At 34.3% G+C, this 72,089-nt stretch overlaps 2 protein-coding genes across 2 annotated transcripts; one reads left to right on the forward strand and one right to left on the reverse strand.

Annotated features, from left to right (window-relative positions):
• Window positions 1-13,872: 13,872 nt before the first annotated feature.
• Window positions 13,873-22,794, reverse strand: LOC134789671 (uncharacterized). The gene is made up of 8 exons (XM_063760308.1): window positions 22,545-22,794; window positions 22,164-22,274; window positions 20,674-21,092; window positions 20,397-20,499; window positions 19,147-19,242; window positions 14,792-14,947; window positions 14,278-14,391; window positions 13,873-13,977 (listed from the first exon to the last, which is right to left on the reverse strand). The coding sequence occupies exons 1-8, from the start codon at window positions 22,749-22,751 to the stop codon at window positions 13,873-13,875; spliced, it is 1,311 nt and encodes a 436-aa protein (XP_063616378.1). The 5' UTR covers window positions 22,752-22,794.
• A 14,407-nt stretch (window positions 22,795-37,201) lies between these two features.
• On the forward strand, window positions 37,202-41,134 carry LOC134791962 (uncharacterized). Its single transcript, XM_063763059.1, has 5 exons — window positions 37,202-37,284; window positions 38,223-38,267; window positions 39,045-39,140; window positions 40,177-40,404; window positions 41,039-41,134. The coding sequence occupies exons 1-5, from the start codon at window positions 37,240-37,242 to the stop codon at window positions 41,117-41,119; spliced, it is 495 nt and encodes a 164-aa protein (XP_063619129.1). The 5' UTR covers window positions 37,202-37,239; the 3' UTR covers window positions 41,120-41,134.
• The last annotated feature ends 30,955 nt before the right edge of the window (window positions 41,135-72,089 follow it).

The following is a 72,089-nucleotide window of genomic DNA, read 5'->3' on the forward strand; positions in this document are numbered from 1 at the left end:
TATACGTGTTAATTAATGTGCAATATTATAAACTCTCCTTTTGTCATTTACTTTTATTTGGTAACACGTTTAATACCGAGTACCTACCTGTTTGATGATCATCTTGTTGCATAGTTTACCTAAGCTTGTAAAGTACTCACTCTACTTAAATTACCCAATTCTGAATCCCAGTTGTCATTAGAAGGTTTTACTTATATTTCCGATACGATTTACGCATGGGTTAACGATCCTCGACGCTATTGTACTAGCGCAGTATTATTGTTGGACGTAGTCCATAATATTACACTAATCAAGTACCTATACTCTGTCCATGATTTATTTCATTCTAAAATTACATTGAGTTGATAATGTGCAAGTGTCTAAAAAAAAATTATGTAAGCACATTCATGAGGTTTACACGTACAGAGTAGGTACTATTGTAGAGAGTAACTAATAACTGGCTATGTGATGTTTAGCTTATTATAGCATTGGTACTTAATACTGTCAATCAAGAATGTCTAGTTATCACAAAGCAGGAGATTAACTGATGAGCAAAGGGAGGCGACCACACCGACTGGACCCAAGACTCGACGATACCGCGATGTGCGATTAAAGTACCTAATCCGTTTTAATCCTTACGATCCATTCACTATGTCGGTATCGAAGCACGCATAGCGCGTGCTGGTTGTATACATCGGTTACTGGCATTAAACACTTTAAACAGTCGCTCAAACTATTCTTCAAGTATCTTGTTGATTGTGTATTTAATGAAATTTTTCATTTTACATATAAATGTAGGTACCTGTAGGTATCTTCATAAGATGGTAATTAAACTTGTTGGTTACAGAATATGTATATTTGCACAAAGACACATTTGCTACTGTTCATAAGCACTTATTACCAATCGGCAAGGATTAATATTGTTACCTATCTTTTTTATTACACGGTAGGGTAGATCGGACATGGTAAGGGCCGTTTTCTTGAAACGATTACGTAGTACGTATAAATACCTAGGTATATAAAGTTTGTTCAATTCAGATATGGTTTGTATACTAGTATACAGTATATAAAATCTGTAGGCGAAAGCATGTCAATATAATATAATAATATAGTGTTCGCATTCGTAAACAATTTACTGAGCGAACATTACATAGTATGAATGTACCATTTTTAATCAAAACATGAAATGTAAGTAATATCTACATATAACTATAACCTTTGGATTTTGAATTAGTCATATAACTGGGTTAAAGGTCATTTTGTGATTTATTTATAGCTCCGTACTTATTTTATTCTAAAAAGAAGGTAGTTGTAACAATTGATTTCGTACGAACGCAAAGATTACTTACTTAGTTGATTTCTTAGGTAATGAGTTTATCACGCTAAATGAAAATACGATTACAAATTAAAGTATACCAGCCATGTCAAGAATTGTAAACGAGACTAGACTTGCCGTGCCGAAAAAACATAAATTTTTCGCTCGGGGGTACGGCGGCGGCCGGCAGTACAAATAATGTTTTAATTCTATCATTATTATCATTCAGCGCTCAATAGACATATTAAAATTACTCACCCTAACTTCATCAATCGAAACACACACACAGATATTTAGAGGAACACTATTTTGGCGAAAATACGTGTGACTCGGACTAACACAAAAACATGTAATGACGGGTATCTGAGGAGCGGTGTCGGAGTGGGATGGCGGGGGATGATAGCGTAGCGAGTGAGAGGGACAGTGCGAACTTGTTTTTTAAATATTATATCTCTAAAATGTGTGACAAGGACGGCATGATTCCATGTACTGCTGCTCAGTAAATTATATTGTTGTCTTGGATTTGGATAGGAAGTATAACTACATATTTAAAATGGTATTCGGGTAGGTACCTTATATACGGACGACTCACGGTACAATGGTCCGAGGCGTCAGACACTTCGTTTTCGATGTCGGATGCCGCGCCCCGGACCGATCTAGCGTACCTATAGTAATTTGTGTTACAAGGGATCAAAATGATATATTTCCGTCAAGGGCGTACCTACATTGAATCCTGAGCGTAATGAGGGATTCAAGTGTTAACGCCCAAGACGAAATAATTTTGATACCGTGTGACACATACTGCTTTTCACATCAACTATGAGGAAAAAAAAAAGAGGAAATTATCATGTATCAAAACACTATTTAAGCTAAAAAAATTGTATGTAAAAATGAAAAAAAATGTGTCCTAGAACAGAAAAGTACAACTTCTTAGTCCTAGCAGGGAAGAAAAAGCCCTTTTTCGAATAGGTGATGTGAAAAATATTTTTTTACCACAAAACTGAAATAAATTAGTATATTTACAACTTTTGCGTATGAATGCGTAACTAATTGGATGTTTGCTTAAAATTAAACAAAGTTAACAGTACACATACCTTACCCACAAGGACAACATTTTGTGATACAATGCTTTTGTTATTAGACAATGAAGAACATTACTTCCACACGAGAGAACTCCTCTTAAAGAACATTAAACCAACAGTAAATTTGTTTCATTCACATAGCATTTTCGCAAGATAATATAGACCCACACCCCATACGAGGCTCGTAACAAAGTTTGAAGCATCTATCTCCAAATCGGTGACATCATTTCGAACAATGCGATTCGGGATGTTCGCTAGTCGACGAAATAAAATGAAACAGTTCACGTAAAGCGAGCCATCAATGTATTTCTATACAAAAAGTCGTCGATATATATATTTATTTGAATGCCTGATTTAACTTAGAGAACTAGAACTGCTGTTGTTGATGTGATTCTTGCTCAACGAAGACTACCTACATAAACTTAGGGACTTCTTAGCTGAATTGGGTATTTGGATTGAAATCTTAAATTTCTTAAATATATTTGACTTAGGTATAAGTATCTTAGCTTAACCCTTTACCAGGCTAAGGGATATATATTTCCCACATACGGCACTCCAAACATGTGTTCTATTTTCGATGAGTAAAACATTCGATTGTCATTTTTGAACTGTCAGCCTGGTAAAGGGTTAACCTATCTATATAAATTTCTCTAAACATAAGTTATTCAAAAATATATTTTCTTGAAAGTACTTATCCCAAATTAAATAGTGTCATTCCGAAATTGAATTTTTAATAACACATGCCTTTATTCTGAGAACACATTTAGTGCTATCGAAAATTTAAACGTATGATTTCCGGATTGAAATTTGCCTAAATATCACCTCTCGACCTGTATCCACTCAGTAAGGAAGTAATAAAGGATGGCTACTTATTATAGTTGAATTCAAAGTAAAGTAGTTTTATAGGGTTAACCCTTAAACAGGCCTGACGCATTTATTTACTTTTGATTACTGATTCGGGTAGGTAATAGCTTAAAAAGAAAAGTGATTTCTTGATTTTTTTTTATTACCCCTAATTCAATAAAAAAAACCCGGTGGTTTTTATATGCCCACTGCTCGATACCAATGGTGCTACGTGTTCCTTATATGGCCACTGCCTTGTTAGCCATACAGAGTAGTTTTAAGGGCAAGTCATTTGCACATCACATTTACACTTGCATCATAAAATGCACTAACTGCCAGCACTTTCTTGGCTTGCATGGATGTCGTGGCTCGTAAGATTGACCGTTGAATAAATATTTAATTTAAAAACCAAAGGAAAATACAGTAAAACCTGGATAATTGCAATTTCAAGGGACCGGCATTTTTTGTCAATTAACCAGGTTTTTCATTTAAGCAGGTCGTGCCAATTAACGAGGTTCAAAAATTCGTTGTGTCAATTATAGAGGTTTTCATTAATAGAGGTTGCGTTCTGACAAATTTCTTTTATGGAGGTGCAAATAACCATTGAAAGTAGATTTACAAGCTTACTTTCTGGGTTTCTGGTCTATGACTTGCACTTTTATACTACATTAATTACTACTTTATTTTCTTATTAATCATTTGGGTTTAAAAAAATCCCTTGAATTGTAGAAGAAAGTTTTATTGGAATGTAAAAAGCATACTTTGTTTTTGATTTAATCAAAACTATTTCACCTACCTACCTATTTGGCTGTGATAGATATTAGATACCCAATAAATAAATTGAATTCTGGATGAAGATTTAAAATAAAATGATCATTGCTATTAAAATATTGTTACTGCTGTCTACAACTACATTATTTCAATTACAGAGGTAATCAATAAGTCTCGTTTCAATAATAGAGGTAATAAGAAGAGCTAAAATAACGGATTTTTTTAGCACAGTGTCAATTATAGAGGTCTTATTTGCGATGTGGTCAATTACAGAGGCAAAATTACGAAAAGCACTAAAATCTAAATTGCAATTATAGAGGTTCCAAACTTTCAATTATAGAGGCATTTTGGTCTCAAGGGACCGGGACCGGACCTTTCGTTGCAATTATTGAGGTTTTCCATTTATCCAGGTGCCAATTAACCAGGTTTCACTGTATATTACTTTTGTACTATGAGGGTTCATTCATAGTAATGAATCTTACCCTTAAATGTCATGTAAACTCCCTGCAGGGCAGAGGCCACTTATAAACCACTCGAACGTCCCCCAGACGGGCAGAGGTTTCATACGAACCACAAACTTTTAGATCGAATATTTTATCAGAAAACAATGACTAAGGTAAGTTATGACTTACTACACATACATTATCTAATAATCTACCATAAAAATACAAAACAAAATACATACAGTACTTTTTTTGGGCGTAGCGAACTTATACAGCGGGAGAAACGTACAAAAACTGTTATTTGTTGTCGATTTGAACTTGACAACTAAATTTTCAAAGAAATTTGTTTTGACACCTGTCATTTTTTTACGTTCCGATATCACCCACTTAATAGACTTTACGGCAATGACATTTTGCCGTCGTTGTATTTACTCAGCTCGCCAAAAAAAAATCATTTGCTATGTGGTACTTATAGATACACAACCTGTTTAAGGGTTAATCGCGTAAACGTCATTAATCGCGTAGCGATTCACACTTCCACTCCCGTGCCACACGCTAAGGGAGTGGTTTCCGCAATAAAACCTTATTGTACATGATAATCCAACCAGAATAACCATCTCTTAGAACGCGATTATCAAACTGATACGGATCCGCACGCCACAGCCGTTATGTGAGCGAGACAGCGATATGCTCGTGTATGAAGTTATGTCCCGCTCGCACGCTGGACCAACGTGCGACCCTGGGACGAAGATCAGAATCCAATTTGGAGACCGCCTAACCCAATATAAAAAAAATACATGCCCACAAACATTCACATTTAATATAGAGTCTGTGCGGAAAGTGATGAAGAGTCGTGTAATGTATGGAGCCCAGTACAATCCACGACTATTCTCTTTCCGAACAGACTCTAGTAGGTATTTGTGAAATAAATAAATTACTAGAGTTGTATAATATAAACAACTTTCTCGGCTTTGAGCAGAAATATGACTTTGAACATGTGCCAAGAAAGTGATTAGCTTTGGCAAGACTAAATTGAAACAGGCACCCGTCTCATTGTACAGTAATCTCACGGGTTACATTGGAATTTATATAACATTTAGTAGACTATAATTATTTGCATAGGCAGACTACAACCAAAACAAAGGTTGGCTCGATAGAAGAAAAACATGAAAACATGTCTAATTTTCATTAATAATTCTAAAGTCATCATGAGTTTCATTTGGTTTCATTAATAGTCGAAGTCTAGTCATAATAGGTCGCACTTTGTCGCTTAATATAAGGATGAGATTTGCTCTTGTATCTTTATATGAATAACCTGTCAAAGCGTCCTTATGGCAGCGACAAAGTGGGACTTGGAAATAACACAATTTTCAGCTTCACCCAGCATATCATAGCAGTATAATTTTAGTACAAACTAGTGATATGGCCGAGGCATCTGACGAGCAAAATTTCAAACAGAAGTAAACTTTCAGAGTAAGTAACTGATTTTAAAGCTAAATACCCGCGCGATGTCCTGTTGTTTCGTCTAAAGACTCGCAAGTTTTGCGCGGATATTTTGATCCCTTCTAATTTCCTGACTTTACGTCCTCTCTTAATCAGGAATGTTCATGTTTAAGCTAGGTAACCTATGTACATATAATATTACCTAAGTATATTACTTATATTATATTTCTTGATAAGCATACTCAATCGATTTTACCAACCTAATGTTACTCGATCAATTACCTATTTACTTCAAAATTCGAAAATATTTTTGGAAAAAAGCTTACGGTTACTTACCAGTCAGTTGCTTAGACGGGTATAAGGGTAGGAACCTAGGTATCTTGCACTCTATAAAGTACATCTGTATATACCTACCTCTTGCTTCATTAAAGCACTTCTTGAATAAATTGAATCATACTTGACAACCAACACTAAAGGATTTATAATAAGGTGGACGTGGACGTCCGAGTACCTACCTGTCACTGCCCCAGTACCTGGTCTACATTTAATACTTAAACTTACTTATGTTTCAGGTATTTAGCAATAAAGGTGGCCGCTATTGGGTATTATCATGTAGAGTACCTACGTTTACCTCAATGTACAATCACTTGTCATATTTCAACATAAATAAAGTGTAGACCACGATCCACGAAATATAATTAAAAGCTTCTCAACGTGTTGGAAGTGCCAAGTTTAATGAACCTAAACTTTTTGTTTTCCTTTTTTGCGACGAGCTTTTACCTTGGGCCGGGCTTATGAGCCACAAGAAATTCAACAAAACAAGGCGTGAATATAAATAACACCTTTTCAGGGTGTTAACATATTTAGCATTTTGATGATTTAGTGTTCACTTTCATGTCCCCAGAATGTTTTGGTTTCAGGAAGTTTTAAGTATTATTGAGTACTTTTTTTGTTGTATTACATATTTACTTATCTTCTTTAATAAATTTACATTAATTTTAATAATAGTATTACATCAATGTTATGAACCAATCTCATACACACTCACTCATGATACACACATGAAACGATCTAACGGTGTACCTACTTATATAATATTTTACATTTCAAAATTAATTTTACGCCAATATATCAAGTGGGATGCAAGACTTGAAACGCTTGTGCTAACACGATCAAATCCCAAATGTCATCCGAATCGATCGGCCCGGGAACGAGTAAATACGACGTATTTACCCGCCCTTGCGAAATGGGATTATTCTTGAAGCTTTGATAAAGGTGTTCAGACTCGGGACTTGATACTCAATGGAAAAGGAATTTCTCTTATTGGAAAAGTATTATGTGTAAATTAACGAAAGGATATCTTTGACAAACCTGTTTGAAGGAATGTCTGTCTTTTACTATCCTACATTATAAAGTAGTACTGATGTTTTTAATTGTTTGGATTATATACATTAAAATATATTTACTATGGATATGTACAAAATACAACAAAGATCTCATATTATACTTTATAATCCTAAAGCTATAGGTAGGTAGGCATTTATCTACAATATACCTTTTGTTATATTATTGGTAAACTAAATGTAACCTATTAAGCCGATTAGCTGTGCTGCAATTTCTTGTTATTAAATAGGTAATAAAATTTCTAAGGAACCTCCTTATACTCGTAAGTCTATACATGTAACAAATCCTACTTAAGTAGTACCTATAGATGTACCTACTTGTTCGTATATCGACGAAACCCTAAAAATAGCAAGATTTTCTCAAAAATCATAACTTCTCATTAGTTTGATTTATTTTTAAGTTGTAAGTAAATCTTCTAGACGGAGGGCTACGATGTAATCCCAAAAACAATTTTGTGAGCATGCAAAGGCCATTTTTTTTTTATTACGGACTTATTTGATCCGGGCGTATGGCAGCTGTTCATAGGTGGAGGATGTCGGAAATCGGAAACTTCTCCATGTGCCTATTTTATCCGCGTTATATAGACACTAGATATAATTAAACGGGTTTTGTTGCTTTAACTAAAAATTGATTTTTTTCCCCGGCCTTTTTTCTTTAGAGAAAATGCCTTAGCCTGGAGGGTTCTGAGTTTTTAAAACCAATTATTGTTTTTGAAACGTGAGGCTTGTATCTAACGTCGAGATAGCGTAAATATTCGTTATAATTTTTTTCTATTAATTAATGAACTTCAAAAAAACAGTCAAGTGCGAATCGGGCTCGCGCACGAAGATTTCCGTACCATTACGCAAAAAACGGCAACGTTTGTTGTACGGGAGCCCTACTTAATTATTTATTTTATTCTGTTTTTAGTATTTGTTGTTATAGCGGCAACAGAAATACATCATCTGTGAAAATTTCAACTGCCTAGTTATCACGGTTCATGAGATACAGCCTGGTGACAGACAAACGGACAGACAGAGAGACGGACGGATAGTCTTAGTAATAGGGTCCCGTTTTTACCCTTTGGAACGGAACCCTAAAAAGTATATTTACCCTTAACATAAAGACGTTGAGCAATAGTGTTGTCGCATTTAACTCGGAACAATGTTCATTCCGAAAGCAATCTAGATAGCAGTTAAATGGGCAAATAAACAGCGATCATGAGGCTTTCATCGCTATACATTACAGTGATTGCGATTGCACTCGTATTTATGTCGCACTGGACAATATGGATGGTGTGAATTCACCAGTTCTGTTTTTCCTAGGAAAAACAATCCTTCTTTAATTTGTAATTGTTTTTCATAGTACCTACCGTATTCGTAAGCGCGTTTCTTACGTATTTAAATAAGTATCTAATATAATGTGTTTTACATATCATAAGTTTACGGGCAATATTAATAGAAAAAAATATGATATGTAAGTATATAGTAGTTATCACTCCCAGATTAACACCTTATCGATAGAAAGTAGATACTTGCACATATATTTGCGGGTTTTGGATAGTAGTTAATTTAGAACCATTGCTAACTTTCCAACATGTGCATCAACTAGGTTCATTAGTACAATCATGAGCATTGGAAGTTAATCAAGTTGTACAATTAAGCCGCTTTTGGTCGCTCGCACCTGGCGTACCCGCAGATAAATTGGCCTGACAGACCACATTGCCAGGCCACCGCACGAGGACGTACAGAAAATAGTTATGTTCTATATAACTAGATGATTGAAGAAATTGGACCTTAATGTTACGTATTTAATGAAGCGTGAATGAAGGCATATGTAATACAAATCAGGTGTACATAATTTATTAAGTTAAGTGTACTTCCCACCTTACGTTGTGTTGGAATTTCACATTGATAAAAAGCTCATTAATTATGTCCTTCCTTTTTGGTAAATACATTAGAATCACGACAAATTTGATGGCTCAGGATGAAATATCTACCACGACATTACGTTTTAGTACCTAACTTACGGTAGACAGCGTGTGGCCCTTGTGGGATTTGAACTAACTGGTTTCTTACCTGTTTCTATTCTGTAGGTATACAATCTATTTGATGATTATACTAACACAAATTGATTACCTACATTTTTTTTGCAGAATTAGACCCCATAATGCATTTTCACTTCGAAATGTTTACAGTTTTTTTAAGGTTCAATGACAAAATCCTTCTTACTTCCTCAGAAAACACGGATAACTCAAACAAAAGTAATGTGTTTCAGTCGGTTCACGTGTGCATAATTAAAAATGACACACATTCCTTTATGATCAAACTGCAGGAATTCATAAAAAAAAACAACATTCCAGGGAAATCTCTCACTCGTTTCTATAAACAAACGGGAGCGTCAACTTTTTCGTGATTCTGAACACCTATGATAACAATTTAGTGTTGTTTTGTTTCCTGCGTCATAAAAACAAGGAGAGTAGTATAAGCAACGATAGGTAGAGAATTTTCCCTGCATCCGCAAACAACCATTTTATCACACGGGTCTCTACCTACCTGCAGGCGTATTTAATTATGGATGGCTTTATCCACGTTTATCCACCTGATAAAATAACCGTCACTTTTTAACACCGCGGGATAGAAAGTGACGGATACCGTTTTATCACGCTGTCACGTAAACAAAAACGACCATCATCCGTGCTTTTGCGTAAGGTAGCCCTTACGCAAAAGGTGAAAAAATATATTTTAGTTTTTGCTATTGATCTACCGCTTAACTGAGACGGTCCGTGAGAGTAGTTGACAAGATATTGTTGTAATCTTGGCTGTGCCCAAATTTTTTAAATATTATGTGATGGCTATTAAAAATTGCCTTAAAAAAATTCCGCGTAAATCCGTTCGGTTGATAAGAACCTGAATTATTTATAATTCTTTACACAGTGTCGGGAAAATTTGGCGTAACCGTTACAAGGTTTATTATTACCCCTATCATTATCTTGATTTACATTATTCACATTTTGCTTTGCAATATGCTTAACATGGCGTTTTTCTTTCATCTCGTTATCGAATTTGACTAAGTAAAACGTAGACAAAAACTTGGAAATCATTTAAAAAATATTTTTATAATAAAAACTTTTAAACGGAAAAAGAAAATGACGGTTGAAGAAAAATACTTTTCTCGAACGTGCAACGTAAATAATATAAAAGCATGAGAACGAAAACAAGGAAAACGACCATAGTAAAATTTTTAGGTTAATATACAAGTACGTCAATTATAAATCTGTCATAAGTATTTGTTTACATTATTTGTATTTCCTATTGAACTCCACTTTTTAAACCCTCGAGGATTCAATAGTGGCATGCGTGTTGTAAAACTTTGTACGTAGGTACAAAATAATAACTAAATAAGTAAAATAAACATAAAAACTGTTTTTATTGAAATGCTCCATAATCCGTAAAGTACTTTATAAATTATTTATCCAAATTGTATTATCTAACCGTCCTAATACACATTTAATGTTTTTAATTTCTTATTACAAATCCAAGACAAAGCAACTAGGTATTTCACGTGCAAAACGCTAAGCGACGCACGTTCATGTACTAGAGTTGCAATATGCATTTGACCAGTCGCATGCGGTGTTCACAATCACTTGCAGCATATTTTCAAAAGACATCAAAAACAAAGTCACTAGACACCACTCGGAAAGTTGGTCCGATGTGACCAATATTTTTGCGACGTGCTCAGTCGCTCACTCGTTTTCTTTTATGGAGGAGCAGTTACGAAAAACTTTCATGTTATGGAAAGCTCACTCGCTATTGGCTGCGAAATCACTTTTCTGCTCGTAAAGTCATCCATGATGTATGAAGTTTTGTTCTTTTGTCATTACACGCGTAGATGATTTGTTCCACGAGTTTAATTTATTTCTCATGATTCGAAACGCATCGATCTACCATCTTCTTCCTACCGTTGTCACACTTTTTACTACGGCTCAGGGGATCATGGGATCTACCATATACGATTTCCTTACACACTCACTATTTATTAAGTATTGCATTTTATTTATTCAGAATCTCGGAAACTTTTGGAAGGATTTCAAAAAATAATAGGTACCAAACATTAGGTATGTGTGGCATGGCAAATTAAAGCTCGTGACTGTACCATTGTAATTGACTGGAAAAAATATCTCTGAACTTGGCAAATTATTCGGAAACTGCAATGTTCGTAACCGTGGAGCCAGTTTGTCGTAGGATAATAGATACTTATAAACAGCAACACGAACTGCATTTAACAACCTCAGTCAGACTGATTAACGTTCTGTACAATGTTGTCTGCTCTTATTAACCGACTTCCAAATCTCAAAAGGAGGAGGATATCAATTAGGTTGTACCGTAAAATGGAGTGAGTAGGGTCAAAACTGAAATTCAAACCTCGATAACATTTTATTTTTACATATGAAAACTGAATGGTGTATTTAGTTAATAAATGTTCCGGACGTTTGTATTTTAGTTTATTTATTTATTTTGGGTAGTTCCATTTCATAACTTTGACGATAAAGAGGAAAACCCACCTCACCCCGTAGTGCCTCGTATTTGGGGTGAGAGGGGTTTTCATACAAAGGTGATTTTGGAAGATTGTTGGATCGATTTTTTTTATTATGCGTATTATAGCTCCATTTTTAATTGGAATACATTATTTTTGTAGCAGTAGCTTTAAAATCCCTTCTCACCCCCCTCTCAAACCTTCTCTCCCCATTCATAACCCACCTCTCCCCGCGAAACCTACTCACCCCGTTTTACGGTATGTTTTTAATGTTTGTTACTCCATACTTAATTATCTCCGTCATTACTGGACCGACTTTGGAAATTCTTTTGAAGTGAATACTTCTTTAGCGGCGCTGTGCACTTTTGAGGTGGGGAAAAAATGTTAAACTCGAGACAGCGTAAGACGTAAGACGTAACACTCTCTTTTCTACCGCGCGGCGAAAATGTATGCCTGAGACACTCCTTTTATCAGGATTGACAGTGACAGTGACATGACATGGCCCATTTTAGTCGCTGCAATACCGCAGCAGAAACGCTACATCAGCAATGCTGCTGCAATCGCAAGCAGAAAGTAACATTTAAAACTATTTCTTATCAAATGTATTAAGTCTTCGAGCAACACGGAAGGGAGGCGGCATTCGCGCTATTTCCCCTCTGCCGAGGTACAAGATTAGCGCGTCAATCTAATCTAGCGCGGGTAATAAAACTAGTTGCACTTGGATTTTTCACTAGACCGAGTCCAGACGCGCGCGTGAACACTGCTGCACAAAAATGCCTGTTTGCTCGGTTTTTTGTTATAAAAAGAGGTCGGGGACATCAAATTTACAAAAAGAAAGTGTTACATTTCACATGTAATATTTTTTTTTACATATCATACGTTTAATTACATTCAAACACAATTATTATATTTTAGTGTCATGTAATTGTTGGATTTATCGATTTTGCTCGCTCAGTACAAATTGCGGATCGGTCGAGCGACAAATCCGACTTCTCATCTCTCAGAATACAATAACATACTTCAACGAAAATGTGTTAGTGTGCGTGTTGTGACACTTGTCACTCGTCCGCACACAAAAAGAGATCGAGGTTTGCAAGATTTGTCTTTGACGTGTGTCATTTTCTATGTATTTGTGTCGTCATTACAGATTGGATTTTGTATGTAAGTGTGTGAGAAGTGCGACTGTGTGCACCTTTCCCCCCGCGAAAAATGGCAGAAAGATTTGTACGGTGAGATATCGCTTGGGCCCCTCCCTTCCGATGTGTCGGAAGCCGGTGTTGCTCGAAGTATTAAGTATATAATTATGCTTCTATATGACTGCAGCATTCACAGCAACTACGGCCTGTTTTATGCGCACTAGGGTTGATTGAACATAGGCTATCAATATTCTAAAGGATGACTCACGTTAGACCGGGCCGTGTCAGGGCCGGAGCTTCCGGCGCTTACTTTTCTATGACATGACAGGCGATCACGTGATAGAAAACGATTTTATATAGCTTATACCGATAGCTTTCCATAGAAAACGATGCGCCGGAAGCTCCGGCGCGGACACTTCCCGGTCTAAAGTGAGTCATCCTTAAATTGGTCAATTCAGTTGTGATGTTCCCAGTATAACATTTTACGTTAAAAAATTCACCCATGTATGCTGTCTTACCTCTTGCTCCTCGTAAACGCTTCATAATGGTGTGTCTGTGAAATATCTACCACCTACATATTTATCTTATTGTATTAGGTAGGTACCTTGACTACTGCAACAGCAAACAACTAGGCCGTTAAGTGTAAAGTTTATGTGAATGAATTGTTTCCGAGTGCTCCCGTAAGGCTTGTCGCGTCCATTCCCTTGTTTGCCGCCCACTCACGAATGGATGGATATAAAACTCGTGTAAAGTAAATAAAGTAAAGAAATTACGTTACACCCACTTTTCCTTTCTATTTGCAATTCAATCAAAGCTAAAACAAGATGAAAAAAAAACAATACTTATACGTATTTTGAAAATAGTTTATTATTTATGCAATAATGTCATACGTCGTAGATTTAGTACTCCATATATAGTCAGCAGTGAAATAAATAAATAAACTACACTACGCTACATTTGCTTTCCTGCTCTTTAAAAATCATCCAGTTGCCTCTGCTGGCATATTTTATTCTATGGGTCAAACAGATCACTGTGTTATGTCTTTCCTGTAGACATACACAAGAGTTAAGGGCTATAAAGGTTAATTTTCTTATTTAACCCTTATCCACGTGAAAAGGTCCTCCTTTTATTTAGAGAACTATGATAAAATCATTGCTTACATGCCCACAAGCTGTTAACTATTGCCCACAGGAGAGAAAAATGTGCTGTTCGCGATAACACACTAGTTTTCTCTCCTGTGGGCAATAGTTAACAGCTTGTGGGCATGTAAGTAATGATTTTATCATAGTTCTTTAAATAAAAGGAGGACCTTTTCACGTGGATAAGGGTTAAATAAGAAAATTAACCTTTATAGCCCTTAACTCTTGTGTATGTCTACAGGAAAGACATAACACTGTGATCTGTTTGACCCCTATACTAGATTTCAACATAACATAGTACGAAAATGTCGATTTGAGGATCTGAAATAAAACACAATGTTTACAATGCATTTGCTCCGAAAGTGGTTAATAGTTTCGTGTTGTCCAAACCAAGGTAATGTAATGTTTTATCGGAGAAATTATCTTAATTAAGAATAATTAATAAAATAAATTACAAAACAAACTTAAAAGCCTAGACAGACCATGTGTCTATATAAAAACTGGTAGCATCCATATGATACTACTCTGCGCTCTTAAGGATGACTCTCGTTAGACCGGGCCGTATCTGGGCCGGAGCTTCCGGCGCATCGTTCTCTATGGAAAGCATCACGTGATCGCATGTCATGTCATAGAAAAGTAAGCGCCGGAAGCTCCGGCCCGGACACGGCCCGGTCTAAATTGAGTCATCCTTTATGCCGCGCTTCTCCCCATCTATACTTACCGATGCCAAAGGCCTTACTCCAGCTCTTAGCCCACCGGACGCCTTGAACACCAAAGGAGTCTGCATTCGGCGTAAGATTGGTAGTAGTAACTTTTGATTACGTACTGACATCTTCTCCCAAGGCACGTTGTACAGCAATAGCGGCAGGTCGTCCGTCTTTCAAAATAGGTACTTAGTTATTTATTGTTTTTTTTTTTAGCAATATAAGGCTTATAACGTATATTATATTAAATTTGTATAATTTTCAATTACGAGGTACTGAATGCGAATGAATGAGTTTTGCGTGGACTTGTGGTCCTTAATGTTCATACTGATTAATTATCATAAATTACTGAAGCACGTAATAGTACATTATTGTCGAGGCTCGGAAGTAGCTACTTGCAGGCTGAGGATTCGTATTAAACGGACGACCTTGGGAGTCCGTTTAATTGAATCCGAAGCCAGCAAGTAGCCTTCCAGCCGAGTCATATATAGTGCTTTTCTCAAAAATGGTGCAAGAAATATAAATATAATAGAAATATTTTACAGAATCAACGTTCTTACGTATATATTTTCACAGAAAAAAGTAGAAACAATTGAAAAAATTAGCTTTGCCGCCTTTTTATTTTTTTAATTAATAAATAGAAGTGTATTTTTCTGCCGAAAATACGCCAACCTATTTGAGACAGCTAAATAGTCGCGGTACTGTAACCCATTGGGCTACTTTCTATTATTTATTTTTAGAAACCTCGGTATCCAAAATGAACCTAAAAGGAACATTTTAGATCCCTTGGTCACGGAACCAAAAATGTAGCCTCCCCACTTATATATATATAAAAATACCCCCATAATAAATACATATAATAAACCCCCCATTAATAATTACCCCTATAATTTGGCCTTGTCGTGATCGTCTAGCTAGCAGTTAGGACCCCCTCGAAGTGAACCGCGGAAACCTAGATTCTTTAATGAGTAAAGCTAAATTTTGGACTCTGTTTTTAGATATTATTACCTACCTAGATTTTAATTAAAGAATATTTAATATAATTTATGACGTAGCTAAGAAATAGAATGAAACCTTTTTATTTAATTATAAGAATAGAAAATACTACTAGTTTTATGGCGTAATGTAAGTGTCATCAAAAGAACCAAAACAAGAATGATATTGAAGATATATGCAGCATATACGATAATTGATAATATAAATATAACAATATTTGTTGATAAAATCCTGCTACGCCTATTAAGTCCCCGGGATAACATAGAAGTAGCACTCCTGAGGTAAGCTCATTTACTCCCTAGGATTTTAAGGATAATTACAGTTAACTATCAACTTCTAAGCGATGTGTGACTTATTCACACGTGCTACTCCGTATGCCCGATGCAAGTCTGGGAACTCTTAGTCCGATTACAAAATCAATCGAAACACCTAGCCTACCATTTTAGCCGGAAGGGCTATGACCAACACTTCGTAAGATAAGCGCACCTAGATGATGATGAAAAGAAGTGTCAAAGTATCCATCAGTCATCATAATTACTAATCTTTTTTACATTCAAAAGCTAAGGATACGAATCCTTTAATCCCATTTCCCAGAACTAAGAGTAAATCTGATTTTTAGAGGTATAAACGAAGTACTAAGTTTATTTGTTAAAAATTAAGCTTATAAGACTAGAATATCAAGACGAGTAGATATATTTAGCTCGAAACATCCTCTGGATTACTTCTGCCTGCCAAAGGGTCCCTAAAACAATCCTTTCTTCGATTTTCTATCTCAGAAAAGTCTGTGTTCCTAAACCCAGCTTGATATTAAAGAATTTGTTTTGTAAATACCTTAGAAACCTGATTACAATACCCAGTACTTCATTTCTACTCCAGAAGACCAGAATTGTGATAGATAAAATTGAAATATTACCTTTTTACCCAGATAAATGATGAGATTTAGACGATTAACCACCTTACCGCATGACTTAAAATAATGATACCATATATGAAGTCCTTAAAAGGAGAAATATATACCAACCTAACAGAAGCCCCATATTTAGTGTGTGATTCTACCCTATTCCTAAACGTAAACGTAGGCCCTAATCTAGTATATTCAAAGCATAGTTCGTTCTTACCATCGACCTAATGCTTTGTAATATACACAAGTGTTGTCCCTACGAGAAGCTGTAATCGTTCGGCAGGCGAAACCGATAAGGCAACCTACAGGCCGGTGTTTTTGACCCCCCTTCCTACGCCCGCGGGCTAAGAGGTAGGAAGTAGGCCGCCCTATTCCGTGTATATAATCGCTCGATACCCTTAGCACACACCCGCACCAATCACAAGAGAAACTCTGCCACGACCTAAACTGTGAGATATGATATCAATCACGACAGAGTCCCGCCCTGCAACCAGCACAAGCACGTACCAATGCACCGAAATAGATAAATATATTTAAGCGGGGACCTAGCCTCAATTACTGCCGACTTCAGTGGGCCCAGATTACTCCGGATGACGCACACGTGACGTCCCCACATCCATCTAAACAGCTGGACTTTGAGACCAGTGAGATGCTCATCCCTTGTGCAAGTATAAAAGGGAATGCCAAGCTCTCTCACACTTGGAGCAAAAGACTCCTAACCATCCAATCCTTTGACACCGTTAGGCGGAGTGAATGCTTAGCTGGACAAACTGTCAGTCCAAACAATGATCTGGCTTTAAAAATAGCAAAAAGACTCTTTAGGAAGGTATGAGAATATCTAAGTTTACTTTTACAAAAAGAACCCCACGCAAAATAAAACAAAACCATGAAATTCCCCCAAACACTGCCATTCTGAATCCACGCTTTGTAACGGTATTGTACCCCCAAAGCTGAACCCAGAAACACAGTGTAGAAAACTTCACGACAAAAGAAACACAGGTACAGGCAAGCAAAGAATCTCCACAATAATCTAAGTTCAGCTTTACGACGATATTGTCCCCGTAAAACCAAACACAGACACAAATTCCAAATTTAAATTTACTAGGATAATTCCAGGTAAACCCAAACATAGAAAAAGTAGTAGAGAAACTCCACCCATCAGCACTATGTATGCCCTAAGCCAGAGACACTGTTAGTCGGAGATCAGAGAATGAATAAGCCCGTAAGCAAGGCCCGCTCAGCCTTATATAATATCCAAATGGCGACAAACGTTTCAACGCTTCAAGAAGAAGAGTCATATATCCCCGTTTGTTTACTATTCGAAAGTGCTTATTCCCTGCATATTAATACTCATAATCGTTTAATGTTAGCAAGGTGGAGGCTATCAATGCAGTCATAAAAATAGCGACATGATCCTCTTAGAAGTAAAGATCTTAAATCCTTGTTTGTTTACTAAGTCATATGTCCCACTCATTAAGGCTCATAATCTGCCGAACCCAACGGAACCATACCCGAACAATACGATCATAAAACTGGCGACAGTATTCGAAATTCAAATATTTAAATCCTATTCTGTTTACATAAGCCTTATGTCCTACACTTTAACGTTCATAATCTATTAATGCTGATGAAGCTATTTTTCAACGATACCTACGCACACTAAAGCAACCAAAAGTATGTTTGAGTTAACATCTTTCCCTTTATGATTCCAAATATTGCGTCCGTACTGACGTATTTCATGTTTATTTTTATAATAATGTATTAAACATATAATAGAAGTTAATTATTTAATCATTGTAACCTTTTATCTACCTCACGCTTTTTGAATTTTGCGGTTTAAAACGATATCAGAACGTCACCGCGCTAACACCTGTCAATGTCAACGACCTCCCCTACTGTCAAATGTTTTCGTAAACAAATCCTTGTTATTATTTTGTTTTTACTAAGTTAATTAGCAATTAATTTAATCGTGGATACATATGATAAAGACTAGACTATGAAATCAAGTGCTTCGAGTTACCATTATCAGAAATTCAATGAAAATCAAGAACGTAAACACATGCCTGGCAAGGAAGCTCCCGGAAGCTTTCCTTCACCGCTAAAATGTAAGTTTTATATTGATAAATTAGCTTAATATTACGTAATAGGCATATGGCCAGTTACAGTACCAAACATTATAATTATAAGTACTAATCATCTCTTTGGCTGTTTAATGGGCCTGTGTCTTTATTTGATATGGCCATTTCAACTTTTAAAAAGTTTGGAACACGACAAATAATGGAATTTGTATGCAACATTGCAGTCCCAAAATCGAGACTGCAATGTTTTTAACTTTTTAATTTTTGACTGACCATAAACTACGCGCTTCGCGACCAATTTTTTAAACGTCAAAGTCGACTTTGCCGTCCATTTTTGAGAAAAAAGTGTTGACGTTTAATTCATGTTAAAGGGCAACGAAACGAACACAACATTTACCTTAATACGTATTTGTTCTAAAGCGAGCGACATTAATATCAGGCCTCCCATGTGGAACTGCATCATAATTACATAGGACAGTCTGTTTGCTTTATCCTGAAATAAAATAAAGACATTTCTAGCGATGAAATCTAAGCTTGTCTAGACGAAAAGCACCAGCTGGAACCGCTCATGCCTAACCCGGGGCAATTGTTGAAGCGGATATTTTGTAGACTGGCTATAGTTTCGAACATTGGAAATCGTTTTCTTACGAATTCGAAATCGCGGCCAAATTTACTACGTTTATAAAATAAAACGCACAATATGACTCTCCTTTAGAGTATAATATTTCGTAATAATTAATTGCAATATAAATAGATAAATTACCCGGTATTAATATAGGTAAGTATGAATGAATTGCACGCATAATGTTAAACCGTATAAAGCTTAAATAAACCCAACAACGAAATTTTTATTGAAACCGCAAGACACATAGTAAACTGCCTGTACAACGCGGCATAATGACTGATTAGTTTCAGAAGTTGCCTCATTAAATGGTGTGTGTTAGCTCTGCAACAATGTCGTACTATGCGCCATGCGGTAAATAACTTGGTATCAAATTGTTTTGACGTAGGTAATTAGTTATATTAATCTTTTATAATTTTCTCATTCGGTTTTTTGACGAGCAGAGCGCTGAACTAGATAGGTACTAAAGTACTTTTTATTTTTATGTTCATTTTTAATGTCACTCGATAGTTGCGACCCTTGCGACTAGTGGGAAATCTGTAATGTTTTTGTATGTGTATAGAAAATATAAATTTTACATTTTGAAATATTTTTAATTACTTACCTACCAGAACATTTTGGATATGATCTGCCAGCTAGCATTAGTGACATATCTGGTTAAAGAAATGTCACCGTTGACAGCTGACAGATCATAATTATTTATAACCATTTGATAACAAAAACTGATTATCCGAATAGGCCTCCTGATTTTTATTATTATGATAATAGGTTTCAGTGACGAGAAAAAACCAAGTAAGGGTCTTTGAAACAGTCTATAAATGTTTTGATGGTATTTATTTGAGTTTTGTCAACGTCCAAAATATGTTTCCATTATCCGCCTTTACAAAAAAGTAAGGTAGGTATAAATAAATACGTCAATATAACTTTGACGTTGACTGTACCTACTTACTTGTGCTTACCTGACGCAATGACTGCAGGTGTTATTTTTAAATAAGATTAACACAATCAATGTACTTACTACTTACCCCAATCATAATTTGGTATAGTAGTAAACTGTCAACGATTAGGTTGTGAGCATAATTTACAGCTACATTCATTCCAAACGCAGCCTGCATATCTTTGAAAGTGCTGTAATAAATGAGTATACAACATATTTATATAAGTACTATATAAGTAAATAAATAATACCGTCAATAAACACATTCAAGCGTATTGAATAACCTCCTCTTTTCAATCCTCTTTTTAATATTTTAGTGAATAATTTTATGGATGGATAAAAATAAGCAAGGTTACATTACATACCTTAAAATAAAAGAATGATATTTTATAATGTCAACAATCCTTGTTTTAGTTGTAGATTCATCTAGCTTTGTAGCAAAATATGTTTTTATCTTGTATTTTAGTACGTCTATATGACTCAGAAAGTGAAAAATGAAAATAAAGTTAATGGAATCATAAAGAGCAAAGACACAGCAACCAGTACCAACGAGGTACACGTTCATTGCGTGAGTTATAGCCCATGTATTGTAGTCATAGCCGTAGTCAAACGGCATCCACAAGTACAAACACGTTTCCATCCGTACCAGCCGTTTTTCTATTACTTGTTTGTTTTTAATGTTGTTCATGAGAGGAACGAAAATCCATAGAAGCCAGTCGAAAAGAATGAAAGTTGCAAGACACAACGTGATCCAACGGGTGTGACGTTCGACTTGAATTAATTTCTGTAAAAACAAGCAGTGTTAAGGGCTGTAGTCTTGAAATGGCCTAACAAACATTGCTTGAAAATGATTTTTTCAACACGGAACACGCGTTTGCCAATTGGAAGGTTTAAATGTCGACTTTATTAGATACCGATTTGACCACACTTAGTGCATCTCGCTCATAGGTATATTTAGTACATGTGGGATGTACTGCACGTAATGTGAAATCAATGTCAAGTTGAGGTTTTTAAAATTCCTATAGGCCTCCTGAAAAGTGAAACGATTTCCCGATGGTGGCTTGATACTTCGGTACATTGGTTTCTTTCTTTGCAAGCAATACGTCTTGCTTATCCTATGACAGCTGTTATTGGATAGTATTCCACTAGGTTAGGTATGTAATTGATTCTGAAATTGGGTTTGCACTTCGAAAAGTACGTGTCGGACATGTAGAAACCTTCTTTTTTATTTTACGTAGCAATCAAGCGAAAAAATGAATGCTTAAAACAACATAAGTATATACTTATGAAAGTTTTTTTTTTTCATTTAGCAATGCATAATGTTTATTCGGGCCATGCCGAAAAGGGGTATTTTTTTGCAAATAACAAATAATGTGCATAGATTGAGAAAAAGAATCCAAAACATAATTTTTAGATTGCGTCTAACAAGTTATTTTTTCAAACACAAACATAGATTTTAAAAGCAAATTAAATACCATTATATCGGGTGGAACAGAACGAAGGACTTTTATGCAAACGGGGAATTGTTTAGGCTACGTACTTTATTTTTCACTTATTAATCACGTCAATATTTCTAACCGTTTTTGAGATACAGTTTTTTAAACATTAGTGCAAAAATCTGTATGTTTCAACCCTAGCAAGATAATCCTATTAATGACATGACATGTGTCAATTTAAAATGTAAATAACTTTGTAGGGTTGTCACTGATATAAAAATATTTTATTTTAATAATTCTGTTTTACTTTTTAATCCAGCTTTACCATTATAATAATTTGATTTTAGATCACATAGATAACACTATCCTTTCAGCTCAGTCCCTAGAAATGTTCCACCCTCTATAAATGATAACTTTACCTTCTTTATGAAAGAATCTTCGTCGTCAATAAAATTGTTTAAGTGTATTTTATCCATAAGCTCCTTCATTATTCGGGGGTAAGCTGGTATCATGCAAATGAATATCTTTGCCTAAAAATATGTTTATAATAAAGATAAATTGTTTTAATTCATTAGGTACCTAATGGAAAAGTACACTCTTGCTACCGAATAAAAGACTTTACATTAATAAGTAGGCAAATGTGGAACAAACGTGAAAACTTGAAAATTACTTTGCCGCAGTTTGCTCGGATTTCTAAAAAACCGGGACAGGACTTGCCATGGAGGAAGTTAATAATTAATTATATGTAATCCAAAATTGTAGTAATATAAAACGAGTATAATATTAATAAAATCACATACCACCACGACTGCAGTTGCTGGAATAATTGAAAACATGGTTCCCAAAGTTCTAAAATTAAGATCATCAAAATTTATATACATGTATACAAATTGCAAAATTAAACACATCGGACTAACAACAATCATCAACCAGACATTGCACACGAAAATCTTGTGCACAGGAGGGAAACCCCACCAAGTTCGATTTCCCATACCAAATACGTTCATTGCGAAAGCTAGTTTCTGATAAAATGTTTGTTGCCTTGGAGGTAACCTGAAAGAAGAAAAAACATACATTTTTTATATATTAATTCATTTATAAAATTTCTCTCTCGATTAACAAATTCAATAATTACAAATAGTATTCGAATTTCATGTTTTCTTCGAGGTCAACATTGTTATTAACATGTTTGATTATATCAGCTTCTTCAACCTCCATGCCCATGTCTATATTTTTCAATTGTTCAAGTCGTAATACTAGACTGAGAAGTAAGAAGGACAAAACGTATTTACAACGGTTGTTTGAACAGAATTTGTGTCCATTGTGTTACGAGTTATGACTGTCGATGGTCCCATCTGCTACCCATTTTATTAATATTTGTTAAGTAGGGCTTGTATGTGATCTGCTCTACGGCTTATGCACGTACGGGAATGGTACGGAAAAAAAGGTCTCCCGTAAGTTTTGGAGCCGAGACGAACACACAAAGTCCTTTTCGACCATTCAATGAAATGTAAGGGGTAGATACGCCGACCGTGCGGAAGCTGCCCATCGTATGCACGCAGAGTAAGCAACCACCAGAGCGCAAGGACTGTTGAGAATTACAGGAATCTAAAATGTACCTATTGTGTTGTTTATAAAGTAACGACTAGTCGCCGACTAATCACCGACTACCGGCTAGTCGGCTTGCCTGACTAGTCGGAACATCTTCTTTAGTATATATAGGTATATATTATGATACGAGTATGTACCTACTTATATTGTATTTTTAACTTAAAGATAACTCAAAATATAATTAACAATGGATATGAATTATTTCATAAAACGTCAATTAATTGGCAATTCCCGTTCGTGGTTAGGTATCTTTGATGATAGGAAAGTGAGCTGCATTGTTTCATTCTACTTACAAAATTAGAGGCTTTCTTACTTTCTATGACAACTTCGTTGCTTCAAACAATCGTTTGATGATATCATGTCTGAAATTACATAGGTAGGTAATTAGATACCCATTGAAACTGTTTATTTGTAGGTAGCTAAATAAGTACCGCACCTCTGAGGCAAATTCAACCGTTGGTACACTTGATATCAAAATGATATCAATATTATTTTTACTAGTTATCATTTGCGCGTACATTTCGCTCGGACTTGTCCGTACATGTATTGGCGCGAACGAGACGCACGGGTGAATGATAACTAACTGACATCATTCAGCCGAGCTAGCACAGGAGTGGCGACAGTCGGCCCGATTCGAACTTTAAGATACATCAATTAATAGATCTAGAAACGATATGGATTAGATATGTCAGTGTCAAATGTGACGTTTCTTCAAACAAAAATGTCACTTTTGACACTGACACATCTAATCCCTATCGTTTCTAGATCTATTACTTGACGTATTTTAAAGTTCGAACCGGGCAGTGTCTCGCCCGCGAGATGTTAAAACAAGGCGAGTCTATCTCGTGGGCGAAATAATGTCGCGCCGCTGTGCTAGGCCTACAGATTAACGGCGTTATTCATACACGCATTATAAGCCTGAATTAGCTATGAATCGTTTGTCTTTATCTGTCATTTTGACTTATGTATATGTAAGAAAGGGATAAAACATAATTTAACTAATTCAGGCTCGTAAAGTTTTATGAATAAGGGGAATAGTTTTCATGTCAAGAGTACGTTCGAATTGGCCTCTAAGTAAAGGTTACGTCTTAGTTTTTACTTTTGTTGTTAATTAAAATAATTAATAACATGCACTTATTCTGATATTTAAATAACCGCTTAAGTTAAATACATATTGATTGTAATGCATTGAAAGCAGTGGTTGAAATTCTAATAACAAAACAATAATAAACAAAAAAAATCGGAGTACAGATTCGAACTGGGTTCAATTAGACTCCATGTACTAAAGCCTCTATAGTATTGCCACTCTTTCTTTATTTCTGTCGTAAACTTTTAAACTCATCCCCACTGACTGAGCTCTGTCCCACTGACGTCAAGTTTTCTCTCACTTCGTTCGTTTCATAAACCCACTCTCGTGTTTTAACATAAGACTACTATTTTACTACCTACTAATCAATCCAGAATAATGTATCATTACTGTTTTTACCTCCTTTCTGTGAAAAACACAATATTGTGATACATTTGTTGTACAATAGGTACATGGCCGAGTGTAATATTTAACCCTTTGTTCTACAAGAGTCTGGTAGAAAAAAAATATTCATCAGAAAATTATTTTACATGACGCAATTTATGCTACTTCATTTCAACCGCATGTAAAGTTATAAATTCAATACCTAGATTTGGTATTTCATCCCCCTGAGTTATCGCTTTCGCTCTCCCGCTAATGTGCTTCATCCATCATCCGAAACTCGGTAATATTGGATTTTTTACCAAGGATTTTCACCTTGTTTTAAATTATTGCGAATGTATCATGATGTCTATGAAATTGCCAATACTTCTATCAGGTTATGACTTCAAATTAATTTACATGTGTCGGGTATCGGTTACCAGACACATGCGACGATGCCCAGTGTCTAATAAAACCCGCTGTTTTAAGGGGCCCACTGATTACTAGTCCACCGGACGATATCAGCCTGTCAGTTAAAGGAAAAATTTGACAGCTCCGAACAACTGACAGTTTGATATCGTCCGGCGAACTGTTGCCACTTTGCTGAGCCGAATAGATTGAGCTATTGATGAGTAGTTTTGTAAACTTTTATAGCTGCCGTTGTACCCATACCTACACTGACGAGAGCCTTTACAGGGTAATTTTGTTATGTCTGACCATACTCTGACGTGAGAATATGTATATGTAAAGGTCGACTTCAAAATAGATAATAGGCAGGTTCAAAATTTGTGTACCTACTTACTTACGTCGCTAAGACACACTCAGAAAGGCAGTGCTTTGGTCCTTCTGCGCTACGGATCGTCGTTAAATGGAGTACGGAGAGTCTATATTCTACGAGTATGATTCTGTATGACTGAAGTGTGATTGTGTACATACAAACGCAAGAGTTAAAATTACATTGGGATAAGGACTGCAGCAGTGTTACTGTTGCTGCGTCGTTGACGTGGGCTATGTCACTGTCAATTTCCTTGATAAAATGAGTGTCGGATTGAACGTTTTAATCATGATAGTAATGTGGCATCGAACGCCACCCATTTTACCAAGACTGTCAGTGCCCGTGACAACACCACAGTGACCCCGCAACATTAACATTGTTGCAGACTTGATTCGAATGTCACCAGTTGCTTGTAAAGTTATTACCTAAAATATATAATCTAACCTCATACTTACTTTTATTCTTGTTTCTATTTTTACTTTTTTAAATATTTATAATTTGACCTCACTACATAATGCAATAAGCAATAGGTAGGTATTTACTAAACCTCAGGAGTTCAGGACTGTTGAGTGTAAAGTTTATGTGAATGAATTGTATTCGAAGTGCTTCTGCAAGGCTCTCCGTATTCATTCCCTCACTTGCCTCCCACTCATTAAGTGAATGGATTTATATATCTGGGATACACAGCTCGCGCTTCGACTTATTAAATATACATCCACTTGCAAAATCTTTTCACTACATTTAAAATGTCTGTTACTCTTGTTAAATATCTAAAGTTATAGAATGTTCCTTGAAATAAAATACTTTTCATTCAGAGTTAGAAAAATCATAATGTAAGAAACTAAGCTTAAATGGTGCTATTTTAATTTCGTCCCATTTTTTCTTCGACTGTCCTGCGTTCCCTGAGATTGCCTGAGCAGGGACAGGAACCGGTTACCTTAACCGGGGTTTTTCATAGGGTTATTTTAGAGGTGTTTATAAAAACCCCTACCATAACGGTAACCGCTTAATAAGGTAACACTTTGATTCGGTAACCGTATCAGATCGAGTTAACCTCTGTTACCGGTAACCGAAATAAAAACCCAGTCTATTCAGTTACCTCATTATGAGGTTTTTGACCAGTTCAAACGATTGTAATCTTTACGCACACTTAAATTCAACTTATTATTGAATAACCGAGGTTGGCATGGGCGGTCTATGAAGCCTCCAGCACAAACAAGTTTTTTTGCCTTTCCTTTGTTTATCTTTATATGTGTGGTGTGTTCTTATTATAAATATTATTAATTATTATATTATAACTAAAATAATTAAAATAAATAAATTAAATAAGTTTAATAAATTAAACTCGTGGTCCCGTGGAAGATGGGACGGGTGCTAGTCTGGGACGCCACATGCGTCGATACACTGGCACCGTCCCATCTACCAAGAACTTCGACCAGGGCTGGGGCGGCTGCCGAGGCGGCTGAAAACAAAAAGTTTTCAAAGTATCAAGGTCTCGGCCCCCAATACCATTTTGTGGCATTCGGTGTCGAGACACTGGGGCCGTGGGGTCCAAGCGCTCATGTTCTTTTTAAAGAACTGTCGAAAAAGCTGGCCGATACCACCGGTGACCAGAGAGCTGGCAGCTTTCTCTCGCAACGCATTAGTATTGCCATTCAGCGAGGGAATGCTGCCAGCATCTTTGGCACAATGCCGCGGGGGCCGTTTTTAGATTTACTTTAGTTTAGATTAGTTTAGTTTTTAATTTTAGGTAGTTTTTAATTTTAGTTAGTTTTTAATTTTAGGTAGTTTTTAATTTTAGTTTTTAAATTTAGTTTTTAATCTTTTTATGTTACTCATTATACTGTATTATAATCAATAATAAACCACATAAATGATAAATTAAATAAATTAAATAAATTAAATAAATTAAATAAATTAAATAAATTAAATAAATTAAATAAATTAAATAAATTAAATAAATTAAATAAATTAAATAAATTAAATAAATTAAATAAATTAAATAAATTAAATAAATTAAATAAATTAAATAAATTAAATAAATTAAATAAATTAAATAAATTAAATAAATTAAATAAATTAAATAAATTAAATAAATTAAATAAATTAAATAAATTAAATAAATTAAATAAATTAAATAAATTAAATAAATTAAATAAATTAAATAAATTAAATAAATTAAATAAATTAAATAAATTAAATAAATTAAATAAATTAAATAAATTACATACATTAAATAAATTAAATAAGTACATTAAATACATTAAATAAATTAAATAAATTAAATAAATTAAATAAATTAAATAAATTAAATAAATTAAATAAATTAAATGAATTAAATGAATTAAATGAATTAAATGAATTAAATGAATTAAATGAATTAAATGAATTAAATGAATTAAATGAATTAAATGAATTAAATGAATTAAATGAATTAAATGAATTAAATGAATTAAATGAATTAAATGAATTAAATGAATTAAATGAATTAAATGAATTAAATGAATTAAATGAATTAAATGAATTAAATGAATTAAATGAATTAAATGAATTAAATGAATTAAATGAATTAAATGAATTAAATGAATTAAATGAATTAAATGAATTAAATGAATTAAATGAATTAAATGAATTAAATGAATTAAATGAATTAAATGAATTAAATGAATTAAATGAATTAAATGAATTAAATGAATTAAATGAATTAAATGAATTAAATGAATTAATAAATTAAATAAATTAAATAAATTAAATAAATTAAATGAATTAAATGAATTAAATGAATTAAATGAATTAAATGAATTAAATGAATTAAATGAATTAAATGAATTAAATGAATTAAATGAATTAAATGAATTAAATGAATTAAATGAATTAAATAAATTAAATAAATTTAATAAATTTAATAAATTTAATAAATAAAATCAACAAAATATAAATAAAGTAAATAAAATAAACAATTTTTTTAGTATTTTTTTTAGTTCTGACGGCACTTTCTAAAACTACTTTAATGTAGCAAACCAGTAAGCAACCGATAATAAAGGTTACCATAACTGAATGAAAACCTGTTAAAAACCCTTAACAAAAACCCTATCGCGATGGGGTTTTGAGATTAACTCGGTTAAAGGTTAGGGTTACCGTTTCAATAAGGTTACCATTACAATCAGGTAACAGTATGATAGGGTTACCGAATGATAAGGTAACCGAATCGATTGGGTTACCGAATTGATAGGATTAAGCGTAAAGAGGGGTTTTCCGGTCCTTGTGCCTGAGATTTCATTTCATATAATGAATAAGTATTAAGTATCTGAAAGAAAGAAGACGCAATTAAAACAAAGTTTTAGTATTTAGTGAACATTTTCACGAGTTATCAACTTGTTCATTAAGATTTCAGTTGTAAAACATTAAGGTTTCAGTTGATAATTTTGGTACCTATAACTTTAAAGTATAGTTTAGTGTAACTTAATTTAATTAATAGTATTTTATGCAACCGTTGTTTAAGAGAGGTCAAAAAAGGCGAGTGGCGTGAGTAACAATTTGAGGCGAAGCCGAAAATTGTTAATAAAGACGCCACGAGTATTTTTTGACTCAGTTAAACAACGTTGCATACAATACTTTTTCTACGACCAAGCACTTACATTGAAATAAAATTGTAAATTTATCAAATATTTTTAATTCAAGAAGTAGCAAAAATCCGGGCAAGTGCGAGTCGGACTCGCGCACGAAGGGTTCCGTACCATAATGCAAAAAACGGCAAAAAAAAACGGTCACCCATCCAAGTACTGACCCCGCCCGACGTTGCTTAACTTCGGTCAAAAATCACGTTTGTTGTATGGGAGCCCCTCTTGAAATCTTTATTTTATTCTGTTTTTAATATTTGTTGTTATAGCGGCAACAGAAATACATCATCTGTGAAAATTTCAACTGTCTAGCTATCACGGTTAGTGAGATACAGCCTGGTGCCAGACGGACGGACGGACGGACAGCGGAGTCTTAGTAATAGGGTCCCGTTTTACCCTTTGGGTACGGAACCCTAAAAATGGAGGGTACGGGCGGGAAAGGAATGAATGAACGAATGAAATTTAAAAAAAAAATGTCTATGGTTCACTTATTTGTCAGAGATGACATTTAAAATACGGTTGGCAACACTGTATTTCATTCCATATTTTTTAAGTGGTCATTACACGAAGTATCGTAAAATCGCCAAAAAGATACTGCGTGTATGCACAAATTCTTTTTTGGGGAATAGACTAAAGACTTGTCTTGACAACTATAAGGTAGGGTTTTAAAGGTGTGTGCACGACCCTTTAAATGACAAATAAAAGTACGGGAGTAGAAAAAATAATTAATGATATTATGTAGGTACCTAATTTTAATGTCAAATGTAATGGGTTGACATGGTTATTTATTATTTATTTATTTATACGACCCAAAAAGTATAAGTAGTCCCCTCTAATCCTTACAAATAGTAAAGACGTATTTTTTATTCCATTTATTTATAATTATTGTTAGCTAGGCTATTATTGTTATTCGAAAGCTGGATACACATTCACCGCTATGTACTACTTATTTAGAGATTTTAAGGATTAATGTGCACTCGTATTTGATACTTTAGATTAAATTAAATTATTGGCAAATAGAAGGGATATAAAATTATAGCATGTTTTTGATTTTCTACCGTGTTGAAATAATCACAAAGTAAATATTTATTACAAGCATCGTATCGTTGAGTAATGTGTTTTAATTAAAAACAATGTATTAATACTTAACTGTGGATTTTAGTAGCTCGTGCATTTTTTTGCAGAAACAGTCAACTTTAAGAGTTCGCAGCACGCTCGGCCGAATTTCACCTTCCCATACAAACGGAGTTACGTATTCTCTCATTTTAAAACTACGTGTTGGATTGTAATGAAACATATACTATACAATGACATGAGGTATATCTATGACTGTTACCCTAATTATTTTATATAGGTCCAGCTTATAAAACAAACGAAAAAGAACAAAAACAAAACAAGTATTGCATGAAAAACTTAAAATCGCTATATTTTAAACTATGGTAAGTATCTGAAGCTGAATAAACTAATTATTTACAAGCATAAATATACCTTATACTATTGTAAGTAAGTACAAAGTTTCAGATCAATATAGAGAGTCGTTTTAAAATGAGAGCGTAACTATATTTGTATTTGAGAACCAAGCTTGCTGCAGACTCTTAATTAAGACGAACAGATTATGAAGATGATGATGTATAGAATGATGGCAAACTAAAACTGATTACTTACAGCCAACTTTGTCATATTCTAAGACTAGCGAGCCGCCGCGGCTTCGCACGGGTTAACAAATTATACATACACCTAAACCTTCCTCAAGAACCACTTTAGATAGGTGGAAACCGCACGAAAATCCGTTCACTACTTTTGAGTTTATCGCAAACAAACATACAAATATACACAAACAGACAGACGCGGCGAAAACTTTATTTTATAAGGTATAGTGATTTCTAAGATTTGCTTATATAATTTTGAAAGTACATGTTTCACTGCTTGGTTCCTTTGATATAATTTAGGTTCAACCATTCCCAACCATCCCTCGTACAGTCTCCAACAACACTCGAAGGACGAATAACCTCACCCCGTATAAACATATTCAGCGCAGCTCCATACATTCATTAAATCAATGTTTACCCGAAGCACTTTCACTACTTGACACGTAACTAGAATTTATTTAGTGGAGGAAAGTGGAATACGTGAACGAATGAGTATTATAAGTAAGTAAGTAAGTAATACGAGTAAGAGAATTTTAGGCGACTAGGTTTGAACAATTTGTGCACCTTAGGTATTTTTTGTTTCAAGAAGATTTAAAATATACAGGTTGGCTAAAAATAACTGCGTTCCCGTTGCCAGGGAGGTTTTGGGATTATACTAAGCAACTTTTACTATGGGACCAACCCCAAAATCGCGAAAAAATAATTGCCTATTTCATACATTTTGGCTGGTCTATTTTGTATGGGAGGGTACTTTTTTTTTCACGATTTTGGGGTTCGTCCTATAGTAAAAGTTGCTCAGTATAATCCCAAAACCTCCCTGGCAACGGGAATATAGTTATTTTTTAGGCACCGTGTATAGCTGACTATATAGTATAGTAGGTATATACTGATATGATAACACTGAGCTAGGTAAGGTTTGTTTACTTAAAATTAATTTAATTAAAGAAGTACTTAATACAAAATAAAGGGAGATTTTAATAAATTACAAACATATTAATTTGTAGTACTCGACGACGTCTCATTATTCAGGTACTTTTATAACGTTGGTTTAAACGACTGAGATAAGTAAAGGGTAAAAAAATTGTGAAAAATATATTTTAAAAAATCCGAGTGTGGCCGCTGGTACAAATACCGCGCGTGCCGTGCCGTGCGCGTGACTAGCTCAACAGGAGACAGTGTGAGAAAAGTAGGTAGTTAACATAATATTTTTAACTATTCAAGATTATCATAACAAATTCTTGATGTTTTGCACTAAATTTATTTTACTTTTATAGGTACTGTCATATGTACTCGTACTACCTACTTATTTATAAAATAAGAGGTGGGTAATTTTTAATAATATATGACGTTTTCATGACTAACGCTCAGACAAATCTCACTGTCGAAATACATCAAATTGTTGTTTTAGTTTTGTTAAATAAATAAATTCATAAATAAACCTTAATCGGAGTTAAGGAGTTCAACGGTTCAACATTTTTATAAATACGGTTTACTGAGCAACATGAAACTTCGTATTCAGACTATTTATCGAAAAAACAAGAAAATTAAGTGACTTCAGCATGTTTCAAACAAGGTTAAAGATGTACGAGTATGTTGGTCCGTTAATATTGTATGTATGGGTACTGTTTCCGCAGTGTGTACTCTGTCAGTTCACTATTCCCGTCACGCTCCGCTCATCAGTTCAGGCGCAGCCAAGCTTGCTCTCTACTGTACAGCTTAATAATAAACTTTAACAACTCTAAGAACAATTTTTATGTCGTCCGAAGAGCAATTACTATGTCACTTCAAATATTTACTGCTGATAAGCAATACATAGGTTTTTCGTTTGATATAACACTTTAAACTCTCGCGTTTTGTACACATAATTAATGAATTCGCGTTAGACCTGTTAATGACATAAATTATTTTCGTTTGATGTCATTGAACTCATTGAAGTATTATTACATAAGTAATGATGAATAATAGATGTAAAATGTATAGAAATAATATTACCTTATTACCAATAATATCCATAGAGGTTTTCTTGTGGGTGTAATTTTATCGCTATCAGTTACAACTTTTTGAGGGAACAAATACACCTTTTTTGAGAAGTCACTTTGCTATTTCTAATAGCGTTGCAAGTTTGCGAACAAATTATACCATAATTTCGATTGGGTGAATCATCAAATGGCATACCAAAATATCCACATTACATAAATGATTGTTTAGTATAACCACCTCACCTAACTATTCTGCCAAAATGATTGTTCGCCCAAGCGAAATAGAGGTAGGTACTTATGCATTTGGTTACATTTGTTTTGGTTTGCTAACTAAACGTTCTGCGATTAGTTGATTTGGAATTAAATGTTAGCCAGAAAAACATCATTAAAACGGATACAGGAAGTCCCTAGACCCGAATTACATTATTACTACATAATTAATAAAATAAATGATTGTCATAAATGATCACTAAGTATACTAATTTGAGTTATACACCGTGTTTTTATTGAATTCCGTTAACTTCGGGGTATGGTTAAGTACGTTTAAGAGAACTAAATGGCATAGTTAATTTACAAAAAAATAATGTTTTTTTTTTTAACTAAAATTAAGTTTAAAAAGTTATTAAATGTAGCTTATAGCGTTGTTGTAACACCGGCATTACATTTAACTGAACCAAACAATTGAAATCGGTCACATATCATTTGGAACATCGATCGACCGAGATTGTATTTAAGTTTAGTAGCAAATGTATGAACTCATTCTAAACACTAATCAATATGTAAGCCGGCCCTAAGGCAAGTACACGCTTGTAGAGGCCTTATAGGAAAAAAATAAATTATTGATTATCTCCGAAATGGAGTTAATTAGAATATCGGTGTGTTTGAGAAAGTTACTTGATTTAAGCTCAGGAATGCACCCTTGAAATTAACGGAAATAAAAAAAAACACGGTGTATAGAACAAATCACTACACCTTATAAAACATAGTCTAAGTGTATGTACGTTCGCGGTAAACTCTAAAACTACTAAACTGATTTTCATGCGATTTTCACTTATCAATAAAGTGATTCTTGAGGAAGGTTTATCGGCGAAGCCGGGGCGGGTCGCAAGTAAAAGTATAATCCTTAAACACCGACGACCGTTTAGTTTTAACGAGGATTTATCAAATACTGCGTCTATACACTCAAACCGAAAGCTTACTTATGAACTTTCAGATCGATATCCGATACCGCAAAGCACATTACTCACTCTCGCAGAAAGATCCCGCCCAGTAGGAACGCTGCGGGTTCGCACTGACACTTGCCAATCAATAAAGTTTCCTGAGATATGGCATCAATAAAGATCGTAGGCCTATGCGAAGTGTAAAAATCTTAGCTGGGTTTGTTATTGATATTATACGAATATTACTTACACACTCGCTAAGCGGCAAGCCGATTCTGTTTTAAGCGTTTAATACGGTTTTCATCATAATTTGATATGACCTTAATTGTAGGCACCAATAAGCGTTAGCGGCTAACGTTGATTGGTGCTGACGAAATGTAAGCAGGAGTCGTACCATAAGGCATTTTGTTCGCACTTATTAGTGCACGTGAAATACCTACCCGATAACACGAAAATAAAATGGAAGCGACATCAAATTGTTAAAACAGAATCAGCCTCCATGTTGATGGGCACGAGATGCACTGCGAGTCCCATCATATACGTATCATAGAAATTACAAATAGAGATGGGATATTCAATTTCAAATAAGCCTCCCAGCATTGTAAATAAAGCTTTCTGGTGAACGTGTGAGGTCCGGTAGCACCAACCACATTCGACGAGTTAATTAACACAACTCAGCAGAGCTAACTACCAGTAACCTATTATCAGCTATTATGAAATGAATAGGTTCGATGAAAATATTAGCGAAGTAATTAATAGCGTTGTTGTCACACGGACATATAGTCCCGTATCGCCGGACGGCATCTATATATATTTAGTCGGACACATGATTATCTCGGCAACTAACAACGCGAGCAATTCAAGGGTATGTGAAAGGGGCGAGAGGGGCGTAGGTACCATGGACGTGCACAGGACGCGCATTTCTTGTGACGCGCGCAGCGACTGCTGGAGAGTTTTTTGGTCTTTTTGTACGGAACGCACTGCGTCGTATAAGAGCCGATTGAGTGTTTTAGCCTATATTTACTGTACAGCTGGATATGTTTATTTTTTTAAATAATTACTATTTACTTTGATTTCCTGATCCTCAGTACCTTACACGAAGTAGTCCCGTACGCTTGAGAGGGAACATGTTTTTTATTCGGTTGTATTTTGGAAGAAGGGAGCAGGAAAAATGGAAGAGAAAATATAAGTTCGGAAAAGTAGGAGGTATAAAGGAAGTGTGGATGTATAAAAAAGCAAGCCAACGACAAAAAAACACAGAAAAAGGCAAAACTATGTGGAAAACTAATTAAACAAGTAAAAGGCAAATTTTAAAAATGGACGAAAACAGCAGCCATTGGTTAAATGGTTGAAGCATCTCGTAGTAGACTATGACAAAGAATGGATAGAGTACATCAGTTGCCATATTGGGTAGGAGGACGAAGCCTAACTATGCTTAAAATTTCAGAATATTATTTGTAATCGGTGTAAAAAAAACCGTCCCCGGTGCTAGGGGTTCGAAATGAAGTTCGTCCGGTACTAGGTGCCTCTTGCACAGACTGAGTTTTTTTCACTAAAGTTTACTTTATATTTTTTTGATTAGTTTATGTAGAAGTTGCATTTGTGATATTTTATTCTAAATTTTGTTGAATAAGGTAATTCATAAATACCTAAACCAAAATAATTAAAATAAGAAAGTATGAAACGTAATATGTGCATTACATGACCAGTTGTTACAATAATTTAAAAATAATATAAAGACGAAAACTGGTAATATGTGCATTACCTACATTACATTACCTACACGGTAGGACACGAATCTCACTAGTGCTCAAGGTAAGGATACTATACCACTAATGAAGCTGAAATCGTATTAAGGTAATGCTCATCTAAACTCGAATAACCTTTATCATTCGTCTGAACGACGTCGTATTCGCGAAACCTGAAATTTGATTTTATGACATCATCCTGTTATCGTGCCGAGGCAGGCTGAAAACGGCAAAGTTCAGCTTCGTTATGAATTCTGTGTCATAGGCAAAATTTGATTTTTTTTATTTTCATCACAATCTTATGGAATATTAGAAGCAGACGGGCTGGGTCGCCAGCCTAGTGACGCTGAAAAGTCTCTTTTAAACCTATAGAAACTAAAGCAATTACGTGTATTTTTATTAGGTAAGCCTGAGTTTATTAATAGCTCACTAGATACTATTACTTATTACTTAGTACGTTATGATACGAAACAAGTGCGAAATATAGGAAATCCGCAGTGGGTGGCTATAAATGAAAACACCACCGAAGGGAGTGTTTTAAGTCTACACGAGTTATTCGAATTATTCTGACTGGTACATACTCATAATTGTACCTACCAGTGCAGCTAATACGATATTACAGCGAGCATGACACAAAATTTGCGCTGTCATGTCACGATATGTCAATAAATAGTATAATTGGAAATCCTGCTCAGAATAAAGGATGACTCACGTTAGACCCAGCCGTGTCCGGGCCGGAGCTTTCGTCGCTTACTTTTCTATGGCATGACAGGCGATCACGTGATGATTTCCATAGAAAACGATGCGCCGGAAGCTCCGGCCCGGACACGGCCCTGTCTAACGTGAGTCATCTTTAATATAGCCTAGGAAATGTGTCCTGGAATAGTATTGAAGCCATTTTTTAAACTGCCGTATTCTGTCACAGTATCCATACATTGTAGTAATGCCTTTTCACTGCGTTATTGTAATAGTGACAGGGGACGAATATAAATCTTAACTACACTCAATAAATTGTTCGGACGCGCCGGTCTCTTTCCGACTGCTTCCAAGCACTAATTAAGGCACACTCTAGAGAGCGAGAAAGAGAACGTGTCATGCGTTAGGGGGAGATAAAACAATATGTGACCTTCCGTGGCTTCCGTTGTTAAACATAGTTTTAGTTTGACAATGAGAATTCTATAGCACTATTATGAATTCGGAGCTTCGGCTACTCGAGGTGTTACATTTTTTGTAGTTGCAAAAAATTGTCATTAACTTCCAATTTTGCTGTTCAGTCGTTTTAACGACTTCCGCGCGTAAATGATTTGTCAAATGGGTAATCGGACAATTTTTAGGTAAAAACTACACCGGCTGAGTAATGACGACCTAGCCATTGTTGTTGACTGCTATAATTTTCCTGTCTAGAATTAAATACCTACCTACGTAGGCTAAATTAATCGTTTACCGCTTTATATATAAAAAGAGCGCACTCAACGTAAAGTTATTCAGTGTGGTCCGTCAGACAACATGCTTCGTTTTACAGTGTTAGCTTTTGCATTGACTGCCGTGTTGGTAAGCGAGTACCTTTACATAACTTATTTTATACAAATAAACTTTATGATACAGAATCAATTTATTATTTGTAATAATATCATTAATTACATATGGTATACATACATTATTGTATTATTGATATATTGATTTTTTTAATGAACTGCATGCAGTTATTTTTTTTTATTTTATTAACTGTAGTGTTTAGGTTCATATTATATTCTGACAAAAAAGAGTAGAAATTAAAAACTGTAGTGTCGTCCCGTTTTCTTCTATAGATTGATTTGAAAGGGACGACACTACAGTACTGCCACTTTTTTGTCAGACTATATAATAGTGTCGTAGCATAAGTATCCACTTTTCTGTACCTACAATTAGTAGGTATGGCGACATAGGTTACAATACGTATGTTGGGGTACAATTTTTACGCATTTTGTTTACTTTGAATGAAACAAAAATAATTTCTTAATATGAAATACATTTAACTGATTTGGAAAATTATGTACCTATTCAAATAGTTTTGAAGTATATATTTCAAGATTGGGGTCATTTTTGTCGACATCCCGTTCTGATAATGGAATCCACGAGGAATTGAGGGAACTCCTTAAATCTTATAGGCATGCATAGGTATAGCAATTATTGTATTTTAGCATTTGCCTTTAAACTTTGCTGTTTGATGAAGTAGAATTGCTAATTCAGATCAATTAAACCGAATTCATCAACAACTAATATTTTACGTTTGGCGATTAATTGTCTGTGTTTTCGTTAAAGTGGAACTGTTTATGAAGACCTACAATGATTAACGGAACTTCGTAATGTAACGAAGTGTCCCAGCCGTCGTTGGGGTTTGGGCTAACTTGTAATTGTTATGAGATTCACTCTAGTCGTCAATTAATGTGTATTTCAAACTGTTCTGTGGAAACATTTTTGTTCCCTTAAAGATTTTTTCTTGATTACAGGCCGACGGTGAGGATAAGAAAAAATGTATGAGGGTGTTTCATCCGGTGAGTAAAAAACTGATCAAATGCGAGTCGCATTCAACCTTAAACGGCTTCGAGCAACAACGGCTTCCGACACGTCGGAAGGGAGGAGCTCAAGCAATACATTACCGCACAAATCGTTCTGCCATTTTTTTTACGGGGGGAAACGTGCACACAGTCGCACTTCTCACTCACTACATACAAAATCTAATCTGTAATGAAGAAATAGAGTTAGACCAAGACAAGTCTGCAGCGATTTTGATAGCCCACGCAGTGCAAGTGTTATTTATACGTCATAATTTCATAGAAGTTTGACGTTTAAAATAACTTTTGCACTGCGTGGGCTATCAAAATCTCTGCAGACTTTTCTTGGTCCTAGCTCTACCTAGAAAATTACAAATCTTGCACACCTCAATCTCTTTTTGTGTACGGATGAGTCACAACACGCACCACGTGTTGAGAGAGTTGTGTGCATGCCCAGATGGGCATATGCTTCGGCAGAGGGGAAATAGTGCGAATGCAGACTCCCTTCCTGGTGTTGCTCTCGATATAACAAATCTGCATTACTTAATTAGGTAGTAAATAGAAAAAAAAAATTTAGGAAAATTATGTGAATGCTAAAATATGCGCTAGCTTAAACTGTACCCATAGGTAGACATGTGGCCAATAAGGTCAGACTACCATATGTTATTTTATTTTTATATTAAAGTAATAACGGCAAAGGATATACATATTATATTATATATAGTATTTATTAACCATTTGTTGTGTAACTTAATTCCCTTTAATTGTTATTTCCAGGGATCTATGCATTGCTGTAAAAACGAAATTATGCCACCGAAAGGAGAAAAAGAAGAGCTGAAAGAATGCTTCAAGACTCCACACGCTCACCATTCTGTAAGTGTTGTATTTTTTTTATCTACGCCGATGCCTTCAAAATACCTACAAACTGCAAGTAGATGAATTCGTTATTTCAGATATCCTTATGTGTATAATGTAAGCTACATTATATATACAATATATATATATATATATATATATATATATATATCGGATTTCGAGATAATCACAAGATCTTGAGACGATTTAGAGATCAGCTAGATATACATTAGATATCGACTAGCGGCTCGATTCGGAAAATGAATTAGATTTCTACTAGACTTCAACAAGATATTTGTAAGATAGATATGTCAAATTTGACGTTTCCGCGATTCTGGAGGTCCTCTTGAACGATTTCGACAAGTTATGACTTAGATATCCAAGTCACATCTACAGGCCTATTCGGATTTCGAGATAATCACAAGATCTTGACGGCTCGATTCGGAAAATGAATTAGATTTCTGCTAGACTTCAACAAGTTACGATACGGATAATTTAAAGATATTTGTAAGATAGATATGTCAAATTTGACCATCCAAGACATAGACTTAGATATCCAAGACACATTTAGTCGATATCTAATGTAGATCTAGTTGATCTCTAAATCGTCTCAAGATCTTGTGATTATCTTTAAATCCGAATAGGCCTGTGAGACGATTTAGAGATCAACTAGATCTACATTAGATATCGACTAGATGTGACTTGGATATCTAAGTCATAACTTGTCGAAATCGTTCAAGAGGACCTCCAGAATCGCGGAAACGTCAAATTTGACATATCTATCTTACAAATATCTTTAAATTATCCGTATCGTAACTTGTTGAAGTCTAGTAGAAATCTAATTCATTTTCCGAATCGAGCCGCTAGTCGATATCTAATGTATATCTAGTTGATCTCTAAATCGTCTCAAGATCTTGTGATTATCTCGAAATCCGAATAGGCCTGTTAGTATGTTATAGTAGTAAAACGGCCAGTGTCTTACTTTATTTTCAAGTTGTCACATTATGTACACATAATTTACTGGGATTCATTATAATGCGCAACTTTTTTTTAGTGCGAGCATGATATTTGCGTTGGGAAGAAACTCGGGTACGCCTCCGATGACGGTACAGTCGACATGGATGCATGGGAAAAGGTCGTTACGGAACAATTTAAAAGTTCTCCTACGTTGTTAGAAGCCGTCAAAGAGAACTGTATCAAGGGTGACATCAGCAAATACGGACCACCTGATGCTTGCCAGCTGTCCAAATTGAAGATGTGCCTGCATAGGTCCATTATCCTAGTAAGTACCTATATTTGCTACTACTTATATTATACCTACTTATGTGTTATTAGTACGTCCCCGCGTGACTTCTAAAAATACAACGTATATATTATTACAGTAAGTACCTATCCAACTCGGTGTCTATTTTAACATAATAATTAGATTTTCAACTGCTAGTAGTATTTTGTACCTAACATTGATGTAAGTAATTCATAATCAGAATAGTATCACACAATAGCAGACAAAAGGGTGACACCCAATCAGAATCGTATCTAGTGCAAAGGCTGTCCTGTCCATAGCTATTCAAGGCCGCTTGAGTTCACCGAGCGACTTATGAGCACTCTTGCACCGGAAGCGACTAGGATTCGTCTTTTTATTTAGTCGTAATGTTTTTATTACAAAAATATATGAATGATATATTTATGAAAGTTTTACAGAAACTAGTATTGAATTATTCTTCTAAATTGTTAAAGTCGCTTCGAACCTAATGATAATCTATAACTCTATAACATACCTACTTAAGAATAATGCATCACTTGTCGTTAATTAAGAAACAGGTTTAGTAGCATAAACTACGAAATACCTATAATTATGCTGCTTTTGTGTGTAATAAAACGTTAAAATCGTATGTAATAAACCTGTTTTATTCCAGGACTGCAAGGAATGGGATGACAATGGTCCGTGCGCTGGCATGAAGGACCTGGTCATGGAGTGCGCCAAGATGGATGAATAAACAACTGACTACCTACCTATTATTGTTATATTGACCTATTCTAATCGTGAAGATTGTTTTTGCAAATGGTATGCTACTTATTTAAATAAATATTTTTTTCTCGCTGCGACACATTTCTGAAAAGCATTTTATTATATCCTAAGCGTTCTCCAAATGTAATATGGTTTGCGACTCCTCTAGGAGAACATGAGGCCTTTGTCAAATCACCAAACAAAAGAAATCAGCCTACACAGTACACAGTCAGACAAAAGACTCTTGAAAAATGCGTAAACCTAAGTTTAGGTTTATTAGTTACACGAAAATCTAACCCAAATTTTAGTTGTAGTTTTGACCCTACACAAGCATATCTAGGCATTTCCATGGTCTAATAAAACATGGTCTTCTATTCCCAGAGTGACGCAGGCCTACGTCACAATAACATGGCCGCTATATATAGCGCTATCGCATATTATCATATAGCGCTGTCGCATGATGACGTAGGCTTGTGTCAGTTAGGTGACCTAGAAAAGACGGGAATAGAGTACCAGGTGGAGTATATTATTATACCATGGGGGCATTTCTATTTAAAGTTGTACCAAATTTTTTATGTTAGAATTGGGAATTTTTATATTATTTCTACTCAGAATCACGAGCTTTTTCCACTTATACTCAGAAAAAACGTGTCCCCAAAATTTTAGGCTTTTGGTTACGGTTTTCAATACAACCTTCTATGACCGTAACAAAACGGACAACAATAATTTGTATGAAATTTTGGGGACACTTTTTTTCTTGTATTAGGATCGAAAGAGCTCGTGATTTTGAGTGGAAATAATATAAAAATTCCAAAATCTAAAATGCAAGTTGGGGGTGTACTTTAAATAGAAATGCCCATCTACCTACCTACCATCGTTTATATTACCTACATCTATGAAGGTAATATAAAGGATTCCCCGGGACAAAGTACCTACTCGTACACAAACACCAAGTTTGTATTGCTCATTTCGCTTTGATCAGCAATTTTTTTATACTGATAATATAATAAGCACCCATATCATGAAGTGTCACTAAAAGAAATTGAAATGAGCTCCACCTTCATCAAACTTTTTTACGCAGAAAGATAAGAGAGAATTAGCTGAAGTTTTATTTACGCAGCCGACTAATTAATAAAAACTTTGAGAAGGAGATGCAGATCCAGACAGTACCGTAAAACACTTAAACATTGCCCGTTTTTTTCGATTATTTCCTTTTTTTTCGAGTTTATCGTTCCATATTGTATTCCTTATCTATGGCACTCACACATTAACATACATACTTTTCTTTGTGTGAGTAAGCAACCTACAGTAAATTTAAGTTTCAGTACTCTAGAAACTGGACTTAAACAGGCGGGCCAAAAAACTTAAAATGTTTAAACTTTGCCCACTTTTGCATTTATTTCCTTAACTTTTGGATTGTCAAATTTTATGGTCACGAATCTTACAGACTACAATCTAGAATAGTTATGGCATAAGGTAAGTACCCCTATTAACGACCCCATTAAAATTGGCATTCATTACCGCGGTATGTATAAAATAGCGTTTAATAAAAAAGCTTATTAACTTTCTTTGAATCTAAGAACACAGAAATAAAGCTTTATCTTTTGACTGTCGAATAAGTATAACACTAGTACGAAAACATCACGCAAAAAAGTCGAAAATCGTAAACTAGCGCATCAGGAGCGCAAGATTTGGTTGCTCCATACTAACACGCAACACCTCAAGTAAGCAACCGCGTATTATATTTAGTGATTAGCGTAATAATGGTAAATATTCTGAAAAGACTAAGACTTGAGATTGATTCTTAGTTATTATCTTTATGATTCCCAAATACTTTATTTGCGATATTTGCTCGCCAATAGGAAAAAAATAGGAAATTAAAAACATCGGTGTTAGGTTCCATTTTCTTTGTGTGACACCTAATTTCGAGGTATACCTCGGTAATAACGGAAACGGTCTTTTAGATTCGAGCGATGTTATATTTATATATAAATGCACATTTCCTTGACTTTAAATGTTATTGAAATATTTAGCCACCTATAAAGCTAAAGAGCTATTAACGAGGTATGAAATCTATGCAAGAACTCTTAATATTTATTACAATTTTAGACACCTTCTCAGACGTTTTCTTAGAAACCCTTATACGAGAAACTTGTTTAAGTATTGATATAAAAACAAAAGTATGGTTATAAAGTTTATTTTAACCATTGTTTTGTAATATTTGGAATCATCCATATTGATCGTATTAAAAAAATACAAGATAACTATTTATTTTTACTAGTCGTAAATGAGTTTTATAATTATTTGAATTGAACCGTTTAACGATGGTTAGAAAAGACATCACTCGGTAATAAGCTGTATGAGAACCTAATACAGACCCACCCAAAACTTTCATGGCTTTGATATTAATAGATTCTTAAAATACCTAATACTTTTGATAGTCTTTTGTATACCAGGTACATAATAAGGATTCTTAAAATTCAAGGGCAGAAGACAGGCCCGAGAATTTTCAGACCTAATTATGTACCGTTGCACACAATATTTTTTCTAAGGCAGCAAACATAAAATTATATATAAAGACAAAGTAAATATTGGTTTTTAGATCTTTGCCTAGAAGATAGCGTATTTTTTAAATACAACACATGGCTATTGTGATATTTGTTTTCATAAATACCCTACTCTACCCTACGCACCGCGCTTCAAATGTAGTTGATTTGGATATCACTGGCAGTCATTTAATCGACAAATAGAAGTGCTGGAGTAGAAAAATATGTTTTATGTTATTTTAATAATAAAATAGACACACAAACATTAACATTAACATTAACTTACACAGATCTTGTATATGTATTGTGTAGAATATAATTCTGATAGCTTGAACGTTTTGGCGCAATTTGCCCTCCAGGTCCGGTTGAAATAATTAAGTATCTATTTATTTAACGTAGGTAGGTAATAAATTAAACAAGAATTTCGACAGCATTACACTTGCTCATAAAGGGTAACCCACGATGTTTTTAGCGTTAAAGGAACCAACTATTTTCACTTTAAATTCATTAATTAAGTCTTATAATATGAAAAGCGTAGGTATTAAATATACATTTTTTTTTTCCATTATTGTCAAATAAATAATATTTATCATAATTATGGAACTAAAAATGCGACGGGTTATCCACCCTCGTAAAAAGGAACCCATATCCGCGGTATTTGGGTAACAGTGTTCCAATACCACGGTAATAGGCGATTTCGACATTTTGGTTTTAATAATTATTTTTTCCTTTATAATTTTCTAAAACAAGGCCAGAAACTAAAATAATATAAACTTTCATTAACAAACTAACATAAAAAAATATGTCTTGGTCCATACACCGCCGGTTTATGCTTAATTTTTGGCTTTTTTTGAAAAACTTGCTTAACCCCCTCGTTAATAGGGGTACTTACCTTACTTGTATTATATTAGAAGTCCTTTAAGTATAATATTTCACCTCCAAAGTTATGTGGGCAATGTTATAAATAAAAATTGTGAATCCTTCATACAAAATCCTGAATTTGATAGGGTTGTCAATTATTGCTTTTAACCGACTACGACTAAAAAGGTGGAGTATGAGGATAATTTGATGATAATATTAAACGGTGAGAGGCCGGTAACGATTGTAAAATAATTGTAGCCGCATAATTGTAAAATTTATAGATTTCGTCGGTGAAATTGTACACTTTTAGTTAACTTATAGAAATAAGAAGTACTGGTTTCAATTAGCAAGTCCTCATATCTTCCATTTTAATATTTTTTTTTTTAAAACAGACTCACTAAATTAATAATAATTTTGTGTCCCACCAATCCACCTTTCGGGTGACAGTAGAGCTCCTCCAGGAGCACTCGGGTACGTGGGGTCGCTACTCCTGAACAGCTTGCCACAAGCTACCCTGCGTTGACTGATTGTACTGGTAAAACCAGCAGGCGATGGTGTCGTCACATCCCTACGCCTGGTTATTATTATTATTAAAACGTTTTGAAAATGCTCCCCTCAAGTCATTTGTAACATACGAGTGACAACCCTAAGGGTAGAATTGTCCTGAGCAAAGTTGTAAATAGTGGTACCCAAATATGTTTGTAACATTGCCCACTGCCATAATTTCAAAGGTAATACAGATAAGGTGTTACAATTTCGTCTTCAGCGTTTCTGAACAGCATAAAAGTTAAAATTATATACACGTGGGACTTATCTAGACCGAGATACCATCGAAGTTTTTAGATCCTTTTTGGCCCACCAAAAACACATCCGCACTCACAGCTGGCTCACGCGTGACTGAAGTTACATACGCGTCAATCAAGAGGCCCGTGTTTCCAGCAATATAATTAGCTATAAAACAAAAAAAAAGAAAGTGTATCTGTATCTACTTTTAAGTTATTTCACTTTTACTGAACTGTGACGCGGTGGGCAAAGCTATGTTGAATGCGCAAAGTTTTAAACTTCTACGATAATGTACGTAGGTATAAAAATGTCATGAAAGCCATGCTTTGACTTTTTCAATCCTCCTTGATGTCACCTGCTGGCTATAACTAATTTATTATTACAGACAGGTTAATTACACTTTGGTTAATTTAGTTTGTGTTGGAATGTTGGTATTTGATTTTCTACCTTATCGTAATAATCATATTTTTTTTTATTACCAAAGGTTTCTTTATGTGGGTACAAAACAGTGCAAATATTAACGTTCACGAGGCGAGGCTATGATGATACAACTCTTTGAAACATTGTACGAGCTATCGCCCAAGAAGAACATGAACATTTGTTGCTAACTTTATATTATAACTAATACATATTCACATAGCTAGTATTAAACTTTTTTGTAAACAAAATTTAATATTCTTTCGGTTGGCTAACTTGGCCATCAATGCATGTACAATATATACCATATTATGACCTGACTATTTTTATCGACTATGTGAACCTCAAAGGAATCATACATATAAATTGCCTTTACGTGCTACAAAATAGTTACCTACCTAATATTTTTTCATAATAGCTTCAATTATTATTGTTGTGCAATTGACTACTTCCTGTGACATTTATTTTTATAATATGCACCTTCGCGGTAAATTGCACTGAATTACAGGAATATATCTGTTATAAAAAACCTACATAACTTTCAATGACACAATTTCAATGGGCTACCTACCTGTAAATACATTGTGACCTTGAAAGAATTTTGGGTCATTGTGACCGCCATGAAATTTTCAAGAAATGTTTGTAAGTGCGATGGGGCGACTGATAATTGAGTGCAAGAGAGTACCTATTAGAAAGAGAGATGCCTGAAAGTACCATATATCTTAACTAATTAATTAATTAATTGTTAAAATTGAAAATATTCCAATTGGTGCCGCTTTAGCAATAGCTGTAAAGTGCAACTTGTATTTATTTGGCTTGTACCGTCGCCATCAAATATATCAGAGCGGCCAAGGTATTCACAAATATCTGAACACGCCTCTATTGTCCATTAGTGTTGTTGTTTGAGTGCGTGTTCCTGTTTAGATATTTTTGAGCACCTCGGCCGCTCTTGTATAGGTATTTCATGGCAACTGTATACTGAAATTAGTTAGAAAGCAATGTTTATTTTTCCTTTTTTTTAACATACATACAGTAACTACCAATGCATAATTTTCTATCCACCACAAATGCACATACTTAGGTCCACTTGCACCATTCCACTAACCTGGGGTTAACCGGTTAAACCTGGAGTTACCATGATTACCAGTACAATTTGACACTGGGTTAACGGTTTAACAGCTTAGCCCCGGATTATTGAGATGGTGCAAGTGGGCCTTGGCAAAGTAGTTTAAGCCAAACCATTCAGGTTATTTCGACCACACGTCATACGAAACTTTCCTTTCCTTGTACCCTGCTCTCGCCTCAAACGACGAAACTTTGTCTTAGGCTGAAACACTTCATTTTATGACATTTGTGCCTCCGGCCACTTTTGTAGTTTTGTGAGAAAGGGCGGGCTCAAATATTTTTATGAGTAAACATATGCTACAAACTAAAATAGTGTTATTATGATTGTGGCGATGAAATATAAGTAAATGTTCTCTAAAAAATATTAATATAATAAGTACATATCTATAACCGAAAACTCACTAAATTACGCTATATAATTTGGCATGAATATTCAAGAAACCTACAACGTGCTCACGAGGAACCCGAGAGATTTTAAGCACGCATTTCTGAGGCCAAAAGAAATAAAAAATGTTAAGTATATTAGTTTAAGTAAATTTCACTGTTTACGTTATTTCACTTCAGTCACCACACCCGTGAACAAGATGCATGCAACTGCGTCGAAATATCGGGAGCTCGAAAACAATACAAAAGGTAATCACGGTTCATATCCCGGTCGATATAAGTCTAATGAAACTAACCGTGAATCATCCAAATAAAACTGTTGAATTTCACCATACCTATTTATTTCTATATTCGATTTTATAAATGTATTTGTATATAAAATGTAACTGTTGTTGGTAAAACTATCACTTAAAATGATTTTTTTTTTCGTAACACCTACTTTTTAGCTTGTCAGTTTTTGATATCTGTCAATAAGTATATAGCAAACACCAGATTCCTATTCATAAAATTGTAAATTAGGAACCCCAGTAACGTAGATTAAAACAGATAATTAAAACCCGCTATTGAACGAGAACTATCTCCCCAAGTTAACTTCTGCCATAAACTTATATCTATTACATACCCTTCCGAGTACTCTGCTTAATAAGAGTCCCGCTAATACCAGTTTACGTTATTGTTCGAGCCTTAAGGCTAAGATTAGCATATAAACACCATCATTCCTAGATTTATACGTGAAAACTTGTTGTCTTTTGTCTCAGTGTCGTGGTTAATGTTCGCTTTGTTCCCCTACACCGCACTGTACATCAAGCTTAACGGGTGTGTTATCTCACTGACTTTAAACAGTAACCGTTTGAAAAACTTTCGATAAAAACAACAAAAGAAAAGGTGATTTTATACATTCTCATACAATATATTAGTCCTGAATTGTAAAAAAAATGGTTGTCTGTAAAGTCGGTTTACGGACGATAATTTTGCGTGATAACGTCATAAGAAAACATTGATGAAAAGTTGCATACTTTGGCCGTAACGTTACCATGGATATTTGTCCATAACGTTACCGTGGAGATCTGTCCACAACGTGCATGTTACCGGTGTTCATCGATTTATAAGACGTTATCACGTCAAAAAAATATGTGTATCTGTGTGAGCAAAACGCAACATTATTTGTTTTTAATCTGAGAATAGAGTCCTATTATGATAGTTTCTAAGAGAGAGGTTATGTACTACTTTACGACACCTGCAAAAATATGTTGTAAAAAAGATTGCAAAAATATCTGACACGATTTTATTTGTAGAGACATAAGAGCGTGTCACATATTTGTGCAGCCCTGGTTGTATAACATATTATTGCAGGTGACTGTAACTACATATATGTACCTACCTGATTTTAAACTTGTTTTTTTTACTATACACATTAAGAAAAAAATGTTAAGTCGGTGTAATGAGAAAACAATAACTTAAATTTTCCAAAAATAAACTCACGTTCATTGTAACAACTTCGTTTTTGGGATTTTTGTAAGTTAGAGTTGTCTAAAATAGTTCAGCACATGTAAAAAGGCTCATCTCGTTTCCGGTAAAAAAAAACTGTTATAGCATAGACCGCCTGCGCCTTACTGCAAGTTACGCAACATACATTATACCTAACGTGAAAATTGGGTCACTGCTTCTAAGTATCTACCTATGTACAGTAGGATGACAACTTGATAAATAGGTAAATAGTATTTGCACAACCTCGGCATGAATAATAATGATCGAATGATCCATTATTATATTTGCAAGATATACTTAGTTTTCCTTAGTGATATAACTAACACCCCCGCAGCATAAAATACTAATCACAAGAGTATTATCTAATCAACCAAAATACCAATTATTCCAACTGCTTAAAACATGTTCGAAATTCTAACGTATAACTATTTTAATGAACTGGCACATTCATCTGACATTCTTAATAAGAAATAAATACTCGTAGTTACTCGTAATAGTGGACAGTATTGTCCCCAATAGCCCCGGGCCTTTCTGTAATGAAAAACTTGAGCTCTAAAATTAACCCTTTGTTCGCTTAATCACCTCTATTAACATAACAGAGAGTGGCCGTACGGCGCTTAACTTTATTGTGCAAAATCTGCAGTCCACTGTTCTGTATAGAGTTAACGAGAACTCTTAATTTTTTGTTCTCTGCCTCAGAGTGATGCTGTTGAATTCGTAACTAAGTACCGCGATTGAATTTTTTCCTTATTTTCTCCTCAGGTTTTCCCTTTTAAAGTAACAAAAGTTCATTTTAAGTACAGAAATATACAAATACTTAAATGCATCTGTCGTGTAGGTGAAGAAGAGTTACTCTTACTCGTAAAAGGCATTTTTCCGTGTACCTATGTTGTTTTCTTTTTCAAGTTCAGTACAGCTCAAATAATCATGCCTCACCTAGATTTTGTCGGTTTTAACACGTTTATATCGATCAATGTGATTGGGATATTTTATTATTAATTGTTATGCGTTCATATACCTACATATAAACTATCAAAGAAAGAGTAGAACCAACAACCGCGTTATGGTCACCTAGATATTTTTAGGACTTGTTATGGTTTATATAAAAGAGCGATCTATTTCAAAATACATATATTGTGGTAAAAAATGGAGGATCTTGCTGCTTTAAACTAGCTTTGTGATAATTCTGTGTTTTATTACACACAAATCATACCAAAAGTTAATAACTTGAACTACTTTTTAGATTTACGTCACGTTCTGTCTGACTGGCTCCGCAGGGAATGGAGAAGCGAGGAATAAATTGTAGATTTCTGCCGAAATTATATAGCTTGCGACGATCTAAAAATAAATTGTTATATTGGTAAAGGAAAGGATGATGTTCCGCTCCCATAGAAGTTTGGCCCAACACTCGCTAAACATGGGTGGTATATTGTTAGGCTCCAAACATGAAATGAAAGTACCGACAGTTATTAGAAATTCACGGACACTTCACAGAACATTATAAAAGCGGAATTTCTCTACGATTTTGAGGTTAGGAATTCTGCCTTGTATCTGGCCATGTTAAATATTATTATGCCTTATTAGAAGGAAATAAGGTGCCGTAAATAGTGTAAACATATCAATGATATTGGGCGTTTAAAGACTGTCAAGGAACAAAAATCGAATGAGTTGGTATTAGGTTAATATTTACATTTTTTTAATATGATAATATATTTAATACGACTTCCATAAATTAATAAGACATAGCATGCGAACCGGAATAGACTATAACAGCTATAGTTGTTTTATAGTAAAAATTATTATAGCATCAAATGTAAAACCAATCACTTAAAATCATATTTACTTCAATTCCAGAGAGAGAAGGAATACAGTAACAATCACAGGATTGTTATAATAAATTCGCTCATTCCAAAAAAGAATGTTTCAAAAACAAAATGTTTGTCTAAAAGGCAGTTAATAATAAACTTCAAATAATAAACTTAATTTATTACAAAGAAGTTATGATTTCTAAGTTGTAGGTTTATCATATCGGTAATTTATATAAAAAAAAGTTACTTAAGATTTAGTTTATATTTAATGTATTTTTAAGTCTACATAGTATAAATATTTGTGTTTTTGTTGAGTTACATTAAAACCTATTTTCGTGTTATTCAAACCCTGATATCAAACAAGGTTTTATTAAAAAAAGTTAATCAATTTTAAAGAAGAAAAAAGCGACTTCATTGGTGAAAGCCGGTGAAAGCTAATTGTAAATTGGTGCTCTTCTAGATTTCATACAATACCATCTAATAAATATGTAATAATTAATATGAAAACACAATCCATAGCGACGCGTTATTCGTTCGCTATTTCACTTTTGACGTAAGTCATTTGGGTATGTTACAATTAAAGTCATTGGAATAAAAAGTTTTTACTGTATCGCAGTTCTTTTTGCAATTTTGATACTTAGTGCTTAAAACAGTATGTCCTTAGTAGTATGATTGTTTTTCTCTGAAGTGAGCGTTATTAGCATCAACAGGAACATCGTAGAAAAGTATTTTACAACCATACTTTTTTGTTTGGCTCTAGATGTCCATTTATAAAATGTCATTGATTCTATGTAATGAGTAATGGCGTGGGATGTGTTGATTTGGTTTAATTACTCTTGAACTTATTTTCGTTCCTAGGAAGTGTCCGTTGGAATCAAATATATGTATGAGATTGTAAGAAATATAATTAAATTTACCTATCGTATATATAGCACCCTTATCGAATCGTAGGCCAAATTCGGCATGATCCTTTCATATGAATTAATATATTTCTGTTTTTTATAACAGTGGCAGCAACTTATGTGTCACCTTAAAGACGCCAAGGTACTGCAATAAAACCAGTAAAAAACTACTATTCAACAACGCCTTACGGAAAAATAGTTTTGACTAGTAAGAACTCGTTTTCACTAAGGCGATACGGAAAACTAGTTTTAACTAGGGAAAACTTATTTGATCAAATCACCTTGTGTGGCCAAGACGCTAGGTTAGTAAAAATAGGGAGCAATCGTGCCAAGACACGTCGCCAGAAACAAACATAAATTGATAATGTTTTGAAGCGCAAGATCTTAAATTTAAATACACACTGCCGTATTCGAACTTAAAGATATTCACAAGAGACGACACGTACTAGATCCTTTTTAGTACGTTATAGTTTAGATATCAACTAGTTCTCTTTTGTAGCGCAATTCGGGCAACCAATGTCATGCACTTTTACGTTAGATAGAGTAAGATATCTATTAGATGTGAATTGGATCTCTAAGTCATGTCCTGTGGAAATCGTTCAACAGTATCTCCAGAATCGCGCAAATGTAAAATTTGACAGGTTAGATCTTAAACATATCGTTATCGTATCTTGGTGATGTCTAAAAGATGTCTAATAGATGTCTATTTCAAAATCCGAATCGGGCCCACAGCCAATGAATAATTTTCACATTTCAAATTTAACATTAAAATGTATTGAGTCGAATTTTTTATCTAACATTTTCTTGTATGTATTATACATAAGATCAAAGGACAGTGTATTAAATTTGGTGAATGCTCGTTTAATATCTTTCAACATTGCATTTTTTTTTTCTTTGTGAAGATTACAATACATTTCGATTAGCAATAGCCTATAAGCGACCGCCCATTGCTTTTAACCTTGCATGAAAATTAATTTCGCTTTGTGCAAAATTCAGATCAAATTTAAATACAGGGTGTTTTATTCAACCCCTAGTCTTGCTTTGCGCGTTGAATATATAGGTCTTATACTTAGTCATACTCAGCACTTTTACTACGGTAGTAATCAGGAACATGCGGTTTCATAAATTTTGTATAATTTTGTATACCTAAACAACATACTTATTTAACTCATATCTCGGAAGTAGCGACCCGTCAGTCCTAATATTTACTTAAACCTAGAAGCAATCCCTCGTGAGTTTAGAATCAACATTTTTATATTCAAAGTAGCTATTTTTATATCTAAGTTGGCATGTGAACATTGCTCCTTCAGTCGAGCAAACACGACACAAAGTCACTCGTTTTACTTAAGTTTTAAATTTTATTTGACTTCATCGTGCGGTTTCCATTTCCTTTGTTACCGCTGAAATTATTTTTCTCGTTTCCTTATAATAGCCAGTATAATTTTACGTGCTTTTATCAATCATAACAGACTTCTTACAGATTTATGGACAGGAAAGTTCGCATATTGGTGTTGTGATATTCAGCATCAAATAATTAAAGAGTTAGATATTAATTTGTATTTTCGTAAGCTTACCTTCCTATTTTTTGTTCTAAGTTTATTGTTATAAATGTTATAATTTAAGCTAGGGAGCTTAAATTAAAATAAAAAATTAAGACCTACCGCTCACTCCGGTCGCTACTAGTACGGGAAGTAGTGTCATAAGGTGCAAATTTTGGTATCGGATGAATTCACTTAGCACAGATGTAATATACGTAAAGCTAAGCTAATTGAGCCCGGTAGACATCCGCCACCCCCTGGCAGGAAGGCAGGGGGGGCAGACAAAGTAATTACAATGGATTCAAGCTTTCAACTCCTTTTTAACCCCGTTAGAGGATGAATTATTAAAAACGCTGAAATTACTTGTATTCTAATAATATGTGACGTTCCACGGGAAAAGGTACCTTATGAGGGTTTCTAGTTTCGGAGATATTAAATGTTTTGTAAAGAGGTGAAAAAATGCTCATTTTTTTTTTATTATGTGATCTGAAACCTTAATGCGTAAGGTTTGTTTACCTGTTTTTATTTTTGTTATAAGTTAGTTATAAGCCTAGTAATGTCGTCTCAGAGTTTAGTAGAAAAGGTACCTTATGGAAAAAAGATTGAAAATTCCCAAAAAAACTAGTCAATACGGGAACTGAAGTATGGTAGAGAACTGTATTAGCATTCTGCAAAACTAATTTGATAATTTCAGTTCTGGTTGGGGCGCCTCGCAAATATTATAACCGTACATAGACCGACATCACAAATCCAAGTAGACTGCTATTATACCAAAGTTACTCTCGTCAAGTCTTTCTTAACTAGAATAATCTTCATTTGGTTTGGTCGCATGCAGTAAATCAGCCATTGGTTTGCTGAAAAATGCTAATACCCGACGCATTACCTTATGGAATATCTGAGGTCATTGAACCTCAATGCCGCTTATCTTCAATAGCAACCGAAATATATTATTGATAAGAAATAGACGATTTATACCATCTTAACCCCAAAATATTATTAGTTTATCCTAACTGTTCCATCATCATCATGCCTCATCATGTAACTTGACCACAAGGTACCTTTTCATTACATACAAATTATTGGTCTTTTTTAATATTATTATGACGAAGAACTAATTAAATTGGGGGCAGTTTAATGTAAATTAATATTTTCTATTCATAAAAGATAAACTATAATATGATTGATATTTTGTAGTGATGTATTATTAGATTTATTTCCATAAGGTACCTTTTCGTAAATGTATGGAGCAAATACTGTTATTGTTATGTAAGTTTAAAGTGGCATAAGGGGTTAAATATAGTATTTAGTTGGGGTTTTAGGATTTATTTCATTTGAATGACAGAATTTCTTTCATATGTGCTCAGAAAAATTGATTGTGTGTCTCATTAAAAGTAAAAATATTCAATTTTGTGATTTTATATGAAAAAGTCAGAAAATACATTTTCACCTCTAAATCGGTATTGTTTTTTGCTTAAACTGTCTGTCAGTGTCGTTTTCTAATAGATAAAATTTAAATCTTGAGAGCTCATTGCAATCAATCGTGAAAATGAAATAAAACTTTATTTTCAAGAGATTGGTTAGTATACACATAAATCAGTCGATATCAAAAGTTTCTATTTGCATTACAGAACAAGTCGCAATATTTTTTTAATCTCAGATATATAAGGCATTATTATTTGTAGTCAACTATGTAACTTACTTCAGGAACATAGTTTTTTAGGCGGCTAAACTTAAAACTTCTCTATCGTAAAGTTGCTCATTTCACAACATTATTTTCAAAAAATCATATCTCTGTAACTACGCAACCTAGAAGGTTGATCTTTTGTGTTATCGATAGCTTATTTATTGTAGATTACTGGGGTATGCATAACTCCATACCCGCCATAAGGTACCTTTGACCGTGGGACGTCACATATGCGCATATAAAAAGTTTCAAGTCCCACACTCGAAAAAAATTTTGAACTCCATACAAATTTTCAACCCCTATTTCGCCACCTTAGGGGATGAATTTTCAAAAACGCTGAAATTAGGTTTCTTGTATTTCAATAATATATCTTTTAACGAAGTTTGAAATTCCTAGCTTAAAATAAAATATGAACCCCATACAAACTTTCATCCCCATTTTAACTACCTTAGAGGTTGAATTTTTCAAAACCGCTTCTTATTTCTTGTACACATTATAAATGTAACCTGGTGTGCAAATTTCAACTTTCTAGCATTTGTAGTTTCGGCTGATAATAGTAATAGTTGAATAAAAAAATAGCAAACCGATTTTGATTTGAGGGTCAAATTTTTTTTTTTCTATTAAACTGTACATTAAATGTCTCAAATATGAATTCCTCATGCCCGATTTATCTGGAAATGATACCAAACTCGAGGTGGTAGGTACCTAAATAGAAGCCGATAGAAGGCGTGTAACTTTGGATGCCCCCCTGCCTACCCACCATGGGGTGGCGGATGGCTACCGGGCTGGATTGGCTTAGCTTTACGTATACTTCATCTGTGCCAAGTGAATTCATCCAATACCAAAATTTGCACGTCCCATACATTGGGTGACACTATGTACTTCCCTCACTATACGTGAAAACTGAAGCACCTATCCCTCTTAGGCATCCATCCCACTTTTATTACCTTATAAATTAAATATTATATTAAATTATAATGTACATGCGATTCATCTCAATAAATAAAAAATATAAATAAACTTCAGTCAAAACAGAACCAGCAAGAATGTTGAGTAAATTGAGTGGATATAGCTGTTTTTTATTTTGTTTTCGGCTTAAAAATATATATTTTCATTGTAGGTAGGTAATTTACTAAATTGACCATAGGTAAACACCATGAGTACTACTGACCTACCTAAAATATAAAACTCTGGTACATACTAACTATATATATTACTTAGTGCAAAATCGTATGCAATCAGAAACAGCTCGTTAAAAAACTGTCCATTATTTACAAGCGACCCCAAGTAAGCAACAATTTCTAGCTCCAAAGCTCGCTTAAAAATTGCCCTAAACGGTGACACTATATTTCAAAATTACGAACTTACGAAATCACAGCCCAAACCGTTGCCAATCTAAAATTGAAAAATATGCTACCTTGTAAATAGGACTTGTGACGTTTAATCAAGGAAAATATGACTGTAAAATCTCATCAATTCGAGAACCCCTGCTACACAAGACAAAGTTAATAAACTCCTTGAAATTAGATTAGTCTAGAATCGTTCAGTCAAGGCGTTAATTGCGCACAGACGAGATCTACAAATTGGCACACATTTTCAAGTTTATTCCGCGTTGCGTAACGTTTGTATTCGCCTTGAGTTAGGGTTATTGTGCAGGAAAAACAGGGATGATTACGAAATTGTACTTTATTCGGCAGTTTTGTAAAATAGGTCAAAAAAAAGCGAACAGCGTGGGTAACGATTTCACCCATAGGCGTATAGGAAGATATATTTTGACTTAATAGAAAATTAATAAAAATACAATTATGTTTGCATCTCAGGAGAATAAAACAAAAATGTAGTTAGCTAAAAATCTCTCTGGGTTAAATTACTCCAAAACAGAAAACCTCCAAAAGAAAAAAACGCCGAATGTGACTTAGTTTCACGCCCCGTAACTTCCATTCACCCAATATCTTACAATCAATGCATTACGCCGACCTTAACTCCTACACACAGGGATAGTGGACTACCGCTTTTCCATATACAAACGTAGGTACTCCCTATTTTCCTTCCTGGATATTGAAGATATAGACAATCCTTTGACACAATTTTTTGCATATTAACCATAGCTCAGTATATTTAAATAAATCATTTTATATATAAAAATGTAAATTTCGAAGAAAGTCAAACGAAAAGGGAGACGATTTTTTAAATTCGGCCGCTCGATTTCGTGTATTTCGTTCAATAATATCTCCACTACTAGACATTTAAATTCTACTAATAGAATTGACAACGAGTGGTCAACACCACTACTTTCCCAATTTCTATCGCACGTATTCCAAAAATTAGTATTTCGCCGTTTTGAACCGATTTTCGTGTGACGAAATCGAGCGATCAAGATTCAAAAATCGCCCTCTAGGTCGTTTGACTTTCTTCAAATTTTTCATTTTTATTTATAAGAATAAGCAGCGAATAATAAATTCCATACAGATTTCTAAAAGCTCCCAGATACATAATATGATAATAATTAAAACATCGTCAAAAAGACAAACGAAGAGACATACTTAGATGCGGTTAATATACATCAAATTTACAAACTAAAAATATAGCGGAGATCAAGTTGTTGTATTTTTAACAGTGCCTAATTACAAAATTGTTTTCTCATAGCTCTTTAAAATGTTAGTCCAAAAATGTGTAATGATGATAATTTTTGTATCAAAATTGTAATGTGGTAATTATTATTATTTTGCCTAAGCAGACATTATAAATTCTTCTCCAAATTAATGTATGAAATAAATTAAGAAGCAATTAGGTTAATTAAATTTTGGCATAGATTTTACAAAGTACAAAAATATGTCACACAGGTGTCGCTACGCGTGACACGGGCGTGCGGTACACGTTTCCACCATTAATCACTTCCGGTTGATGCCCCCGTCCTGATTTATAGCATAATTAACCAACTAATTAACTTATTCTAAATAAAAACATAACCTCATATAATGTTGTCAAATATTAAGCGTTTTTAAATTTCTGCGTCCAGTATTCATAATTATTTATGTAGATTTACTCGTAGGTCCTAATTTACCTTTTCTGCTCCTGCATAGAAATTAAAAATATCAGTGGTGAATAGACTGTATGATGTTTTTGTTTTATTAGGCACCTAATATCATATTTCCACTGCCCGTTCATAGCTGTTATTACTTGATTTCCTTCTAACCAAAGATCCGAAAGAGATAGCGTATGATCAAATGCCGCGCCGCCTATTGGTTTAGTTAGGTACTATGTTTGTGTATGTGTGTGTTTTTAAGTACCTATTTTTTTATAACTATGATAAGGAATATTTCCTTGTACTTTCTTACTTATTCGTCTATTTAGCGGCCAGACAAGACCATGAATACATTTCAAAGTTATGAATAACAGAAGTTAAACCAAAATAAATAGCGCCGTTTACAACAGTGATGACGCAAATCAAAAATACTTTTCACCTTACTGAGAGGAAAACCATAAAACATTACAAATTCAATATGCATCATTTGAAAATCAAACCTCGAATTTGCGTTAAATTATTTTACAGTGTTTTGTATAAAACACTCGGTTTTGACGATTAGAGAGAAAAGCGTTTGTATAATAATTCATCGAGCCTATGTATTGTGTTCTCAATGATCTATTATATAGGTACTTACAATATACTTACATTTAATTTAATATCCGTTGGATACCTACGTCTCCCCGTCTACCGTACCGTACACTCGTTATTTAAAGTGCTATTTAAATAAGTCATCCGTAAAATTGACTTTGTATTAGTTATTTGGGAGGCCCCTTTATAATTAGGGTCCAGATGCGGTCCCAAAAGCTTGATTAGGTAGAAGTGCTGTGTTTGTACAAATATACTTAAATACTTACCTAATACATAGAGGGCAGACATAGGGTTCTCATCAATATTCATTGGAGATTTTGGTTGCCTCAAGGATGATTCTAATATACACAACGATAGCTTGTCGAGAACACCGAGGCGTTACCGTGCAGTGTGACGCGGCGAAATATTCATAGTGAATAATACATTTATTTATTTCGAACAACTATGATCAGTTCGACAAGCCTTTAAGTCATATTTTAGCACCTAAATTTATTTGTTGTATTTTAATCTTGCTATTTTTAACAGTATCTCCGTGTCCGATTAAGATAATATTAGGTATACTAAATTATTAATGTACTAAAATTTATTTAATTGAAATGACACTGCAATATTGAGTACATTTTAACACGGAGCAGAATTAATTGGTGAACTAGGAAGGTGACCAAAAAAACTCCGCATAGAATGGAAAACGCAACCACAACGTATTTTGGTCCATTAGAAAAGTATCAAAATAGTATTTTGTGCAACAGGTAAATAACAAGAGTTCTCATTCATCCAATTAAGGGTCGAAAGTACAAAACGTGATGAAGTCGAGTTTTGTATATATAGGCCCGAGAATTTTAAGACCTAATTATGTATGTATTGTTACATTACACACAATATTTTTTCTAAGGTAGCAGCAAACACCTAAAATGACAAATAAAGTCTTGTACAAGATGTACAACATTGTATAGATATTTGCTGAGCAGTTATGTTATTAAGATATGATCCTATAGACAAGCGCCGCGCTGGCTCGCCCCACGCACCACGTATTAAAGCGTTATTTCTACTTACTTACAATATGTTTATACTATTTTTGTAAACATAGGCATCACTTTGAAATTAGTATCTTATAAATATTCACTTCATGACTAAATCCGAAAAGTCACCTAGTGCAACTCCACAGCAATAACACTTACCATTACGACAGCATAAAGTTCTTGTTTGTTCAGTTTTACTCGAAAAATAGAAGACTTCGGCCAAAGTTATGTTGCTGCATTGTTAAACTGCACTTAAATTTCAAGAGTAAAGTTTCAGGTGAAACTTCAGCCGTCGTATATTGTTTTCCACTTAGCTCGCACATTATAATATTAATCAAAAAGTTTCCCTTTAATAAACCTTTTACGTAAACGGCTGGCGCACTGCCAGTGAAGCGATACTATTTTCAAAGGAAGAAAATTTAAACTCAACGCTTCAACCATAAAGTTGAGTCGGGCTCTTGAGGAGGAAATCTGATCTTGCCGATGTGGCACAAGCTTACCTCAAAACCATTTCAGTTACTAAAACAGAAATTATGTGAATATAAATAACTTAGAAAAAACAATTCCGTCAAAACAAAAATCTCCTAATCAAAAGTATCAGAACACGATATCAAAGATGCCCTTTAACGGATCCCCACTATTTTTGTTACATCCTGTGTGTGTTGTCCGCTTAGTGGTTAGAAATTAGCAATGTTTTTTTTTTGTTGTTACGCTTAAGAGAGGCAAGGGATAGAGTTCTATTGATTATTTGTTTATTTATTGCTTTCTAATGAATAAAAAGACTATCCGGTTTTATAGCTTAAGTAATTTATGGCTCAATCACTCTAGGGGTCCCAACTTCTGAGACATTTTGTTCAGTTTAGCATTTTAGTGCGTCAATAGCATGCACGAAACTTAATGAGACGTATTTTATTAAAACTTCCAGAAATCAAGTTTTTTTGGTACTATTTTAAGTTTCTACAATACCTAGAATATATTTTCTACGTTATATATTGTGTTAAATTCACTAATATAATTTCCGACGCCTATAAAACTCAATCCATCCCTTTTGCTCTATCCAAAATAATACGAGTACCTAAGTATTTATTCCGTCTACTTACAGAAGTTAATATTGCACTTTCAATTTGAACCAACCTCGCATTTTAACCTCTAAATTTTAGCCGCTTAACCACCGCATTTGCGCAGTTAGTTTCGGGTTCTAATTATGTAAATAATCATAACCACAAGCTTCGGCGCTGTGTGAACGTATGGTAATGAAACCAAAGCCAGCGCAAGGAAATTCTGCAAATACGTGCGTGAATTATACTAAAATTAGACAGAATTTTCGCTGCAGTTTTTGTTTACAATGATTTGACAGACGGGGGATGAAAATTCGTCCAATCAACCTTTGGAATAATGAAGATAGATATTTGATTAATGGCGGGATTAGGTACTTGGTAAACAGTGACATAATATTTCCGAGTGAAATGTATCAATCAATAAAATGAAATGAATTAATAGTTTACGATAGGATCTAAATACCTGTTGATGTTGCTAGGTTGATGTTGAGAAATAGTAGTTTCACATAAATAGGACAAGAGGTAAAACGGAGGTAAAATAAGCTACTTAATAGTAGGTACTTTAAAAAAGTCTTTTATTTTATTTCAGTGTTGGTTTGCATCAGGTCTTTAATATCACATAGGAAATTACGAGGAATGTTAAATATTAAGTTTTCACCTTAAATAAAAACGGTCTTAGCAACCTTAAAATAATGTTTAAAATACTAAACATAAGCTTATAAAACACATCCCACGTTTCATTAAAATAATTATTTATACCTCATAGCTTCCGAGTAGGGTTTGCACGACGGATCCGAAATGTATGGGGAGATCCGCGGATCCGGATCCAGATCCGGATAATTTCATACATTTCGGATCCGGATTGCAAACCCTACTTCCGAGTAAAATGGCTGTAAAAGTAAAATACGGAGAGACTGACGGATGGACAGACGGACATGACGAAACTGTAATGGTTCCGTTTTTGCCATTTACGTAACCCTAAAAAAGTGTACCCGAGACCGGCTTTGGTTTCTATACGGCGTTCGTACCTACCTAAATATATGACATTTATTTTTGTTTGCGTTATGAATTTATGATCCATACTCGTATGTACGAAGGAAAATTGCACTTATATAATATCGAAACAATTTATAGGCAACTAAGTATCCTCATTGTTATTTTCAATGCTAAGTTTATGTATCCGGCACCGACACGAAGCTCCAAAACAGAGCTTCTTGCAAAAAGAGTCCTTATTGCGCTCTTAGCAGCCGTATCCACGCCTCGTGAGATTTATCGCCTTCCACTGACTGTTTGCTTCTTGAGCGCAGCTTGTAACTGACAGTACAAAATTTAAATACATTTACCCGGCTAGCATATTAACACGAGCGGAGCAAGTGATTCGAAAAGTGGAATTTTCGCATTGCCAGGGCAAATTTGTCATCAGTTTTTGAAGAATAAAGAGAGATTTTACGAGCTGGTGTGGTGAGAAATCTTTTGCTCACATTTTCAATGTAACTTTAAGGGTTAAAAGTACAAAGGGGTTTTTAACCCTTAGGTTTAAATAGGCGAGATGAATCTTTAAATTATTCAAAACATATTTTTATTATAAGAAGTTCAAAAAAAAACAAATGACTGTCTCGTAGAAAACATCAATATTTGATAAGCCGAAATATATGAAACAGACAATAATAATAATAATTTTTCGTCCTTTCAAGAAGTCCGAATATTTAATAAATGGATGATCTGTTTTCCAGTAGTTACGAAACTGTCTGTATATTAAATATTTTCTCGGCAGTACTCGTGGAATAAGGAAGTATGTATATATTTGCCTAGTACCCACCGCTTGTTGGTTTTTCCATTTTTTTCTAATAACATCTTATTATGGACGCATTCCAGTATGCAGTACCGATGTAACAGTGACGTATTTTTATAGTATTCATTTTATACAAAGCACTTTCGAGAAAATACCAATTTCCTAAAAAATTTAATTTATAACCAATTAAGCATTACAGATAGGTACATATTCTTGTCAATATTATCAACTTGAAGTCAGACAAGATGTACTAGCTGGTTTGTTAGTGCACACCGTTGTATGGACCTTGCACTTTGAGACTAAGCGCTGAAACTTGCCACAGTTGGTTCTTAGCTGGTCTTGAGCAGATACAGACCGGGAGACATCGAGAGCCACCTCTCATTTAGTACGGGGGAGGGGGGGAAGTTCGACGCTGCCGCGCTTCACTTTGAGCAACATTTCTCTAAAACTATACCTATTAGGGCATGTGATATATCATTTTCAGATAAATAAAGGATGAGGTATTTATTTTTAGAACAAAAACAATGCACTTTCTAACAAAAAACAAAGGATAAAGTAGAAAAGACTAAAAACGTGATTTTGTTTTTTTTTATAATTAACAATTTTTTTAAACTGTTGCAAGAATCTGAAAACAAAAAATATAGTCGTAAAGCTACACTTATTACGTTTAAAAAATATATAGTTTATTATACAAATCTGTTGATAAATGGGAAATAAAAAATAATATTAAGCGTGGGTCAGACAGAGTGATCTCATATGAAGGTGGGAAGGTTACTTATAATTTGTTCAACAATCGCTTTTTTTTTAGTTTTTCTTAAATAATTCGTAAACGGTAGCCCACAGCAAAAAAAAATCTGTTACGTAAATAATCTGTTTCAGATTTCTTATAAGATAAGTGCTACTTTTTACAAGCTTTTTTTTCGCTAGGATCAATTATTAAAAAAAATATTGAAGGGAAAAATAAATTCTAAGGTTCCCTTTTTTAGTCATTCGTAAATAACTCGTAAACAATGGCCAATAGCAAAACATGTTTTATTACATGAATAATTTACATAAATTTTCCTACAAAAAAGGTTATTCAAACTTTTTCTCTAGGATCAATATTTAAAAAGGGGACCATAGAATTTATTTTCTCTCTTTAATATCGTTTTTCTTTAATATCTTTAGTAGCACTTATTTTATAAGAAATCTAAAACAGATTATTTACGTAAAACATTTTTTTTTTTGCTGTGGGCTACCGTTTACGAGTTATTTACGACTATATTTTTTGTTTTCAGATTCCTGCAACACTTTAAATAAAAAATTGGTAATTATAAAAAAAACAAATATACGTTTTTTAGTCTTTTCTACTTTATCCTTTTTTTTGTTAGAAAGTGCATTGTTTTTGTTCTAAAAATAAATTCCTCATCTTTAATTTATCCGAAAATGATATATCACATGCCCTAATAGGTATAGTTTTAGAGAAATGTTGCTCCAAGTGAAGCGCGGCAGCGTCGAACTTTCCCCCTCCCCCCTCACTAAATGAGAGGTGGCTCTCGATGACTCCCGGTCTGTATCTGCTCAAGACCAGCTAAGAATCAACTGTGCCAAGTTTCAGCGCATAGTCACAAAATTCAAGGTTTCGTGCACTAACAAACCAGCTATGAATTATATGAAATAAGAATTCATTCAAAAAGTGGCCGTGTGGTTGGGTATACGTTATTTTTCATTGATTTATTTATTTCAAAACATTCAGCGAGAAAAGAGGATAAATTATATTCGATATGAGATAAGAGATTAAGAGACATTATCTCACCAACTTCCACAACAAAGGGTCTGAATTTAAAGGCGTTGGAACAATAAGGCCAGGTGGGCATGTTTGTTGAACTTTGGTGATAATCGGGCGCTTATTAAGGCACCGACGCAAACACCCTCCGGGAAGGGATCGTTATAATAATGGTCCCTTTTAGCGTAGTCTTACTGAAATGATTTTAATTAGAAATATTATTAATACTTTAATAAAGGATTTGTATATTTCCTGACATATTATACAAAGATCCTGACACATATAAAAAGTTTCATGCGTTTCCATAGAACATTTTTTGTTCAATTACCTGCTTTTTATTTAGTGCCAAGATTACGATATTTACGTGCCAAGTCAAGAAAAACAAACAATGCATAACAGCGGTACCATACCATCCTTTTCTCGAAACCAATCAGGGCATTTTCGACCGCCCTCTAACTTCCATCTTCGAATACGAAACATTCATTCGTTCAGCATTCAAATAAATATTATTAAACTAGATCTTTCAGAAATTGGCAGTATTTACTGTTCTCACTTTATCTGTGAAGGGTTCAAATACTAACGGGCTTAATTTACTGATTTATAACTGGTAACGTATTCGTAATAAAGAATATAACTCACAACGGCAAAAAAACTCAATTATACAATATTTTTGTCCCGCGCTTATTGAGGACACGTACCGCTCGTAATCTGAAGTTAAATTTCCAAATCAAAAACATTATTTCGACAATAATCTCCTTTGGGATTAACCGTAACGTGTTGGGAAAATAACGCAGTTAACGTGCTTTGGGTTTTTGTTACGTTGATACTCGGTAAAAATACTGGATAAATATAATAAGTTAATAAAAAATCTCTTTAATATTAATATTGCCACCCTGTAATCACGTTTTAGAAGTTGTAAAGTTCTTCCCACCATGAACGGCATTATGGTAGTAGTTTTGAAAAGTCAGTTCCTTTTTGTTAAATGTTATTTAGTAGGTACCTGTTACCAGTACCACGTAATGGTGTGGTGTAGCATAAACGCCCGTGCGTGACTTACAGTATTAATCCGCGCAAAATTCCCAGTTCTTAATAACGGCAAACCCCTAATATATTTGCATACGATACGTACATACATACAGAAGTAATATAGAAACATAAATCCTGACATCGCGTAAGATTAAAATATTATGCACGTATTAACGTGTGGACATTTTTTATATCTTTTTGGTGGAAAAAATGTCGTTAAAGGCTAAACAAACAAAGTGGATTCCATTTTGCATTCAACCTAATTAACTTACGTACCTACTCTCTTAATTGTACGGGCGATATCACTGTCAATCTTCTTGATATAATAAGTGACGGATTGAAAGATCTAATCGCGGCAGAAATGCGGCAAAAGCAGTATCGCACTTTATCTAGGAATTTGACAGTGATATTGTCCATTTTCTGTTGCAACAATACTGCACCGGCAATGCTGCAGCGGTAACTTGACTTTTAAGGATAATAATGGGTGCTTAATATGACTTTTAAGGATAAAAATAACAAAAATCTTAGTATTATTAATACAGGCGTAGGCATGTGAGAACCATGCGATGGCCTGCTAGTTTTTCCAGTGCAATCAGCACGTAGGACGGCTTATGGCGAGCTGTTGGGGAGTAGCGAGCGAGCTCTGTGACCCGACTGGTAAGTGGGTGCAACAGGGCCCTATGCCTTTGGCTTGCCTTAGCCGGCTGTCCAGAGAGGAGCCGCCAGAGCTGTGTTCTCGAGGGTAGATGTGGAAACATGAGTGGCGAGTTGGCTTTATTTTTAAAGTTCAGTTTCACTTCTATATCCAGCCCTAGCACCGAAGTTACCCTTAAGCCATCCTAGATATCACTTTTTGAGGGGGGGTCATCTGTAGTGGGCGAGTCACTGTCTACGCGTTTTCCGAAGATAAAATTTTGAATACGTCATAGAACTCATTTTCTTCGAAACGATAATTTTTTTACACTTTCGTGTCATCGAGTGTTGCATTTAGGCCAATTATGTCACTATATATCGAAAAATTACTTATTTAAGCGCAATTTATGATGTTTACATACATAAATTCGGGGCTAATAAAGGTGAACTTTACGAGGTTAAATAAAGCAAAAAGCTTATTTCGTAATATCATAGCCATTGTATAATATTTGCGTTATCATGAATTGTCGTGCAATAAATCTAAAGGCGCTGGACTAGGTTTACATACCTACACTCTCTAAAACGATAGCCAATGTCATTATACAAGTTGAAAATAGAATAAAACTTCACTATCTATAAATATGTATAAAGCCTCTGATATTCATAGGCCCTCAATCACAGATACGGAATGAGGGTTGGAAGTATGACACATCACGTTTCGATAGTGATGGATGGAGATATCTGGGCATCGTGATTAGTCATGCTTCCCTTCATATCTCTTCGGTTCACGATTGTACTTATATAGATATTAAGTTAGTATACTAAAATATCAAGGTAAACTTATACTAAATCACATAAAAACTGCGTCAAAAATTGTATAAATAGTTACCTCTTTAAGTTATTAAAACTTTATTGCTAAGGTTATTATTACAGTAAGAGGTGAGTAATGGTATATTTTACAATGGTTCTGTTTCTTTATATTGTACATACACGTTATCGCCACAAACTGCAACGAAAAGTCACTAGATAACTGACGATATACATAATATTACTACGAATCGTCGTCGAAATCCTGAAATTAATTCCGATATAAACATTTATTTACATATTCAATAATATTTATGTGTTTATTCAATTATACAATGCTTTAGAATTCTCTAAATTATAATAAAAATGGATAGAAGTGTAATGATTTATAATGCAACATAGATTTGTAATACTCGGTAACATTAAAGCGGGCCATGAATAATTCAAAATTGAAATGTAATTTGTGCTCCGAACCTCCGAATTCAGTGGGAATGATTAAATGTGTTAACATAACATTTTGTTAACAGTAGTTTGAATTTCAATTGCTGTTCAGGATGCTGTGTTTTTAGGACCTTTTTGATATTCCGTGAGTATTTATTTACGATTTTCATTCCTAAGCAAGAGATTTTTAAATTTATTCTGAAATAAAATACGCCTCATATAAATCGATAATAATTTTATTCTTCTCGATAATAATTTTATTATGAGTTCCTGGAGTGAAAAACAAAAATCAAATTTTATTTTAATGTTTTTAGGGTTCCGTACCAAAGGGTAAAAACGGGACCCTAGTACTAAGACTCCGCTGTCCGTCTGTCTGTCTGTCTGTCTGTCACCAGGCTGTATCTCATGAACCTGATAGCTAGGCAGTTGAAATTTTCACAGATGATGTATTTCTGTTGCCGCTATAAAAACAAATACTAAAAACAGAATACAATAAATATTTAAGTGGAGCTCCCATACAACAAATATGATTTTATTGCCGTTTTTTGCGTAATGGTACGGAACCCTTCGTGCGCGAGTCTGACTTGCCCTTGGCCGGTTTTTTACAAATGTAACGGCCAGGGACCGGAACCGGTTACCTTAACCGGGGTTTTTCATAGGGTTATTTTAAAAGTGGTTATAAAAACCCCTACCATAACGGTAACCGTCTGATAAGGTAACACTTTGATTCGGTAACCGTATCAGATCGAGTTAACCTCGGTTACCGGTAACCGAAATAAAAACCCAGTCGATTCAGTTACCTCATAATAAGGTTTTGAACCAGTTCAAACGATTGTAATCTTTACGCACACTTAAATTGAACTTATTATTGAATAACCGTGGTTGGCATGGGCGGTCTATTAAGTCTCCAGCACAAACATGTTTTTTTGTCGGTAACTTCGCTTATTGTCAATTCAAACAATATTGTACTTTGAGTCCTTAAGTTAAAATTGAAAACATTATTGAGCGATTACAGTATTACTTTGGAGCGACAGCCGCAGCGCGGCCATTCCTTTGTTTATCTTTATACCTGTGTGTTCTTATTGTTTTTGTTCATTTCGGAGCAATTCTAGTTTGGAATTTTTAGAAAAGGGCTTGCTGCAAGTAAACACCATCCTATCCTAGCAATATCTGCTATTATTTAGTTATATTTTTAATGCTACTTAGATATTATTTTTCTATTTTCGGGTTCAAACTTGGTATGTACCTACAGAGTAAAGACTGATTTAAGGAAATATTTTAACCTAACTAGTAATTTTACTGGTAGGTATAGTTTATCTTTAGATAGAGTGATTAAAAAAATCACTTTGTGATAAAGATACATGCGTTAGCGGATTGTGGTAGTGTGGTAGATATTTAACCATTGTTGACAAATGACATAATAGGTAGTTATTATGGGCTTATTTTATAATAAGCAACTACTTTTAAACGTTTTCAGATGCGGTGAGTTGTGTCAGCTAAAAGTCGTAATTTACCTTGTTTTGCTTAATGCAGCGAGCAGAAAATATATATATTATCTATAGCAGTGATAACCTTATTTTAATACTTCAAATCTTTCATTAATACCAGAATTCATTATATTTATTGAGTATCTGTAACATTGGTACCTAGGTGAAATAATTTTGATTAAATTAAATAGATACATACTTAGTAAGCAGTGTTGGGCATTCAAGAATAAAATCATTATTTGAATAAGAATTCCTAAGAATAAAATCATGTTGATTTTATTTCCGTCAAAATTATTCCAATAATTTTGATCGGAAATAATAAACCTATGTGAACAAATTTAATAAGAATAACCTCATTCTTAATCAAGTAAATGTAATCATGATTTTATATTCTTAATAATATTCCTGGATTAAAATGCAGTCTGGGTGCCGTATAGATAGAAGTAAATAATAATAGTTTCTTGTCTAATTTATACCTAATTTTATTACTTTAATTTACTGCCGCATAGTCTTTTTATTGGTCGATACCCGTATTGCTTTTAATGTGATAACTAAATCATCAGGCACAATTCTGTCTCACTGTGCCTAATTTAATGTAAAAAATAAAATACCGGCCAAGTGCGAGTCGGACTCGCGCAGGAAGGGTTCTGTACCATTGCGCAAAAAACAGCAAAGAAATCACGTTTGTTGTATGGAAGCCCAACTTATATATTTATAATATTCTGTTTTTAGTATTTGTTGTAATAGCGGCAACAGCAATACATAATCTGTGAAAATATCAACTGCCTAGCTATCACGGTTCATGAGATACAGCCTAGTGACAGACAGACGGACAGCTGAGTCTTAGTAATAGGATCCCGTTTTTACCCTTTGGGTACGGAACCCTAAAAAAGGTGTTTTTAAAGGTATGATAAGGAATAGCTCGATATGGTGTATTCCTATTTCTCTCCGCCGGGCACAGATGGGAATAGGCATTAGTATGTAGTTTCAGTGTCCGAGTTACTACCGAGACTCATTGTGTTTTTAAAAGTTCAGCTGATATTTAAAATTTGCATTCATTATTAGACGGAAATCAATAGGTATTAATATCGTTTCACACACCGCCTACCGCACGTGTCTCAAATCACAAATGCTGTCAAAAAATTCACCACGCCACGACTAAATCTTATTGTTATTGCCAACGAGTAATAAATGACGGTCTCAAGTGGAAACACGCCAAATAATACAATACAATAATTCATGCTGCGATCTGCGACTTTCTGCAAATCTAGTGATAAGCGTAGGACTCTTTTCTTACCTGCTGTAATTTGCTATCTCATTCACTTACCGTATGTGTGAAAGAGATAGCATACGTAAGACCTCAAGGCTGATAAGATTAATAAACAAAATACATACTTAATTGGCAAAGGAATATACATTGAACCATCATAATTATAATTTCGCAGTTTACTTTTTATGTAGCTTCATTATCAAATTATCATCACCGTTTCGAAAGCTCCTAAAAAAATGTACCTACCTATCTATCACAATCACAACTTTTACGCTAAAAAAATTCAAATCAATCCGACCATTGAAAAGAGGAGTGAAATTTATTTTACAAATTATATACATTGTACTACAAAAGTTAACTTAATTCAGAATAACATTCTAATTGAATATAATGCAGAAAGTCGCAGGTCGCAGTATGAATAACTCTGTCACTGAAACCACATACTAAACAATACATGAAATGAATGAAATGAACGAAATGAACGAAATAAACACAATAAATACAATAAACAAAATAATCAAAATAAATAAATAATATTAATCATATAAATAACATTAATAAAATGAATATTATTAATAAAATAAATTACATTAATAAAATGAATATCATTGATAAAATAAATAACATTAATAAAATAAATATCATTAATAAAATAAATAACATTAATGAAATAAATGAATTATAGTAAATAAATAAACAAAGAAGTAAAAAAAAAACAAATTAAGAAAGTTAACAATTAATAAAACAACTATTTTTTTTAGTATTTTACTGACGGCACATCACTAAATACGGATGTTGCAAACGTATAAGCAACCGATAATAAAGGTTACCATAACCGAATAAAAACCTGTTAAAAACCCCTAACAAAAACCCTATAGCGATGGGGTTTTGAGATTAACTCGGTTAAAGGTTAAGGTTACCGTTTCAATAAGCTTACCATTACAATCAGGTAACAGTATGATAGGGTTACCGAATGATACGGTAACCGAATCGATTGGGTTACCGAATGGATAGGATTAAGCGTAAAGAGGGGTTTTCCGGTCCTTGGTAACGGCGTAGTAATTGGATCAATAATAGTAATGTTTAATGTTGTTTATTTTGACGCTTACCTACTTAGTTCATTACTGACCTACTGCATGGTGTGTCGCAACGACCCGAAGTAGATCTTGGCCTCCAGCACCGCCGTTTCTGTCCGATCGAGGGCGCCGAGTTCGCTAAGTTCTTTTGCACTTCCTCTCTCCAGTGGAACCCCTCCAGACTGCACGATCGTCACCCATCTGGACTATTTACGAGCCCGAGCCATCGGAGTCTGGCGGCTTTCATTTTTCCAATGAAGTTCAGCTGGTTATGGTCAATGATGTGCAGGTGGTTAGGGTCAGGTTTCAAATCTTATCTTATCTTATTTTGTGTTTTCTTTTATACTATGTACTGTTCCGATTGTTTGTGCTTACGAATAAATCTATTCTATTCTACAATAAATGAGCGTTATTTGCTGACCCAAGAATAAAATTCCAAGTGTACATTAAACGAACAGTATTGATATGGATACATTTTCATAAATTAATTATTTTGACATGGTTTTTTATTTTTTTAGTGAGGGACTTAAAACCTAGTGATAGACTAATGACTTAACAAATTACTCACCTTACCTAAATATTACAGTTTTTGCTGCACGACATTCAATGTACATATTGTTGAATTATAATATATACAGCGACCAATATAAATTCGACTCGCTCGAAGTCGCGGGCAACATCTCGTACATTCATCAACGTGGAATCGGCGTAAGCCGATCGTACGGATATGATGGTCGTTCTTGTCTACGTGACAGCGTGATAAAACAGTGTCCGTCACTTTCTATCTCACGGTGTTAATAAGTGACAGTTATTTTATCACGCGGATAAATATGGATAAAGCCATCCATAATACGCCGGCTGAAAAAGCTATAGGTATTATGACATCATGTAAATAATCATCATTTAATCAAGCCGATTCTGCGTAATAGATAAGTGAGATGACATGGTAGAAAATACTTCAGACAAGCTTGAACGTACGTCACTACGACTACGCTAGAATCACTCATTCTCCTGTAATAGTATAAAAAAGATCTACTTATTTACAGAAAAAAAGCCATTTTATTCGTAATTATTAAAAAATAAGGTATTTTGGCGACGTTCATAATTTTCAGGATTAAGTGATAAAATTATCCATACAACTGTCTAGTCTAGTCACTCAATCAACAAACATAAACTATTTTTTTTTTTAATACGTAGTTCAGTAACGTCATTCAGTCAATGTATGTATCATGAAGCAAACTATTAACAGAACATGAAAGTTATTCGTTTGCTTAGCAAGTTATTTAATGTTCGAGCTGGGTGAAACGTAACTCTGCCTCATGAAATTCAAATTTACTTGAAACTAGCAGAGGGCAAAGATACATGATTTTATTTGAAAATGTCTGAACATATTAAATGTAACCGAGTATGCGATAGCTCGCAGGCACTGGTGT

Source organism: Cydia splendana, chromosome 1 (assembly GCF_910591565.1).
Source record: "Cydia splendana chromosome 1, ilCydSple1.2, whole genome shotgun sequence".
Classification (NCBI taxonomy): Eukaryota; Metazoa; Arthropoda; class Insecta; order Lepidoptera; family Tortricidae; genus Cydia; species Cydia splendana.

What these genes read in the sequence shown, in the direction of transcription:
- LOC134789671 (XM_063760308.1), bottom strand. Translation starts at nt 22,751, where the DNA reads ATGAACGTATTTGGTATGGGAAATCGAACTTGGTGGGGTTTCCCTCCT. An exon ending in CAGCAACTGCAGTCGTGGTG is followed by an intron (nt 22,275 to 22,544) that starts GTATGTGATTTT and finishes ACATATTTTTAG; the next exon opens with GCAAAGATATTCATTTGCAT. An exon ending in AAGATTCTTTCATAAAGAAG is followed by an intron (nt 21,093 to 22,163) that starts GTAAAGTTATCA and finishes TTGTTTTTACAG; the next exon opens with AAATTAATTCAAGTCGAACG.
- LOC134791962 (XM_063763059.1), top strand. Translation starts at nt 37,240, where the DNA reads ATGCTTCGTTTTACAGTGTTAGCTTTTGCATTGACTGCCGTGTTG. An exon ending in GTATGAGGGTGTTTCATCCG is followed by an intron (nt 38,268 to 39,044) that starts GTGAGTAAAAAA and finishes TGTTATTTCCAG; the next exon opens with GGATCTATGCATTGCTGTAA. An exon ending in CTCCACACGCTCACCATTCT is followed by an intron (nt 39,141 to 40,176) that starts GTAAGTGTTGTA and finishes ACTTTTTTTTAG; the next exon opens with TGCGAGCATGATATTTGCGT.